This window comes from Populus nigra, chromosome 8 (assembly GCF_951802175.1).
Source record: "Populus nigra chromosome 8, ddPopNigr1.1, whole genome shotgun sequence".
In the NCBI taxonomy this organism is placed as follows: domain Eukaryota; kingdom Viridiplantae; phylum Streptophyta; class Magnoliopsida; order Malpighiales; family Salicaceae; genus Populus; species Populus nigra.
Window position 1 is genome coordinate 7,253,703 of NC_084859.1, and position 72,089 is coordinate 7,325,791.

Genomic DNA, 72,089 nt, shown 5'->3' on the forward strand with positions numbered 1-72,089 from the left:
AAAACTAATCTCCTCAAAGCTTTTACTTTGATAACCTAAAACTCTGTTTTCATAGCAATCCCTTTCAATCATAACTATAGTCAAAATGTGTACATCTCGGTTGTATTGAAATTCCAATCTGGTGATTCCTTTTAACCAAACCTAAAAATTTGAAAAACAGTTTAGCAAACTTGAGATCTCAATCTGGCAATCCCCTTTAACCAAACTCAAACTAAACAACGACTCGGCTAACCTGAAATCTCAATTTGGTAATTTCCTTTAATCAAAACACAAATATGAACAACGACTCAGCTAGTTTGAAATCTCAATCTGACAATTTCTTCTAACCAGAACATAAATCTGAAAAACGATTCGAATAATTTGGGATCCTAATCTGGTGATCCACTTTAACCAGAACTTAAATTTGAATTGGCTCGACTAACTTGAAATCCCATTCTAGCAATTTTCTTTAACTAGAATAAAAAATCTTTGTCTTCAGCTTAGTAAACCTAAGACCTTAATCTTGCGATCCCCTTTAACCAAAACCAAAATCCTTGTCTTTAGCTTGGTTAACCTGAAATTTTAATTTGGTGATTCCCTTTAATCAGAATCAAAATCTCTCTCTACAACATAGTTAACCTGAAATCCCAATCCGGCGATTCCCTTTAACTAGAACCCAAATTTGAACAACAGTATGGCTAACATGAGATCCCAATATAGTGATCCCCTTTAACCATAACCAAAATCTTGCCTTCGGTTAGGTTAACCTGAAATCTCAATCTAGAGATCCCTTTTAACCAGAACCTTAGTCTTTGTGTTCAACTTAGTTAACCTGAGATCTCATCTCGCGATTCCCTTTAAATAGAACCATAATGTTCTTTTGGTTAAGTTAACTTGAAATCTCAATCTAAAGACCCCTTTTAACCAAAACCTTGGTCTTTTTCTTTAGCTCCTAGGATAATTGTATTCTCATAACTATTCTCCTACATAATTGCCTTCATTTTCAGCTCAGTTGACCTGAAATCCTAAATCTCAGCAATCCCTTTCAACTAGAACTTTCCAAGGGTGTATTTAATCATTTTGATTGAATCCAAAACATTTTGATTATAGAGTTAAAAATTGAGATTCCTGATGGCAGGGTTCCCAAAGCTCAAAATCTTAATAGTAGGCTTTTTCTTGTTTTTTCTAATGACAAGGTTTGAACTTTCTTCTTTTCTTGAGAATTTCCTAATAGTAAGGTTCTTCTCACTTTTCTTCTTGATTGTAGGGTTTAAAAACTAGGATTCTTGATGGTAGGTTCTTCATTTTCTTTCTTCTTGATAATAGGGTTTGATCAAGTTCTTCTTAAACTTTCCTAGTGATTCTTGATTGCAAGATTGACATATGTCTTTCTTGATTACTAGATTTAACTGGATTTTCTGATGACAGGGTTGAAAACTTGGTGCTTCTTGATTGTAGAGTTGACTTGGTATTTCCTAATAACGAAGTTTGGAAACTTGGTGCTTCCTGATTGAAGGGTTGACTTGATACTTCCTCATTGCGAGGCTTGAAAAATTGGTGCTTTCTAATTGCAGGGTTGACTTGAAGACTCTTCATGATGACAAGATTGATCTTCTCATTTTCTTGAGAATTTTCTAATGGTAGAGTTTATCTCACCTTCCTCTCATTCTAGGATCAAAATTATAATTCTATGTTATCATTAGCTTAATAATTCTTTCTTTTTTCACTCAGATTCATCAAAATCTTGTTGGATTTCATTGAGGATTTTTCCTATAAAATTCAAAAACATTTATGCAATGCTTTAGGGTTAAATGACATGCATACATCCTTATCTAGTTTGAAATATAACCCCTCCTCTCTTTGATGCTCCATCGCTATATGGTGCCTTTATTTGCTATCTAAAGCCTTCTTAGTTTTTCTGATGCATCGATTCATTCGAGTCTACCTTATGCTAGTCCTCCACTCAAATGTAAATGAAGTGCCCATCCTAGGTTGTCCGTGACTATTACTTCTCTCATTGTTTATCAAATCTGATATTGCCCCCAAGTGTGGTGTTACTTGATTGATAAAGGAGTTTAACAAAGCATTAAGTTTTTGAATTCTCCTAAAACTACCCTCTGATCATTTGTGTGTAGTTTGCCAACAATCATCTAGTGTCGATCTCATTTAGGATTATCAATCAGACATGAAGTTGCCTTTAGTTGAACCATACTCTTTAAGCATATGTTATCATCAACCTTCATAGAACTGTTAAGTCATTCAGACAAGCAACAAAGACTCATTATTGTACGCTCAATGTCTTTCTCAATGAATTCCTCTCGGCCCATCTAACTAGATCATGAAAAGAAACGTATTGTCATAATCAATGATATACTCTTTAAGCATATGTTATCATCAACCTTCATAGAACTGTTAAGTCATTCAGACAAGCAATAAAGACTCATTGTTGTACGCTCAATGTCTTTCTCAATGATTTCCTCTCAGCCCATCTAACTAGATCATGAAAAGAAACGTATTGTCATAATCAATGATATACTCTTTAAGCATATGTTATCATCAACCTTTATAGAACTGTTAAGTCATTCAGACAAGCAACAAAGACTCATTGTTGTACGCTCAATGTCTTTCTTAATGAATTCCTCTCAGCCCATCTAACTAGATTATGAAAAGAAACGTATTGTCATAATCAATGATATTCCCTTTTATCACCCATGTTCATGCGATGAGATGCAACTTGAATCAATGAGTTTCAAAGCAGATTGTCCCACAGTCAATCTTGGTGGCGTGTATTTATCCAAATGCACTTATACAATTACTTCTTTCAGGTGTCATAACCATACTTTAGAGGGCAAACCAAGATTTCAGACATGTAGATGCCCTTTGAGTGCAGCGTTACTCTCAATTGCTACTCGTGTGTATTCAATCATTGGTTGTCTTTCAGCAACATTTCCCTCGATTGATTTGAATCCATTGTATTGCCTTCGTCTACTCAACTTTTCAAGGATGATCAAGAAGTGTTAATGTCATTTCTGTTGAGGACTTTGCAAACTCGACCAATATTCTTTTTTGTTTGAAAATCTTTCTTGTTCTGGAATCAGTTCGCATTTTAAAGATAATGTCTACTCAAGTCTAATTATTAAAATGAAATTAGACAGATTTAGTTTTTTTAAAGTATTTTGAAAATTAAGCTTCTTTAGTCAAAGACTCAACACATGTTATTCAATACATGCAGTCCTTTGATTGTCTTGTATTTTAAAAATAAAAATTGATCAATTGTAAGATTAAAATAGTTTTTTCTATGGTTCCTTGTGCCAATTTTAATCTCTGATTTTAAGTATGTCATTTGATGGTATATGATGAGATGACCTTTTATGGATTTAAACAGTAGGAGGTTTGAGCAAAGACTCGAGGTTCTATTGAAAATTTGTCTCATTTTTAGGACTTTATCAGCATGCATAGTTTGTAAAGCCATGACCCTTATAGAAAAGCTCTTCAAGTTTTGATAGCGTCATTTATTAGTTCAAATCACTTACTTGATTAAAAAGGGTTTTTAAAACATATAATGTAGGCTATGGTTAATGGCAACAAAAATAGAAGAAGAAGGAAATGCATAGGCTGAAAATGTTTGAGGGTTTTAAAAACTTAGTATCACTATCAACTATTCATTAACTTTCTTTCTCTTGTTGTCTTTGTAGAAGAAAGTGAGATGCCAAATATTTTACTAATAAATCTTGTTTCCTAAAACTGGACAGGAAACTCCTTCATAATGACATATAACCATGCCTCACTCTTATTAAGATTTTTGATTAGTAAAAAACTTTCAATGTTATCAATCAAGGTCACACATTGGCATATAACTATGTCACTCCTTTTATTGTTAATCTCAAACTTAAAGAGAATACTAAAAATCATTGCCTATCATTTATCTCCTAATATTCCTTTACCTCAAATTTCAATTCTAAGAAAAGGTTAAGGTTCTCTGCCAATCATTAGCCTTGTCATTTTTTATTTCTATTTCACTAACTTTGTAAAAGAATGACATATAATTGTGCCACATATTATATGTTCACCTAAAACATCAATATTCTCCTAATAAAGGCTATAAAGCAAATTCAACTTTTTCTTTGATGGATAACTGACACGATCAAACGATTGATGTCTTATCCCAAATGCAGGAGTGTTGAAGTAATAAATAACCCGGCAAGATCGGAGTCGAACCATAGGGAGGTTAACTATATAAACTACAAATAAAGAAATAGATAATAACAGAAAAGGAGTTGAAGAGAGCTTTGAGATGTGATATTGATGTAAGGACTTAAACAAATATAAAACAATTGTCAAGGTTAGAGGATCCACTAATAGTATTAGAAATAAGTATAGTATAAACTCTTTTTATTAATCAACTAGAAACCACACACAAAGGATGTTTCAATCGGATGATTTATCCTTAATAGTTTATTATAAATTTTTAACATGATCATATTAATTATCTTATTTTAGTAACACCATACTTTTAAATATTGTCAGGAATTCATGATGTTAACATATGTTAACAACAAATCAAGTTCCTTTCATAGTATAGGTGTCGGTTATACCATACAGTAGGCTATGAAAGTGCCAAGTATTTGTTGTATCAAATGTTGTACAACACAAATCTAGATTAATCATTTAACAAGCAAGGTAATAAGAATTAGTAAGATAAAAAGATAAGACATGTTAATAACAAACTTTCTTGGATATAAACATTGAAGTCCATGTTGAGTTTATATTATACCTATTCTAACACCATTAGTGAAACCTTTTCACATTGACATAATAAACTTAGCTAAACATTGTGAATAAGAGAAACATAAATAAACAAGATAAGAACATAGTTATGATGAAAATCATAAACAAGAGATTAATGAAAGCAAAACTTGAACATTACAAAAATACAAAGAAGGAAAGCAAGAATATAATCTTGATCTGAAAACCAAGATGCCTTAATGCATGGCAAATGTCTCCTTTTATAGGCTAAAATTCGGAACTATTGATTTGATGACTTTGTTGAGTGGGTGGCCACCTCTTTACTTGGTAACAATCCTTATCTTCTTATCTACAGAAAACGTCATTGCTAACATCAGAATTTGAACAGATAGTCCCCATGAAAGTTATGGGAAATTGTCTCAGCTTTCCAACATAAAAAGAATGCGGTCATTTGGACTTCTAGAACTCGAGATATGGGTTGAACACTGAACAGTGTCTAGGCTGCAGGACAAATTCAGACTTCTCTATTGTTGCTACAATTTGAACTTGAAAACGGTCTTTTTGAATCTTGGACTCTTCATGAAAGTTTTAGGCCTATGTATTAGCTTTCTATCCATATAAACCAAACCTAAATCCAAGTTTTATAGCTCCAATTATGATCCAATAACCGAATGGTGTTCCAATTTGAATTCAACCAGCATCTCTTTTATAAGCTTAGCCCTCTCATTGTCTTCTCAATTTCAGTAGTTAAACTGCATTTAAAATGAACATTTACCATAAACTAAAGGTATCTTATATTATCAGACTTGTTACTATAAAACATGCTCTAGTTAAGGAGTTATTGATACTTTAAGTGCAAAATGATGATATAAAATCTTGATAAAAATGCACTTTTAAGTACTAATTAATAACCAATCATTTGAAGACACTAGAGGCTTTATCATAGATACCAAAAGAAATATGTATAGTTAAATATCTTTTTCTTTTTTTTCAACTTGCCCTCGACATCGACTATTGGCATTTGTTGTGCCTTTCCTCAATTAAAAAAACTCTTTTTCCCCTCCTAGATTTGATAGGCATTTTTTACTTTTAACCTTGACTTGCCTTTAAGTGTGGTCTACTTCTGGCTTTCTCACAACCTTCCTCAAAGTTTTCTTGGATGCCCCCAATCTAGGGCTTTTTTACTTTTAGCCCTTTCTCAGTCATTGGGCTTCCATTCTTAGCATTCTCTTTTACCATTGATTCTAACATTGTCTCCATCTTTCCAATAAAAAAAAATCCTCACTTGCCCCTAATATAGGGTGTAATCCATGTCAGGGTTTCTTTTCGAAAGAAAGACTCCATTAGGCTTAAATTTGGGTTTGCAAGGGATATATTTTTTAAGAATAGTGAAAGGAATAAACAAACATGGGCTTATTTTATCGGTTGGCTAAAACTGATAAATTTTGACCTTGTCTAGTGTAATGCTCTGGACTTGTAAAAAACCATGATTCACGAGTCCATAACTACCGAATTCAGTACATGTCATTATGTATACCGCTAAAACTTAGCTCCATGATGTGTGGTTCAATTTTGTATGTGAGCTCAAAATTTGTTTGATCACCCCATATTGTTTATCATACATTTTAACAAATATTGAGTCATTTTTGCAATCAAAACATATTTAATATTTCAGGATGGACCGACCTTAATTTTACATGTTGGAGTTTGATCAAAATATTTTGTCAAAATAAAATGCTAAACATCTCTTGATTTTAGAACAATAAAGAGGCAAGGAAAAAAACATTTCATTAAAAGAATAAGGTGTGATCCTGAAACAAAAGTGTTGAATAGCAAAATTCCATGACAAAATCGTTGACAATGCAACACCTTAATCAACTTCTCCAGCAATCATCTATGTCTTGTCATCGCTTATTGATTTTCTTATACTTGTGATGATCTAGTAACAATATAGTCGATGACATTATCCTTCACAACTCAACTCGTGTCTTGCTCAACATCTTCCGAACTTGATACTTGAATTTTTTGCAATTTTCAATCGAATGGCCCATAACTGTACCATGATATTCACTTCTCTTATATGGATTATACCACCTAGGAAACGGTGGTTGCATGAGATTTGATGGAGTTGGGGCAATAAGTCTGGAATCTAACAGATGCTGGTAGACAAACTTGAGTGGCAGAGGTATGTAAATCTTTAACAAAGGCATTTGAGTAGTTGATGCTACAACTAGACATGACTAGACCACACAACTAAGGTTTCCCACCTGAGAGCCATCTTCTTATTCATCTCTCGTTATTGTTTTGGAATCCATGGCAAGACCTCTATTTTTTTTTTCATTTTGATAGCTTGTTCAATTCTTTCGGCAATCCTCACGACTTTATAAAAATGTTGAGCCGGGCTTCATATCAAATGCTCATAATAAGGGAATTGGAAGGTGTTGGCAAACAACATCACCATTTTTGTTTTTATTAGTGGAGGTTAGACATGTGTTGCCTTATCTTGCCATCTTTGCACATATGTTCTCACAGACTTTTGGTTTCCCTTCTCCATGACCATCAGGCTGGTTATGTCTAGAGTAATTTTCATATTGAATTTAATTGCTTCAAAAAGACATCTACCAGATCCTTACTTATTAATCTTGGTACTATTCAGTCTCATATATCAGCTTAATGTAAACCATGTGAGACTATCTTGAAAGAAATAGATTAGCATTTTATCGTTATGGATCACTTTAGCCATCTTGATGTAATCTGACCAGAGATAGGTGTTCGACCATTCTAGCTCGGTGTATTTGATGAAGTTCGATACTCTGAACTCTTTCGGAACCATAATGTTTTGAACCTAAACAAACTTCAGCTACTAATACAGGGTTAGTTAAATTATTGCTTTTAACCACTCTCAATCTCTCTTCTAGAGCAACCCATTTATCATGGTCCTTGAGACTAGTAGATCTATCGTCAGTCAGAACATCCTTCTACTATTAGATTCACGGTGACTTGAGCTTAAGTTGGCTGGATGAAGGGAAAATGGACAAAATGCTGCCCAGTTACTAAGTTTGCCCCTAAGTTTTGAGATGTGTGAAGGACATGGGTTGACAGTGCTTCCACGAAAGGCTGTGTAAATGTTCCCTTTCCATTCTTGAAACTGAGTGCTTGTTCAAGCAGATTTGTGAGTCTAGCTACTTTACATTTGATGCTCTTAATTTTCTTTTGATAATGAGCCTCAATTGAAGCCTCTTTTTTGTTTTCCATCTTTTCTCTCGGTCAAGTGTAGTAGACCTTAGGTGGGGGACCATCGTTTCAACTTGGCTGAGGATATATACATGTAAGGACATATGATGCAACCATATTATTTGATAGTTTTGCCCATATTTGCATAGTATTTTGCCTATATTTTATATATAAAATGTCTTGATATTCTTTGTTTTATGTTTTGAAGGTACTTCTGAATGTAAGATTAAAAAATAAGTAAATTAGAGATAATTCATATTATGTTCCAACCCATGTCGAACTTTGATAGATTTGACCTCTAATTGATGTTTTGTGTGGAGCTTGAGCTCTAGAGGTTGAAATAAAGTGATTCTAGTGGCATTAGAAAGATAACATCCATACCTTTCTATATATATATGGTAAGAAAAATAAAAAGAGAAAGAGCATGGAAATCGCAGCCTTCAAAGACAAATCTTGCATTCTACCAATGTTGATCTTCTGATTAGTACTTAAAAGTGCATTTTTATCAAGGTTTTATATCATCATTTTGCACTTGAAGTATCAATAACTCCTTAACTAAAGCATGTTTTATAATAACATATCTAATTATATAAGATACCTTTAATTTATGGTAAATGTTCATCTTAAATGCAGGCCTATCACATAAATGAAAGAATTGGTTGATGAGTTGAAGTACTGAAATTGAAAGGACAAAGAGATGACCAAACTTAGAAAAGAGATGCTGGTGCAGTTCAAACTGGAACATTGTTCGGTAATTGGGTCATATCTGAAGTTGTAGATCTTGGATTTAGGTCCATTTTATATGGATGGAAAGATAAGACATAGGCCTACAACTTTCATGTGGAGCCCAAGATTTAACAAGGCTGTTTTCAAGTCGAAATTGTAGCAACAAAGAAGAAGTCCGAATCTGTCCTGCAGCCCAGACACTATTCAGTGTTCAGCCCATATCTCGAGTTCTAGAAGTCCAAATGATCTCAAATTTTTACCCTGGAAAGATGAGACAATTTCCTAGAACTTTCATGATGAAGTCTGTTCAAATTATGACGTTATCAATGACGTTTTTGGCAGACAAGAAGATAAGAATTGTCACCAAGTCAAGATGTGGCCACCCATTCATCAATTAGTCAACAAATCAATAGTTCTGAATTTTGACCTATAAAAGGAAGCATTTGCCATGTATTTAGGCATCTTGGTTTTCAGATCAAGATCATGCTTTTGCTCTCTCTTTATATTTTGTAATGCTTAAGTTTTGCTTATATTAATCTCTTGCTTATGCTTTTCATTTCATTTCCTTGTTTATTTATGTTTCTTTCTTTCATTATGTTTAGTTAAGTTAATTATGTCAAGGTGAAAAGGGTACACTAATGGTGTAAGAATAAGTATAATATAAACTTAACATGGACCTTAATGTTGGATACTAACATGCTTTATATTTGCTATCTTGTTCACTTTTAATACTTTGCTTGTTAAATGGTTAATCTAAATTTATGTTGTATAACATTTGGTACAACAAATACTTGGCACTTTCATAGCCCATACTGTATGGTATAACTGACACCTGAGCTATGAAAGGAACTTGATTTGTTGTTAACATAAGTTATAATCATGAATGCCTGACAACATTTACAAGTATTAGCACATGCTCTCTCTTTATATTTTGTAATGCTTAAGGTTTGCTTATATTAATCTCTTGCTTATGCTTTTCATTTCCTTTCCTTGTTTATTTATGTTTCTTTCTTTCATTATGTTTAGTTAAGTTAATTATGTCGAGGTGAAAAGGGTACACTAATGGTGTAAGAATAAGTATAATATAAACTTAACATGGACCTTAATGTTGGATAATAACATGCTTTATATTTGATATCTTGTTCACTTTTAATACTTTGCTTGTTAAATGGTTAATCTAAATTTATGTTGTATAACATTTGGTACAATAAATACTTGGCACTTTCATAGCCCATACTGTATGGTATAACTGACACCTGAGCTATGAAAGGAACTTGATTTGTTGTTAACATAAGTTATAATCATGAATGCCTGACAACATTTACAAGTATTAGCACATGCTCTCTCTTTATATTTTGTAATGCTTAAGGTTTGCTTATATTAATCTCTTGCTTATGCTTTTCATTTCCTTTCCTTGTTTATTTATGTTTCTTTCTTTCATTATGTTTAGTTAAGTTAATTATGTCAATGTGAAAAGGGTACAATAATGGTGTAAGAATAAGTATAATATAAACTTAACATGGACCTTAATGTTGGATACTAACATGCTTTATATTTGCTATCTTGTTCACTTTTAATACTTTGCTTGTTAAATGGTTAATCTAGATTTATGTTGTATAACATTTGGTACAACAAATACTTGGCACTTTCATAGCCCATACTGTATGGTATAACCGACACCTGAGCTATGAAAGGAACTTAATTTGTTGTTCACATAAGTTATAATCATGAATGCCTGATAACATTTTCAAGTATTAGCATTATTCGAATAAGAGAACTAATGTAATCATGTTAACAATTTATAATCTGATTGGAACCTTCTTTGTGTGTGGTTTCCAATTGAGTAATAAAAAGAGTTTATACTATACTTGTTTGAAATACCATTAGTGGATCCTCTAACCTTGACAAGTATTTTTATCCTTGTTTAATCCTTACATCAATATCACATTTCAAAGCTCTTTTTAACTTATTATTGTTGTTGTTGTTGTTGTTATTGTTGTTGTTGTATTATTGTTGTTTATAATTTATACAATTAACCTCCATGTGGTTCGACCCCGGTCTTGTTGGGTTATTTATTACTTCGACACTCCTACACTTGGGAGAAGACATCAATTTTTTGGTCGTGTCAAGTTTTTGGCGCCGTTGCCGGGGAGGTAAATTCTTGTACAAATTATAGTATTTATTTTATTTTCTCTTTTCTCTTTTCTTTTTTCTTGTATCTAACTTTGTTTCTTTTGTTTTGTTTCTCTTTCTTTTGTTTTCTTCTTCTTTTTATTCTCTTCTTACACGTGCATGAGAATGTGGTCACGTACATTAAGTGGTAGACTTTGTAGGGTATCCTCATCATTTTCTGAAAATATGGCTGAAGAAGATAACCAATCGCTTCATAATGAGAATAATGAGAATATTCGGGTTAGAACACTTAGAGACCACATGAATCCCACAAGAACAAGTGCACCCTCATGCATAGTTTTTCCTCCTGATGCATCTCATTTTAATTTTAAGACAAGCATTATTCAACTTTTACCATCTTTTCATGACTTAGATTTAGAAAATCCATACTTGCATTTAAGGGAATTTAAGGAGGTTTGCAACACGTATAATGACTCAAATTGTAGCATGAACACCATTAGATTAAAGCTTTTTCCTTTTTCATTAAAAGATAAAGCTAAAACATGGCTATAAAATTTGAGACCTGGATCCATTCGTGCTTGGGATGAAATGCAACAACAATTTTTAAAGAAGTTTTTTCCATCCCACAGAACAAACTCTTTCAAAAGACAAATCATTACTTTCTCTCAAAAACCAGGAGAAACATTTTATCAATGTTGGGATAGGTATCGAGACTTGCTTAATACTTGCCCCCATCATGGTTTTGAAACATGGAGATTAGTGTCACATTTTTATGAAGGGTTAACTCCTAGAGATAGGCAAATAGTTGAATTGATGTGCAATGGAACTTTTGAGGATAAAGACCCTAATGAAGCAATGGAATACCTAGACTTGCTAGCTGAAAATGCGCAAAATTGGGACACTACAGGAACTTATGAGGCACCAAGTAAAACCCAACCTCATACATCTAGTGGAGGTATGTACAACCTTAGGGAAGATCATGACCTACAAGCCAAGTTTGCATCTTTAGCTAAAAAAGTCGAAGCACTAGAATTGAAAAAGAGTGGTCAATTAAAATCTGTTTAAGACATTGCGTGTCAAATCTGTGAAACCAACGAACATTCAACCAATGACTGTCCAACCTTGCCTTCTTTTAAAGAATGTCTTCATAAACAAGCCCATGCATTAAACAGTTTTCAAAGGCCCAACCATAACCCATATTCGCAAACATACAACCCTGGTTGGAGAAATCACCCAAATTTCAATTGGAAGAGTGATAACAATAATGCACAAACTTCACAGCCACCGTTTCAAGCACATCATAATTTCCAAAATTCTCATGGATATGCACCTTTTTATGCTCCCCCTCCTAGAAGAAATCTTGAGGAAACATTGCATGCATTTATGGAAAAGCAAGAGGCAATTAACACTCAACTTGCTCAAAGCATGACATATTTTAAAGATACTCTTGCAAAATTGACATCTGCTCTCAGTTTCCAAGAGAAAGGTAAGTTTCCATCTCAACCACAACAAAATCCCAAGGGGCAATACAATGCGAATGCAAGTAGTTCGGGAAGCCAACACATGGATCACGTAAAATCAGTCATCACTCTTTGCAGTGGTAAGGTTATTGAAAAACCCATTCTTGAACCTTGTGAGAATGATGATGAGTTAATCTCTGAGGGTAAGGAAGGGGTTGAATCTGATCATTGAAAAGAAAAGACTGATTCTCCGCCAGCACTTCCATTTCCTCATGCCATAACCAAACAAAGGAAAGTCAATCACAACTCTGAAATCTTTGAAACCTTCAAACAGGTAAGGATCAATATACCTTTGTTGGATGTTATTAAACAGGTTCCTTCTTATGCTAAATTTTTGAAAGATCTGTGCACTGTGAAGAGAAAACTGAATGTGAAAAAGAAAGCCTTTTTAGCCGAACAAGTAAGTGCCATTCTTCAGAACAATAATGCTTTGAAATATAAAGACCCTGGTTGTCCTACAATTTCTTGCTTTATTGGAGAACATAAAATTAAAAGAGCCTTACTTGATCTTGGAGCTAGTGTGAATTTACTTCCATATTCAGTTTTTCAAAGTCTCAATCTAGGTGAGTTAAAACCAACTTCTGTGACTCTTTTACTTGCCGATAGATCTGTAAAAGTGCATAGAGGAATAGTTGAAGATGAGTTAGTACAAGTCGATAAATACATTTATCCTGTGGATTTTATTGTCTTGGACACACAACCTGTTGAAGCATGTAATTCATTTCCTGTTATTTTAGGACGTCCGTTTCTTGCAACTTCTAATGCATTAATTAATTGTAGGAATGGACTAATGAAGCTATCTTTTGGAAACATGACATTAAAGATGAATATTTTCAACATTTGCAAGCAACTTGGAGATGATAATGATTCACAGGAAGTGGACTTTACTAAAAAATTAGTTCATGATCAATTTCAAACCACTTCCAGTGAAATTGAGATTGATGAATCTAACGATTTGCAAATGGTCTATTTTCAGGAAGAATCAAAGGCAAGTAATTGGAGACCATAAATTGTGGAATTGCCGCCACGATCAATTGAGCCAATACCTTCAAGTGTTCAACCACCAAAACCTGATTTGAAGCCGTTACCCCTCAATCTCAAATACTCATTTTTGGGAGAAAATGAAACTTTTTCGGTAATAATCTCTTCCAAACTTAATGCACAGCAAGAAGGTAAGTTATTACAAACTCTGAAAATGCACAAAAATGCATTAGGATGGACCATAGCTGACATAAAAGGAATTAGTCCTTTGATATGCACTCACAAGATTTATTTGGAGGAAAATGCTAAACCCTCTAGAGAAATGCAACGAAGGCTTAATCCTAATATGAAAGAAGTAGTGAAAAATGAAGTCATTAAGCTTCTAGATAATGGCATCATTTATCCTATTTCTGACAGCAAATGGGTAAGTCCTACCAAGTGGTACCTAAGAAGTCTGGAGTCACTGTGATAACAAATGAAAAAAATGAGTTAATTCCAACTAGGACTATTACTGGTTGGCACATGTGCATTGATTATAGGAAACTTAATTCAATGACTAGAAAAGATCATTTTCCTTTACCTTTCATGGATCAAATTCTAGAAAGAGTTGCAGGTCACGAATTGTATTGTTTCCTAGATGGCTATTCAGGCTACAACCAAATTGAAATTGCATTGGAAGATTAAGAGAAAACTACTTTCACATGTCCATTTGGCACTTTTGCATATCGAAGGATGCCTTTCGGATTATGTAATGCACCAGCCACGTTTTAAAGATGCATGCTTAGTATATTTAGTGATATGGTTGAACATTCTCTTGAGATTTTTATGGATGATTTTTTTTGTTTTTGGTGATTCATTTGATGATTGTTTGACTAACTTAGAAAAGGTTTTGAGCAGGTGTGAAGAGAAGAATCTTGTACTGAATTGGGAAAAATGTCACTTTATGGTAACAGACGGCATTGTACTTGGTCACATTGTTTCATCAAAAGGAATTGAGGTTGACAAATCTAAAATCGAGTTAATTGCTAACTTGCCAACACCAAAATCTATTAAAGATGTTAGATCATTCTTAGGACATGCTGGTTTTTATAGAATGTTCATCAAAGATTTTAGCATAATATCTAAGCCCTTGAGTAACCTTCTAACAAAGGATAATATCTTTGAATGGACTGAACATTGTGAAGAAGCCTTTGTTAAACTTAAAAACCTACTTACTTCTGCTCCAGTCATTCAACCTCCTGGTTGGTCTTTACCTTTTGAAATAATGTGTGACGCTAGTGACTACGCCGTGGGTGCTGTCTTAGGACAAAGAAAAGATAAGAAACCTTATGTGATTTACTATGCAAGTAAAACTTTAAATAGTGCTCAAATGAATTACACCACCACTGAAAAAGAATTACTTGCAGTAGTATTTGCATGTGAAAAATTCAGGTCTTATCTTGTTGGCTCACCTGTTGTTGTTTTTAGTGATCATGCAGCATTGAAATATCTTCTTTATAAGAAAGATTCTAAGGCTAGATTGGTGCGGTGGATTTTGTTACTTCAAGAATTTGATATCACAATCAAAGACAAGAAAGGCACCGAAAATATTGTCGCCGATCATTTGTCAAGATTGACAACATATTCAACATCTGACATCACACCAATCGATGACTACTTTCCTGATGAATCTTTATTTTTTGTCTCTACGATGCCTTGGTTTGCTAATATTGTTAATTTTCTTGTTTTAGGACAATTGCCAGCTCATTGGAGTACCCAAGATAAAAGTTCTTAAATGAAGTGAAGAACTTTTATTGGGATGACCCTTATTTATTCAAATATTGTCATGATCAAATATTTCGAAGATGCATTCCTGACAATGAGGTAAGTAGTGTCATTAAATTTTGTCATTCTGAGGCATGTGGGGGCCATTTCTCATCAAGAAAGACAACTGCAAAAATCTTACAATGCGGATTTTACTGGCCCATCATGTTCAAGGACTCACATGCATTCTGCAAGATTTGTGAAAATTGTCAGAAGTTGGGATCTATTCCAAAACGTCACATGATGCCTTTAAATCCTATTCTTGTCATTGAGATCTTTGACTGTTGGGGTATAGATTTCATGGGTCCATTTCCTTCATCATTTGGTTTCGTGTACATATTAGTCGCAGTAGATTATGTTTCAAAATGGATAGAGGCAATTCCAAGTCGAAACAATGATCACAAAACAGTGATAAAATTCTTGAAAGAAAATATTTTGAGTCAATTTGGAATCCCTCAAGCCATGATAAGTGATGATAGAACACATTTCTGCAACAAGCCATTTGAGTCTTTAATGAAGAAATATGGAATCACTCACAAAGTTGCCACCCCTTATCACCCTCAGACTAGTGGACAGGTAGAGCTTGCTAACAGGGAGATCAAACAAATCTTGGAGAAAACAGTGAACCCTAATAGGAAAGACTGGTCTTTAAGACTTAATGATGAACTTTGGGCTTATCGAACTGCTTATAAAACATCATTAAGTATGTCACCTTATAGACTAGTCTATGGAAAACCTTGTCACTTGCCTGTGGAACTTGAACATAAAGCTTATTGGGCTATTAAAGCTTTTAATTCAAACCTTGATGATGCAGGTCAACTGAGAAAATTACAAATAAATAAGCTTGAGGAAATAAGAAATGATGCATATGAAAATTCAAGAATTCATAAAGCAAGAATCAAAGAGTTTCATGACAAGAAAATATTGAGAAAAACATTCAATGTTGGTCAAAAAGTCTTGCTTTATAATTCTCGACTCCATTTATTTCCTGGAAAACTAAGATCAAGATGGAGTGGTCCTTTCATTGTGAAATATGTGTATCCATATGGGGCCTGTGATATCGAGAATCCAAAGAATGACAATGTTTTCAAGGTAAATGAACATCGTTTGAAAGTCTACTTTGACAATTTTTCAGTTGAAAATGACTCTATTGAATTGAGTGATCCTGTATAAAAGATTGATTCGTTTTCTCATATTTTTTTGTGTTTCGTTTTGCTAGTTTCTCTCACCCCGGTCAAAAGGCGGATAACGGTACTCCGTGACTTAAGTCGGTTCTTTCAGTTTCCCATAATAACTGATATCTATATATATTTGTGCAATTCTTTGCTCTTTCTCTCTTCTTTGAATCTCTTCTCCAATTCTCATTTGAAAATGGACACCACTCTTGAAAAATTGAAAAAGTACTTTCCTGCTCTGCCTCAAAATGCGATTACAAAAATTTACCGTGCTAGGTGTGCAAGATTGAAGTTGTTAATGAATCATGGAATTCCTGAAGATATTCGCTGGCTGATTGAAGCAAAGGTTCGATTATTAGGTGAGTCCTCCAATTCTTTCATTTCACACATGCCTGGAATAAGTAAAAGCACTTTTGCAAAGAAACGTCGTGCAAAACGACTGAAAGTCTGTCACCGATGTGCCAGATGGACTTTTAATGCAACATGTCGTTCTTTAGGAATGGTATCTATAAACCGTGAAGATAAAATACAATTCATTAAGGATGGGCTAAGTAAGGGGTCTTTAGATAATCTTTTGTTGACCCTTGAGACGCATCCTAGTGGAGATGTACATCGTGCAATTCATGATTTATGGCCCCATTTTCATAAAGAACATGATAGACTTAGTCTTGGGAATCTGACTAAAAAAGACCCTGTTTGCCAGTTTTTAAGAAAACTGGATGGGAAACCTATCCCCGACCCATAGAAGGCGTTTAAGCCGTTCTTGAACGTAAAACCAAGGGAAGATGTGAGCCACAATCACAACTACCTGTACATTCACATGTTTTTTCAAAATAAATAAATAGAGAGAGAGAGAGAGAGTGAGACTCCAGCTGGCCTACATATAGGTGGTATGATTGCATCTTCAATTTCTCATCTATAAAATCTTCTCTGCCTTCCCCTCATTTCTACTCAACCCTTACATTAGACAGATATAGAAGCGTGTAGAAATGGCAGGTTCCTCAAGTTATCACATAAAAAATATTTGTGTTTTCGGTGGATCCAGTCCTGGAAAGGAAATAGCTTTTTTAGAAGTAGCAAATCATCTTGGTCAGGTACTAGCTGAGAGAAAGATTCATTTAGTGTATGGGGGAGGCAGCCTTGGGTTAATGGGGGGTGTGACAATAGCTGCATTTTTAGGAGATAGTCAAGTTTTGAGGGTCGTCCCCGAAGCTTTAACAAAATGAGACATCATTGGAAGAACAATTGGAGAGGAACTACAGGTTTCCACAATGTTTGATCGAATGAATACAATGTTTAACCATGCTGATGCCTTCATTGCCTTACCAGGTGGTCTGGGCACATTGGAAGAGATCTTTCATATTTCCTCTTGGGCCCAACTTCACATTCACCATAAACCTATAGGTTTGCTCAATGTTAATGGTTTTTATGATAATTTGTTGTCTTTTCTTGATCAAGTTGTGGAACAGGAATTTCTAACATCTTCGGCACGACAAATCATAATCTCTGCTGCTACTGCTGAACAATTGATCGACAAACTACAATTTTTCACCCCTGTAATTGATCCTTCCATGAGTCGCATAAATTAGTCAACTACAGAAAGCCGTAACAAGCTTAGATTGGATTTGAGCCTTCGTTTGTGAATCCTTGTGTCTTTTGGTTTTATTTCTAGCATCGTATTTTGTTCTGTTATTTCTTATATTTGTTTAAGTGTGTTACAGGTTTGTCAGTGTTCGTTGTTTCAGGTGATGTCTTTTATACTCTATCTTTCTACCTTAGGACATTGAGGACAATGTCTCGTTTTGATTGGGGGGGAGAGTAGTAGTATTTAAAAAAAAAAAAAACCTAACCAACTAACTGTTTTTGTTTTTAAAAAACCATTTGGCAAAATTGTTATTGCTAGGATGGCAGAGTAAGGGAGAATTTTATTGACTCTTGAGATGCATCTTAGTAAATATTCTCTAATGGTTATTTGCAATATTCATAACAAGGCCTATTAGAATACTTCTTGAAATATTCAGGTTTACAAACTCTCGCATTGTTATCACTTAATTCTGCTCATATACTCATTTAATAAGTATTCTTAAACCTTCATTTTCACACACACACTTTAACATATGATTGTGGGTTGAGTATTGGATTATTACATTATTTATGTTCTTTTGTTAAAGGTAACAACTAAGGGATAGGGATAGTATATAATTTTCAAAAAAAAAATTAAAAAAAATGATGATAATAAAAACGTAGATAAGTTTGGTTTCGTAGCCTCCTTAACCTAAGCAATTAAGCCCGAAGGGGTGTTTTAACACCTAATACCCTAAAGTCAACTGACTTGGGAGCTATTGGCCCAAAGCTTGTTACATGGGTTAAGGAGAAAAGCTTAAGGGAATCAAACATTGCACTATCTACGTATCAATATCTGCAACCCGAGTTACTAAGCTCGTAGGGGTGTCTCAACACCTAATGCCCTAAGATCAACTGGTCTGGGAGTCATTGGCCCAAAGCTCGTTACATGGGTTAAAGATGCATTGTGTTTTAAGTTATATGTATATATATATATATATATAAAAGGTGTAAAATAAAATAAAATAATCCCAACCCAAGGAAGTTAACCTTAAAAATTAGAACAAAATATTATTTTCTTCCAATAAAAGCCCCTTCATCTATGTTTCATACATTGAGCACATAACAAGGAAGGTTTATTAATATTTTGTTTAAGAGATATTGAGTAGATATATAAAATTTAATGAGAGTTTGTTTATCTGGATAGATTAATGGAAGTTGAATGATGAATGCCTTGCTTTGTGGAATTTGCAAATTATCTTTCTATTTTAACGCTTTAATTACTAGGGACTAGTAATAAGCTGGTTGGGGGGGTGTAATTAGTACTTAAAAGTGCATTTTTATCAAGGTTTTATATCATCATTTTGCACTTGAAGTATCAATAACTCCTTAACTAAAGCATGTTTTATAATAACATATCTAATTGTATAAGATACCTTCAATTTATGGTAAATGTTCATCTTAAATGCAGGCCTATCACATAAATGAAAGAATTGGTTGATGAGTTGAAGTACTGAAATTGAAAGGACAAAGAGATGACCAAACTTAGAAAAGAGATGCTGGTGCAGTCCAAACTGGAACACTATTCGGTAATTGGGTCATATCTGAAGCTGTAGATCTTAGATTTAGGTCCATTTTATATGGATGGAAAGATAAGACATAGGCCTACAACTTTCATGTGGAGCCCAAGATTTAACAAGGCCGTTTTCAAGTCAAAATTGTAGCAACAAAGAAGAAGTCTGAATCTGTCCTGCAGCTCAGACACTATTCAGTGTTCAGCCCATATCTCGAGTTCTAGAAGTCCAAATGATCTCAAATTTTTACCCTGGAAAGATGAGACAATTTCCTAGAACTTTCATGATTGAAGTCTGTTCAAATTATCAATGATGTTTTTGGCAGACAAGAAGATAAGAATTGTCACCAAGTCAAGATGTGGCCACCCATTCATCAATTAGTCAACAAATCAATAGTTCTGAATTTTGGCCTATAAAAGGAGGCATTTGCCATGTATTTAGGCATCTTGGTTTTCAGATCAAGATCATGCTCTTGCTCTCTCTTTATATTTTGTAATGCTTAAGTTTTGTTTATATTAATCTCTTGCTTATGTTTTTCATTTTCTTTCCTTGTTTATTTATGTTTCTTTCTTTCATTATGTTTAGTTAAGTTAATTATGTCAAGGTGAAAAGGGTACACTAATGGTGTAAGAATAAGTATAATATAAACTTAACATGGACCTTAATGTTGGATACTAACATGCTTTATATTTGCTATCTTGTTCACTTTTAATACTTTGCTTGTTAAATGGTTAATCTAAATTTATGTTGTATAACATTTGGTACAACAAATACTTGGCACTTTCATAGCCCATACTGTATGGTATAACCGACACCTGAGCTATGAAAGGAACTTGATTTGTTGTTAACATAAGTTATAATCATGAATGCCTGACAACATTTACAAGTATTAGCATTATTCGATTAAGATAACTAATGTAATCATGTTAACAATTTATAATCCGATTGGAACCTCCTTTGTGTGTGGTTTCCAGTTGAGTAATAAAAAGAGTTTATACTATACTTGTTTGAAATACCATTAGTGGATCCTCTAACCTTGACAAGTATTTTTATCCTTGTTTAATCCTTACATCAATATGACATCGCAAAGCTCTCTTTAACTTATTGTTGTTGTTGTTGTTGTTGTATTATTGTTGTTTATAATTTATACAATTAACCTCCCTGTGGTTCGATCCCGGTCTTGCCGGGTTATTTATTACTTCGACACTCCTGCACTTGGGAGAAGACATCAATCTTTTGGTCGTGTCACCTTCAGTCATTCCGACTTGAATATCTTGAGTAAGAGAAGTCCATTTGATGAAAATTCATTTTTTTTTGGATTCCTGACTCAAAGACCTATCATCCTACCAAATTTCAGTAGAAAAAGAACTCATATGAGAGAGACATGATTTTTCCAAGACAACTGATAGATTCTGCCAGCAGACAGGTTTTGTGAAGAAACAATTTTAATTTATTTTTCAAGTATCCAAATCGACATCCAAGTCTTTATTTGGGCAATTTAACTCCTCTAAGTCCAAAGTCAAAGTTTGAAGATTTTATGCAACACTATTTATTCTTTTTTTTAGAACAATAGTTATTACATTACTTAAATGTAAATCGTCTACTTATGAAAGGACTATTTTTAGGGAAGTAGGATTAGGTTTGGCTATCAAATAAAAAAAAAAGAGAGAAAGGAAGTAGAGGGCGGCTAAAAGAGAAGAAAAACTCCACCCTTTTATCCTATACATGAAATCATGTATTCATCTTTTCTCTTGATTAGTTTCTTAATAGACATGCAAGGCTAAAAAAAATTTTCTTGGTTGCAAGGATACAAAAACCTTTGGATTTTATGAACTGTGAGATTTCTTTTACCTTAGTATGTTCGTTTTTCTTTGCTTATTTGCTATGATTGTTTAGTTTGATTGCTAGAACGAACTCTAAGTTATTATTCTAATATTGCTAAGTTTGCTACCAAAACCGGAGTTGTGATATAGAAACTTGTGAAGAAACTGGGTTTAATAATTGTAGCAGATCTATGTTATTAATCTTAAGGAAAATATTCGATCAAATCAAACATGGATTATAGATAGTGATGTTGTTTAGATTAATCATCTTATCTAATTCTTAAGGCTGCCATTTAATTGAATTACTAGTGCAAACATTATGGTTTGTTTCATGGTTAAGGTTAGTTACATTTTGAATCAATTAACTAACTGATGTTAAGAAAAGATAAATATTTAGAATATAAATTGACGTATTGTTTCAATGATCAATTTTTATGTCTGTAAGTGGATGTTTACTTGAGACTAAGGTTTTTTCTCTTAATAATTTATTTATTTAATTTAGCTTGATTGTTTTATTCTGTTTACCATAGCATAACCTAGATAACCTCAACCCCCCCCCCTCAATTTCATATCATCTAGCATAAAAATTTGAACTAAACCTTCCTCTTGGAATTGACCTTTTGCTTGCTATATACTATCTTGTTTATTTAAGCTAGGATAATTAATTTGTATGACCACGACATCGCAACAATACATGCATGTTAAATGTATAAGCATGTTTTTATATGATGAACTCGCCCTTTAAGGGGTGACACGGTCATAACGCTTACATGATGAACAAGAATTTTGATTATTTCCCAAACTCTACAATAAAAATTTCCTGAGTGACGACTATTGTGTCACCTGTAAATCCTAAATTCAAGATGATTCAATAAGGGCTTGTCTTGATGCAAAACAATGTGTATTGTTTTAATCAGAGATTTTAAGGGTAAGGGACTAGTTGTGGCTAAGGAAGGTATTAACATTTCTAGCGCACTCTCCTTGAGTTAAGTTGTATTGTGTGGTCTGAATGTGATTTAAAAGTTTTGATGGTTTTCTAACCGGTGGTCTATCTATGGCTTAGGATTGGGATTTATTCGTGTTAATAAATCTGGTGTTAAGATTTTATTATGAGCTCGTGTACCCAAATAAATTCTTATGAAAAAGGTTTTCTATAATTTATATGTTATAGTGAAAAATCCTCCCAATTAAAATTAGTGAATATTTAAAATAACTCGGAGAATTTTCTAGTCAACTTCTGATATTTAAATACCAACCTTAATTGGAGATCCAACATTTATACCAAAATATTAACCATTCATACTCATGAATTAAATTTTTAGTGATTATTGGAATATTGGCCAAATTTTCATGGATTCAATAAACCAATTATTAAATCCAAAACGCATGCTAAAAATAAAATAAAACATATCATGTATTTTATTTATTTAAGAAAAAATATATGATTTTCTTTTAGTATTTTTAAGAGACTTGGTCGTATGCAATTAAAACATTTATTTTTTTATTTTTGATTTTAAACATTCAAAAACATCTAAGAAAATAAAAACACACATACCCATCTTTTGTATTGATTAACCTACAAACACATCCATACAATTACAAATATTTACACAACATTTTAATTAATCACAAATCATAATAAAAAGACATAAAAACACATCTAAATCCCAAAATAGACCTTCTAAAGGTTGAGGATAGCTTGGAGAGGCTACACGGTACTGGAAACGAAGAAACAATAGTAGTGTGTGGGTTCGACGCGCCATCGCTATTGGAGGTGTGTGGGTTCACACCCTGCTGCTTATGGAAGGCCGAGACCTCATGGATCTGGAGTAGCATTACCTCTTCTTTCTTTTTATACTAGCGGTGAACTTCACCGTCACCTACAAAGACAGAAAAATCCACAAGCAAAGTTTCGATTCTCTTGGTTTTTTCCTTCTCTTTCAAATTTGTTTTTTTCTCCTTCATTACTGGTTTTTTCATCCACTATCTTTTGCTATTATAAACTGCTACAGGTCTATTGTGGAGGTTGTATATCATTATAGTGGTTTTTGTGGGTTGCAGGAGGAGATATCATCAGTGTTGCTGTTGTTGATGGATGAGGACAACTTGGTGATCAGCTATGACTGCTATGTCATCTGGTGTTGTTGATGTTACTTGGTTATAGCCAACTAGAGGAGCCGAGGCAACATCAATTGAGATGTGGAGGAGCTGTCATGAACAACTAATGTAAGCCCTTTATCTCTTCACCCTCCACTAGCATCATATATAGCAACCCAACCACCCATTTCTCATCTGGAATAGCTAATGTAAGCCCTTTATCTCTTCCTTTTCTTTTCTTCTTTTCCTAAAAGTTTTGCAAGCAAGTTTACTAATCACATTAAAAAACATGAACATGTGTAATTCATGCATGGACCTATTTATTCATGCATTTTAATTTTATTTTATTTTGATATGATTTGATTTTTAATGGCTTCAAAATAACATTAACTTTATTTTGTAAAAATATGTTGTCACATTTTTGTGTACACATGTGTGTGAAAAAACTCTTTTTTGGAAATTGATAACTTCTCACCCATTAATTTAATATTTTATTTTAGTTGGCTTCACATTAGCGTTGTTATCATTTTGTAAAACTCTTATATCACCTTTTTAGGTATGTATGTGTGTGTGTGAATACTTAGTTTTTAAACAAGAATAAAAATTTCTTCTACGAGTTTTCATCAAGTTTGCATCATATTTTGATCAAAGCTTAGTTTTTAAACTATTAGGCCAACAAGTACTTAGTTTTTAAACAAGAATAAAAATTCTATCGATGAGTTTTCATCAAGTTTGCATCATATTTTGTTCAAAACTTAGTTTTTAAATTATTAAGTCAGCGAGTCTCCTAGTTTTTAGAGATCAATTTAGGCATAACATGATATTTTTAATTGTAAAACATGTTAAAAAATGTGTCGACTATTTTTCATCAAGTTGACGATATGTTTTGTTTAAACTTGGATTTTAATAGTTAGGTCAATGTGTCCTAGTTTCAAGTACCGAGATAGGTTTAACATGCTGTTTTTTAACCAAAAATAAAAGGAAACAAAAAAAATCATCGATTATGAGACTCTTGACTCATGGCCTGATGCTAACTTGACATACATCCACTAATAATAAATGACTTGCAAACAAATTTAGAAAATAATTTAGACAATTAATGACATGTGTAAAATAAATTTAAAAATATGATAACCATTTAGTTGAAAGAATATGGTAAAGGCAATATCAATCTTCTCTTAAGGATAACAAACCTCTTATTTAGATCTCTGAAATCAATGTATATTTTATAATTTTTAATTTACGTAAATCTAGGTGGCAACTTCATTTTTTATAATTTCCCTTTAATTTAATAGGTCTAATTTTTATGTCCGGTAGCAACATACAATATGATTATTTATAACATATAAATGAATATTGATGATATTATGGTAAAGTTAAATTCTAAAGATTAAATAAGGATAAATCAATACATTTGAACATTGTAAAGATTAAACAAAAACTTGGTCATCATCTTCAAATTGTATTTAATCAACCGACTGGAAATAGTACACTTTGACTTCATGATTCCTTCTATTCTCCAAGCTTTCCTTTAGATAATCATCAGGATTCGTTTTGATTAACACGATTCCTATGATTCGTGAAGAATTTCGTTTTGATTAACACATATCTTCCTATGATTCGTGAAGAAACATTGTGTGTGTGTGTGTGTGTGTGTGTAACTCTCAACTCCAATTTTTTTATCCATGAAAATCATCACCGGTTGCCATTCAAAACCTAGATTAATCAAATAGATAACTGAAGGGCGTTGACTCGGCCCAGCGGGCGAACATGCTGGGCTCCGGCTCTGCCCACATGCCCTTTCGTTTCAAAATAAAATCAAGAAAATAAAAATGATTAAATGGTGATGGTGCTAGATCTTGTTCATGGAGAAGAAATAAATGAGCTAAATACGCTAACTCTATGAGTGTTAGTGGTGGTAGTAAAAGTGTTTGATCTATTTTGTTGATGGTGTTGTGTGATTATTGTGATGACATGAGTAATTGATTTAATTGATTACGGAGGTTGAAGATGTTATTTATGGTTTATTTGCTTTTATTTTCTTGAACACAGAGAGATTAATTTTGGTTAGAAACGGTTGAAAAATGGTTGTAGGAGAGGCCAAGGAGAGTGAAAACGAGGATAGTTGGTTAATTCAAATAATATTTTAGTTAATTTAATGGAATATAAAAATTAATTAAACTACCTTAAATTATTTTATTTTTTGCCTTTTATTTTCCAATTTTTTTGTCCATGAGTGTAAAATACTTTGATATAAAAGAAAGACTTTTACTATAAATTAGGGTAAAGCTATGGAAATATAGTTATTTTTAAAATTCTTCATTCCAAGCATTAATTCTTTTTCATTAATCCTTAAACAATATTTCTTTTAAACAATGGTAGTTCGGTTAAAATATAACTGTACATCATGTGCACAACACATGTTTTGTCAAAGTCAATGTTTGTAGCTATTTCTCCCTTGTACAATAGGGGAGAGCTATTGTCTTGAAGTGTGTTTTTTTCGAGAAGGCCAAGCTCCTTCAAAAGGCCATGTCTATTTTTTCAATAGCATATCTTCCACTCCTAAGTTCTTAAATAGTTAATGCCAATGCAATCGAAGTGCTTCACCCATTAAAACTCTCCATCAAAATTCAAAATCTGCAAGCATTAACAAAAAAAAATTAACAAATCTAAACACATTGTATTTCATCATAATTTACGCATCATAATTTACGCTAATTAAACATCTTACTCTATTTTTCTTCCTCAATTTTTTTGCTTTTGAAAATTAAGTTCAATGGCCTGTGCAAGAAACAAACCACAACACCTAGATTGCAACAAATAAAACCCACAAACATCCATCCTAAAATATATGCTCCACAATTGAATCTATATGCTCCACAATTTAATCTCTGTCCTCCTTACCTGCAGCAGCACCACAAATCTCTCTTGTGGTAGGAAATCTTCCCCTACAATTATGATTGAGCGCAATTCATCTTCTCTGCGAAAATCATCCTCAAAGTTATGAGAATAGTTTCGAGGATCATACCCAAAATCCTCTGGACAAAGATGTTTCATGTTCTTTCCTCTCTTTCCAATCAACCCAAGATACTTATCCTTAATATCCAAATCATGGGTTGTTGATTTGAGCCAGGCATAAGGTGATCTTGGTGCCTGTGGCTGCAGCTTCGTACTGTTATTCCAATCTTGGTCATGATCTTGATCAAGCATCTCATGCTGATGGGTCATGTCACTGGTGGGGGAGCAACAAAGAGAAGATTTTAGCTTGGCTTTTAGAGAAAAGCTGGAGAATCACTATATTCATTGATCATTGGCATCACCATTTTTTCAAAGAACAAATAACAATTGTTGCAGCTTTCAAGGAGATAGGAAATGAACTATATTTATAGAGAAAACCAGTTCAACATAAACTTAAAGCATTTGATTTAACAGTACACCTAGATAGAGGAAATACCTAACAATAGGCAGACTAACCAACCATTTAACTGACAAAGCACGCAAATCAAGTAGTTTAAATGTGAATGGAAGGCACATCGCTGTTGATAAAAATCCAAACCATCACTCAAAAGAATTGGAATAACTGGTCAAGAGGCCTTCAATAGAATAAGCCGAAGCAAGACTGTCCCTAGACCTGAAACTAATTAACAGACCACCAAACTTCTGCCCAGCCCCATATCATTGCCTAAAGGAAATTATAGTATAGAAGTCCAGGATGGGGTTCTGTATCACTGTCTTCTCCCATATTAATGTAGGGCATTTGAGGCTGGGAAGAAATTTGAATCCATAAATAAGGAGCAATAAATAAATGAAAATTGTGATTTAGGTACACAACATGTACATGGAGATTGCAACTACCATTGCATGTACCTAACAAACAACTTTCTGTTAATGGAAAAAGATAATCCCAAGTGGAATTCACAAAATGAGTGTTCGTGTGAGCTAACAATTCATAAAAATTTAGGTGCATGTGGGCTCACAGATGCATAGAGTAACAAAAAATAATCATAAGGCAAAAACCAACTAAAACAACTACTACTCAGTGTTGAGGTTGCCATCAGGTCTTCCCCTCTCAAATTTGAATCCATAAAAAAGGAGCAATTAATAAATGAAAATTGCGATTTAGGTATACAACATGTACATGGAGATTGCAACTACCATTGCATGTACCTAACAAACAACTTTCTGTTAATGGAAAAAGATAATCCCAAGTGGAATTCATAAAATGAGTGTTCGTGTGAGCTAACAATTCATTAAGAAATGAAAATTGCGATTTAGGTATACAACATGTACATGGAGATTGCAACTACCATTGCATGTACCTAACAAACAACTTTCTGTTAATGGAAAAAGATAATCCCAAGTGGAATTCATAAAATGAGTGTTCATGTGAGCTAACAATTCATAAAAATTTAGGTGCATGTGGGCTCACAGATACATAGAGTAACAAAAAATAATCACAAGGCAAAACCCAACTAAAACAACTACTACTCAGTGTTGAGGTTGACATCAGGTCTTCCCCTCTCAAATTTGACCCTCACAAATCTAGAGGATTGCAACATGAAAAGATATTATTCACTTTACATTTTTGTCAACATTTCAGATTCAATCTTTTTTTACTATGCAATACAATCAACCAAACCACCCAGCAATATCTACTATCCTGAGGAGGGATATGAGAGAATTATTCTTGTATGGTCATCATGGAGGATCAAACCTGAATGTCATCAATTCCGGAGTGCAGATTGAATTAGAATTCCAATTAACAACAACCATAGCAACAAGTTTTAACACACTGAACTATCCACTCGGACTGTGTGAAGCACAAGAGTATAAGGTGAAAGCTATTATAGCATTGCAAAAACAACAGCAGAGCTATCATGCATGGAAAATGTAAATAGCAATTCAAGTCACAAAATATGTTGAAAGTCAAAAGGGCACTCACTGGAATACATGTTGAGAACAACTTCCACCATCTCTGGTTAAAATCAATTGCTTAATATCATATACATGTTTCCTTTGTACCTGATAAAAATAAAAATATAAATAAAACAATTCAATGAATTAACAGTAGAGACCCATCCTGTGACTCAAATGAATGTTTGACTTGATTGATCATCAAGATGTTTCCTTTTACACTTGATGGAAAGCAATTAAAATTATATTAAAACCAGAATTAAAACCTGGACACTAAGAGAGGACCAAACAAACTGTTTCCTCCAATCATATCCCAAAACAACAGCGATCAACATGGACTCTTCTATCAGCATAATAAATCTCTAAGCGAATTCGAACACCCAACATGTAGAAAACATTATATTCCATTAAACATTTTTTTTAAAAAAAAAAAAGAAAAAAGAAAAAAGAAAAAGAAAGGTCAACTTTCTCAGAATCCTTGTCAAACACATTACAGGCAAGATACAAAGAAACCAATTCAGAGCATCCACAATTCCATTCTAACAGGAAACCAAAATTTCCATTCAATATTTAGAAATAAAGCAATTCAACACCTTATCAACTCACCATATCAATTACCCGCGAAGAGCAACATCATCCATGTATAAATTCGAACCTCATCTTTCAGTTCTTATCTCCCACAACAAAATCCTCCTGATGTTCCCCAACCTGCCAGGAAATTCATAATTCATAAATTATATTTCAATTTCTGTATAGCATATTATAATTTGCACCACAAATTAAGCAGACCTTGGTAAAAACCCAAAGCAGTAAAGTGCATGTCTGAATATTTACAAATAAAAAACATATTAATGAGTCAAATACCAAAATAAAACACAAATCGATATAAGAAAACTTAGAAAGGTGTACGCCTAAAACCTTAAAAACCATCCTCATCATCAGTGACGAGAGAGCAAGGCCATCTCTCTGTAGATTTCTCTTTTTCGTCATGGCTTCCTTGCCCCCCTTTTTTTCTTCTTGTGTGGTGCCTCCTCTTTCGGCTTTCGTCTATCAGTTTGTGTTAGAAAAAGGAGAAGAACCACCACTGCCAACAGCACCACCTACCCTCTCTCGGCAGTATTCTCTTATCTCCGATGCGGCATCCTTCTTCATTTTTCTCCAACCTGTGTTTCATCCCTGCTCTTCTTCAGAGGAAATGAAAATGAAAAAGAAACGATTAGCTAAAGACCAGAACAAAAGGGAAAAAACACATGGATAAAAGCTTGCCACGTCTCAAAAGATCAGAAGGAAAGGCAAAATGGCAATGCGAAAACCCCACACTACCCTTTCAACACAACTAAACCTTCAATCAGAATGAAGGGTATAATCGTTACTGAACTATTAAAATCCACATTTAAAGCACTCTAGGCATAGTTATAAAACTTGAGCCGGAGGTTGACTCCCGGTGAAGATATCGTCCTGGGTCAATTTAATAAATTAAAAAAAATATTTAAAATTTTAATTTTTTATAAAAAAAATAAAAAATAATTCATATAAATATAAATTATACATCTTATAAATAATAAAGTTTAAAAAATATTTAAAAATTTTTTATATTTCACATTAAAAAAATATTATATTAAAATTAAAAATTTTAAATTAAAAAATTTTATTTCATATTAAAAAAATATAAATTTTTTTAAAAAAATATAAATTTTGTTATAAAGTATATATATATTAAAATATTTTAAATTTTATATTAAAAATATTTTATGTTATTCTTTTAAATTAAAATATATATAAAAAATTTATTTCACATTGAAAAAACTTAATTTTTTTCTTGTAAATATAGAATACATATATGAAAAAATTTCAAATCTTATATTATAAAAATATATTTTTTAAAAAATATAAAATATATATATTAAAGGGTTGCAAATTTTATATTAAAAAATAAAATATTTTTGTAGTATTTATATAATAAATCTTAAAAAATATTAATAATCAACTAAAAAATATAAAAAATAAAAGATATAAAACAATCACATTTAATAAAAAATATCAGGTCCAGACCGACTGGATTTTATCAAATTTTTAGCATTTTACCTGGATTGATCAGCCACTAAATTTCAAATCAATCTATCGAGTCTAATAACTATTATACGAGTTTACTGTATCTCCAAAGTGTTTGCATTGAGCTCTTTTAGGTTTTTTTTTTTAAAAAAATAATCCATAAGAATATTTGTATGGAGACAAAATCTACAAAAAAAAAAAAAAGGACAAGGGCAAAAATTGACGTCAGACGGAGAGTCTCACACACAACAAGCACAGTGAGAAATAATAATCTGTGCCTCTCACCCACACAATAGTGACAATACGGGGTGCTTTCAAAAGAAGAAAAGGACATAACGTACCCTCATCGCAGAAGGGCACAAACAATTGGCGTCCCTGATGTTGTCACAGGCATACAGACTGAACACAAAAGTGTTTTAAGTTTCAACTACCTTTCATTTCTCGCTGAACTGAAGGCTAATAAAAGTCATACAAAATACCAAAAAAGAAAAATGAAAAAGGAAGAGAATCTGTTAATATCTTAAGAGGGAAATGAGAATTAAATACAGTGTTTGATTCTCATCGAAGAAAAGAAAAAAAGAAAGTGTTTTGTCGTGTAATTTTAATCAATAATATAGAAGAAGTGAAAAATGGCGATGCCGGCGATGGGATTTCTGGCTTGGCTTGACAAGAAGATCGTGGATCCTCTCTATCAAATCCTTCGCAGGTAGCTTCTTTGAATCTAATTTTTTATAGATGAGGTTCTGTGGTGGTGTTATTTTATTTATTTATTGGCAGGGGTTTAGAGCCGAAGCAATTGGCTTTCTCAACGGCACTTGGTATTGCTCTCGGAATATTTCCTATATGCGGTATGTATGTATTTTGTTCTGTGGATAAACTCGATGAGATTCTTGAAGCTATTTAATGAAATTTCTTGGAAATGATTGGCAGGTGTTACCGTTCTGCTTTGTGGACTGGCTATTGCGTTGCTTGGATCTCTTTGCCATGCTCCCACCGTGCTGTTAGCTAACTTCATCGCTACTCCCATAGAGCTAAGGTATTTCTGCTTTCTTCCTGGAATGGATCACGGTATCGTATCCATCTTCATCGTTGACATTGCGTGATTTTTTTTAAAAGAAAAAAATTATACCCGGCATTGATCCATTTTCTACCACATTTTCTGATTAATTATCTATTTATACTGCGGCAGTCAGTCAAAGATTTAAGGAAATATTTGGTGATTTGGTCTCTGAATTCTCAAAGGAGCTTTGATGTGCATTTGGACTTGATAATAACATTTTCAATTTCTTGTCCTTTTGTACTTGCATGCATTGCAGCGCCTTAAGTATGTACTAGATTCTTTTTTCTTTTCTGAATTCTGATTTTATGTTTTTCCTTTTCAAGTTTGGTGGTGCCCTTCTTGCGCTTTGGCGAAGTTATGTCTGGTGGACCTCCTTTTCCTTTGACATCCGATGCATTGAAAAAGGTTTTGACAGGACAAGCTTCGCGTGAAGTTATATTAAGTATTGCCCATGCTGTAAGTAGCCATATTGGTTCTAACCAACACTCTTACTCTCTATCTCACATGAATGAAAGCGATTGTGCTCCAGTGTTTACCTTCACTGGACATAAAACTCAAGTATTTAGGGTAAACATCTTGGGATGAAGAAAGGAGTCAGCATACTAAAGTAGAGCATTGAATTTAGAAGTCAGGAGATATGGTGTTCCAAGGGATCATTTAGATATGAGAAGGTTATTGTTATTCTCATTGAAACTCTTATATAAATAATAGAAGCACCAAAACATATCTTGGTTCAAATAGATTCAAACCCTTCAAAACATAGTAATCCTGGAAAGGAATAATTTCTAGATGACAGCCTCTAGATAATCAGTTGGGTAATATGACAATCAAATATCCACATGGAGTAAAATACTCAACATCGGTAGCTGTGTGATCAATCTCTGAGAGGATTGAGGGGATCATAGTTTATCTTCCTCAGCTTAAGCTAGAGTTTGTTTTCAAAGATCATCCCATTTTGACAAACTTGAGCTTGAACAACTTTAAATGTTTATTTTGTACTCCACTTGGCTTGTGGTCCCAGATTGCTGTACCCTTTCTCCCTAATGCCTTATCTGCAGACTGGCATAATTAATAAAAGAGGCTCGGTTGATAAGAAGTGTAAACAATTCTGGGAAATGTATTTTTAAACCAAGATCCAAGACCACAGCGCCAAATTGATACAAGTGATAGCAGCATTTTCTAATAATGCTAATCCAACGTGCTGGATGAATGTTGAGGATGCCTCCATAGGACCATCTAATTAGCGACTTCAATGTTTTGTTCATAGTGTAAGGTTTTAATAGAGTGGGTCTGTATTTGTGAATGAATTTCTCGAGTGCTACAATGTGATGGTTGGAGGATTTTGGTTTCTTTAGGTTAGTAATCTAGCACAGGTTTTGGTGTCTGAGGTGGGATACAGAGCTAGTGTTCTCGATGTACATAACTAAATTTTGTTAAGAAGATTAAAGAATTCGAGCCACATACAAGATGATGGATCTTATTTGAATTATGTGCATGCAACCAGCACCCAGAAGTACAAAATCCATTCAGTTTATGAAGATGCTGTCACATTAATTATTCACTGTCTAGAGAATGTGGATGGTATTTTTTTTTTTAATTAGGGCATGTGCATTAACAAATAATGAAGAAGTAGAAACCCCTGTTCCCTCAAACTGTGCAGACAAGGTCCAACGTATGATTAGTTCAAATTAGAACAAGGAGGATTAGATGTGTTACAAATTAAGTAGGAAATCACTTTTAAAAGGTGACCATCTTTTGCAGCTTATCAGCTTCTGACAAAACAGGAAATAAAGTTCTTCCTTGTCTTCTTCATGTTTCTGGCCATAACTACTCTAAATGTGGACAACAAATAAAAGATACCTTGGCACTTGCTATGGCATGTCCAACATTCTTTCAACAACAAAGTTTCTTATCTCTCATTCCATGTCACAAGATGTAGTAAGCTGAACCGTTGCAACCAACAACCTTGAACTTCTAATCACTATATAGTTTGCAGCTTATACTGTCAATTTATACTGCACCAACTCCGGCGATCAGTTGATATGCCTGCTCACCTAATTTGACTCCCAGTGCTGATTGTTGTAAAATTTTAGATTAGATTGAACGTCCAATTACTGTAGTGGATCTGCAATGCTTTGACTTGTTCTTTTGAGTTTCCTCCTTGAACCACTGGGATGATTCTGCACTTCTATATGGGTTGAGATTTGGAGCTCACGAGAAATCCATGTGGCTATAGACATTTTTTAATATTTATTTTATTCCCTTTCAGAGGCATTTTATTTTATGTGATAATTAATGTCATCACAATGATTTTGCAGCTGTTGGGATGGCTAGTAGCAGCACCCTTTATTTTGGCCGCACTCTACATAATATTTTTGCCATGTTTCAAGGTCTTGGTTCACAAGTTCAGCACTGTTCCATCAAGCCCAAAGAAACCATCAAATTCACTCGCAGAAATCAAGCTTAAGGTAAGGGATGTTTGATGAATGTTTTATAACCCACCTATTTACTGTTCATTGCACTGACAACAAGAAATGCTGATTAACATAATAATACTGTATGTACATAAAATCACAGAAACCTAGTGTTTACATAATGTCATGCTTTATGAGCTTGTCATGGTCAATTTGCTTCCAAAATGTGTACCTCCCTTTGCATCTATGAAAGTGGAAACGTTCTTGGTTTAATTTTGCCAGAGGAAAATCCTACTAATGTTTCTGTTTCTCTTCATCTCTTTGGATGCACTCTTTGATTGCATTCATCAAAATGTCAATTTAATCTTGGTTTTGGGCTGGCCAGAATCTGACCTTGCACCTTTCTCTAGTGTTGTGATCTATGAAAGTGGAAACGTTCTTGGTTTAATTTTGCCAGAGGAAAATCCTACTTATGTTTCTGTATCTCTTCATCTCTTTGGGTGCACTCTTTGATTGCATTCATCAAAATGTCAATTTAATCTTGGTTTTGGGTTGGCCAGAATCTGACCTTGCACTTTTCTCTAGTGTTGTGAAGAATGGAGTAGTGCGAGTGGTAGAACCATATAAAGGGAGCCCGTCGGCTTTTGTTGGCTTGGTTGCATTTCTACCTTTGTATTCACTAGGAATTTTAATGACATGCTTAGTTATTGCTTTCAGTTTTGCTTCTGGTAATAAATGCTTCTTTTACCCCATTACCAATAGTCTTGATCGAGTTCCCATTTGTTTATTTATTGTTCTGTCATCTCTTTGGTTCCGCTTCTAAATACCTAGTGAACATGGAAAGTTCCTGTCGCATTTTGAACTCCAGGTCAGGGGATAGCAATACTGCATTGAGTCCCGGGATACAGCTTTATGCTTGCTTTTGGTATGTACCTTGCTCTTGGAAAATTGTGCCAGATTTGCTTTCTGGGAAAGTGCTGGTGAGGAGCCAATACCAGTTCACTTGGATTTTTTTTTTTGGCAGCTTCAATTTAATGAGCACATTAATATAGGCCATTGCAGTAATGTATCTGACTAAAGGAAGGCTTTAGAGAGCATCAATGGGTTTTATAGTTTTTACTCTCGGAACCTGACCCAAGTCACCCCTTGATTTCTGTTTTCTGTTTTTGTTTTCAAAAAATTGAAAACAAGATATGAAAATATGTTTTTTTTGTTTTTTTGTTTTAATGAATAAAAATTGACAATAAGTTTCAAAACTTTTAAAAACAAAAATTTTCTTAACTGTTTTCAGAACTTGTTTGTACACTATTAATCTAATGTAGAAATTAGGTCATGATTAGGATGAAACTAAGTCCGGGACAATATGAGACTAGATCAAAGGTGCCTAGAGATCTGAAGAGACTGGCCCAAAAGTTGGGGCGAGGGGTTGGGTTGATATCAGATCCTAATGTTAGGGGCTAGGCTAGGACTGGATTGGGATCGGATTTGAGAATTGGGCCTCAAGTTCTTAGGGGTTAGGCCAAGATTAGTCCAAGATGGCAGGGGTTGGGCTAGCCAAGATGGCAGGGGTTGGCCTAGGATTAGGTCCCAAACATCAAGGGTTAGGCTCAGGACAAGTTTGAGATTGAATTTTGGGCTATCAAGAATCAAAATGATCTTGGATCTAAGGAGCCTAAGATTAAGACCAAGACACTTGGAGTTAACTAATACTAGTCAAGACATTTTGAATCAAGATCGGTGTGATCGAGGATTGAGTTAGGACTAAGTGAAGTCAGATTGTACCCTACCATAATTATCAAACTTGACTCGGTGGGTTGATCTACGAACTTGGTGACCTAAGGCCAGACCCGAACTAGGCTTGAAATTAAACCAGCCCACCTGGTCAAACCTGGTTAACCTGAGCAAACCTTGGTTGACTGGATTGATCTAACCAATATAACTTAACCTAATTCAAATACGACCGAGTTAACCATGAGATATAAAAAAGGAAAAGAAAAATCAAAATCAAAATCACGTCATGGTGATCCTTCATTAAAAAAATTAAAGAATGTCAATTGATTTGATTTGATGACCTAGTGATTCAGATCTTTTATTGGGTTAGATCTTAAGTTGGTTGGACAATTATGTACCCTATAATTTTGAATAACATGAGTAAAAGTTCCATTAATTTGAGTATATGATTGAGACTAATAAAGTCGTGAAAAACTTTAGATTAGTGTTTTCCACGGTTGTATCTTTGGGTTAGTGAAGTGAACGCTTATCTATAAGCTTTCCTATCAAATAAATTTCTTGTGGGAATATAACACTCCAGTGTTTAAGTTAGAAAACATGAGGAAAACATAATGTATAATAAAGAAAAATAGAATGAAATTGTAGGGAGTGTGTATATATATGTTATGTTTGTCTATTAAATTGTATGACTTGTTGAGTGGTTGTTTATGGTTCTGAAATTGTTGAATGGTTATTGGTGGTTTTTGGAATTGCTAGATGATTGATATGGTTATTGAAATTGTTGAGTGGTTAATGCTAATATATGAATTGCATGGCTTGGCTTGACTTATCGTACTTTGTGGCATCGAACTTAGTTACATCATTTATTTGTAGTGTGTGGAGTACTTCGGTCTGTGAAGAGTGATGTGTTATTGGTGGGCTAATCTTGGCTTGATATTGGTGTAGAAGTTGGTGATTGAGTAGGTAGAAAATAAATAATGGCTAGAAAAGTGGTGACTAATTGACATACAAAATTTTGTGTTGATGTTCGAGGTAGTGTTTGTTGTGCCTGTACAAAGAATTTGTTTGTAGGATTTTTTAAAACTTAAAAAAAATGTATATAAGTGTGTGTTTCAGCAAGTATTAGATAGCTGAGGCGAGTTTAGGTCCAGACTAGGATGCCAAAACAACCAGTAGGCTTTCTACCAGCGCTTGCAATGCACGCGCTAGATGAGTAGGTCAACGCCTATTTGGGCGATGCATGTGTCTCCTTCTAACTCCTCAAATGGCTGTCTTTGGTGTCTACAAATTTGTCTTTTCAAGATCTTTATGATGGTTAGAGGAGTGTACTCATCAGAGCTTTAGTGTGTTTTCGGGACCTTTTTTTTTCTTTTTTTCCTCTCATGCTTTGTTTTTTGTGCCAACCCATTTCTTTTCTTCTTTCATTTGTCATTAAATCTTGCTTGTTTTCTTATGGTTAGATTTACATACAAAATCTGGTTGACTAATGTAAAATGTATATATTTTAGTAGAGGTGCATATTTTAGAGAAGAAATGCATGGGACATGCATTTTGTTAGGAATGATTTTTCTTTTTAGTTTCCAAGAATGGCACATACATTCTCTTTACAAGTATAACAAGCACAACTCAAAGTGTAAAGATAAATTTTTCTATGTAGAGTATGACACCATTTTTTTTAGCTAATATTTATTTTCTACCTAATCAATCACCAACTTCTCCACCAATGTTAAGCCAGGATCAATTCACCAATGGCACGACACTCTTCACTCACCAAGATACTTCACACACTACGAGGCACTTCAACTTTATTGCAACATTATTCTCCACACTTTAGATGTAAGATGATGTGATCAAGGTCTATAAATATCTTGGTAACCATGTAAAATAAGTCAAGCCGTGCAATTTCATATACAAGTATCAACCATCCAACAATTCTAAAAACCATAAACAACCATTAAACAACTCATATAAATTCATAATCAAAAACACATAACATATAGATAAACACTCCTTAGAATTTCATTAAATTGTTGTATCTTGGTGTTGTAAACGATTTAATCAAATAATTATATTATTAAACTGCCACTAAACTTTGATATTTAGTTATAGTTTTGACATGAAGGACCTCGTTCTATATAAAACACAACAATTTATCCCTAATGATTCTTTTGAAATCTCTGCCTCATTATCCTTATCTTTGACATAAAAGGAATATACTAATGTTACTTTGGATGCATAAGTTGTTTTTACCAGAGATGATGAACTTCAATGAATTCCAGTATATAAGCTAGATAACCAGATTTAGACTATACTTGGATTATTAGAAAGATATCATAATAGCTTAATCATGATCTTTGAGAGTATTATTAGAACTGCCTCAAACTACACTCGAGGGGGAGTTTATCTAGTCTCGAGAGAGTTACCAAACCTGAAACATTGTTTAAGCACTTGTGTGGTCATAGACGATGGAGGGTAGCCCAAACCGTTGAGAGATTGGGCTTTAACTTATGTTTTGGTTTAATTTATTTGAACTTTTAGTTAAGATTTATTAATTAGGATTTATTTGTGAGGTTTGATTTAATTACAATTAGATATTTTATTTAATAGGCAATAAGCTCAATTGCTTGTTCTAGTTAGAGTTTTAGTCATTATATCCTATTTTTTAAAATGTTAGACATTTGTTAATGAATTGAATAAAAATTGCAAAGTGACAGACTTTTTGAACCCCCATTCTTCTTTTCTTCAGCTTTTTTTTCTTCTTTTTTTTTTTACCTTTTTCTCTTATGTCTTTAGCTTTTTTTTCTTAACTTATTACTTCATCTTCAAATCTCTTTTATCACACATCAATTATCTAATAATTGAAATATTAAAGTCTAGAAATCAACTATAAACTTTTAAAGCAATTATTTGACATTCTAAATCTCCTCTAAACCATCTCGAAAAAAAAATAGGGGTAGGGTGAGTGTTACATACTCGGTAAATAATAGTTCATTTCTTTAGCTGGACCAGGCATGCTAAATTCACTAACATATATAGCTTAAAATTAATTCATTGATTATACCAAAATATTAGTTCATTCAAAGATTCAAAAGCTCAAAAGCATACTTATAAATCATATACGAACTTAAGTAATTCAAACCAATTATTTTGAATATAAATGTGGATTGTACACACATATTCAGAATCAAAGTACTACGGTTGCTTTAACCATAGTAATAATGAATTGTATTTTTTCCTATGAATAGATATTAAGTTCTAAATAAACATATTTATAAGTGTCAGTGTTTAGTTTTCAAAAGCCAAGTCCAAAGTATTGTCAATCAAATTCATATTCATATTCATTTTATTAATTAATAAAAAAAGGCACAATAAAAAAACCTAATTAATCATATTAATTTATTTATTATTACTATTTTTCTATATATATATATATATATATATATATATATATATATATATATATATATATATCAAATTGTGTGAAATGTCCTAATTTTCCCTCTACCATAGTTAATTATAATTATTTATCAAAGGATAATGTTGTCCTTTCCTATTTAATTTTCCAGGATATTAAAGGGAGCTCTTAAAAATAATCACGTAATTATACAATAATAAAATTATTTATTGAAAGAAAAGTAATTATTTCAACTTTATTAATAAAAAAAATATCTAGTATAATTCCTTCTTTTACTATTAACTTTATTACAATAAATTTATTTTCATGGGTTTCTAATCTAATAAAAGTTGTAAGCAAGAATCAACAAAAAACCAATCTAGATAATTTGAAAGAAGGATAAGAAAAAAAGTTTCATTTAATTAAAACCTTGTGATCTAATTCATTCGCTTCTTTTTTTTCATGTTCTCTTACATTTGACTTCACCATAATAATAATTTTTCAAACATCAACTTATTAAAATCATATATACAAGTTCCAATAAAAATAGAAAAAAAATATTTTGATATTTTTTGTGTGAGGGTATTATTAAAGAAAATAAAGATATATAGCTTGTGCATTGTAATGGGAAACTTTTTGGAATCTATTTTAGCTAATTATATGATCATAAAAAAAACTCACAATAAATATAATGAATAAAATTATGGAGAAAAAATATTTTTTTTTCTTTTTAAAATTTCCTTTTATGATTCATTTAATGTTCCCTCCTTTAATTTATTTTTTTATAAGCACAGTTCATTGATCAAAAAGTGAAAGACACATAACAGGTTCACATTTAATAATTAATGAGATGTTGCTAACATCGTAAAAAAGGAAAAATCTCATTAAAAATAAATATCAAATTGATTGATATATAATGTATAGTATCTCAAATATAATAATATTTATTTAATTATAATTAATTTTGATTAAGCTTCAAAGAAAAAATTCATTAAGGCATTACAAAAAGAGTGCCTAATAATATCATAATAACAATCATAATTTCACTTGAAAAAAATTCAAAATTAATTTTACCTATTTTATTTTAAATAAATTGAAGCAAAATTTAACCAAAAAAAAAATTAGAGCTTTGAAAAAGCTCAAATGGCTAGGCATAATAGGCCTGCTTTTGGTTCAAAAAAATATGGATAGATGAGCGTGGGCCTGCTAAAATACTAGTTGATTTATTGTCTACTCTAGCTTTCAAGCCAACCACCTCAAATGACTAGAAAGTTGGATCTTAAATTTCTTGAAAACTTATTTCAACTATTTTTTTTACTAGAAAACACCTTAAAATCTCAATAAATCTATTTTTAGCCTAAAGTTAGCCAAAAATTGGTCAAAATATAAAAAATCAACCTAAATTCAAAAGACCTAAGCATAGTCTACTTTTTTTTGAAAAGATGAAGGCTAAAAAACCTTAATGATACTCATTTAATTGAAAATAACTCGTTAATACCAAAATCATTTTTTTTGTCAATAAAATCTAGCTTACCAGTAATTTTCTTTCTCTTATTCTAGCATAGTATTTTCTCTCTTCTCTTAAATTTTGGGACTGGAATGTAATAAAAATAGAGTTTTGAATCAAAATATTAACTTGTCAAACTAAAAGGACTAAAGATAATTTGGCATAATAATCTAGGTAGAAATGCTTGTTTTTAGTGGGTGGAAAAAACTAATTTTGCAAACATTACAACTATTTTTCTTTTATAAAATCAAGTATCAACTCAATATCAAAATGTTCTTTTGACATCATAACAACTCTATAAAAAACATATTGAAATAAATTATTCATCTCAATCTCAATTGAACGCAATGTTAAAAGAAGAATTGAGAAAAAAAACAGTTAATTAATTTAATATAAAAATCCAAAGGACTAAAAAAAAGTCATCAATATCCTTCAATCAAGTGATTAGACCAAATCAACAAGTATAAGAAGGCAACAACTAGTTGTAAGATATTTCTCAAATCCAAACAAAATGGTTTTAAATTTTTTTTAGAAGAATTGTTTTTCTTTTAAAAAAATATAAAACAAGGAAGTTTGTTTTATGTTTTTAAGAAATTTAAAACAAAAATAGAAATGGAAAATGATAGCAAACCAATCTAAGATTTTGTAGGATAAGATCACACTTATGAGACAACTTAGTGGGTCAATTTAATAACATGTTAATTTTTAGTCTGATCTAAGTTGGGCAATGAAAAACACAAACTTTTTATTGACCAAATTGAAGTCATTTTGAGCCTTATATATATATATATATATATATATATATATATATATATATATATATATATATATATAAAAGGCTCCAAAGCTGAATTGATCTAGGTTAACAACTTGACCTACAACTTGAGTTTATGGTCGGGTCAACCCCAAGTCGAGTCTAATTATTGTGGATAATACTTTATTGATAAAAATAGTAAATTATAATTTAATTTATTTATAAATTGATCCCTTTTCACCCTCTAGTTTTTAAAATAATTAATTAGTCCCTATATTTTTTAATCTATTTATAAATTGATTCCTTTTCACCCATTTAATGTTGTTTTTCAATTTATTTTATTTTTTAAGAAATAGAAAAAAAATAAAAATAGACTATACGGAATTAACAAAAAAAATATTAAATTAAGCATTGACAACACCGATCAAGTTATTGATTATTATTATTTAAATTAAAAGGACTATTTAATTCATTTTGAGAAACTAGAGGGACTAATTTATAAATTTACTCTAAAACTAATAGGGATGACAATTTCACTCGAACTTGATGGATACCAACCAGAATTTACCCGAGTGGATATGAGTTTTTTTTCCATTCATGTTTAGGTAATACCCGAAGTTGAAATGTCAGGCTTGAGTAAGGTATGAATATTGCACTGCCCAACCCGAAACCCTGCTCGAACCAGACCCCAACTATAAACATAATCTTAAAGTTTTAAAAAATTATATTTGTACCCACCTATATATTTAAAGAGAAACTAGGGTTTCTCAATCCCACTTATCTCTCCAACTAATAAACATAATCTTAAAGTTTTAAACTAGGGTTTCTCAATCCCACTTACCCACCTATCATAATTTTTTTATGCTAATATAATCTATATTTTGTTTTTTGTATGTTTGTTGCCAGTTTTTCCAAATTGATTAGTGGAAAATTGTTTCAGCAATCAAATTCTTTTGGAAAAGGAATCAATTTAGGACAATATCAAATCATTAAATGAAAGACTTGCGGGAATAAAAGAATAGAAAAGGTGGGTCTTTTGTATATGTTAGGGGCACTTTATCAAAAAGAAAAGGAATTGATTGATCATGCTTCTGACATAACAAACCATAAAACTAGCTTATTTTGTTTTTGTTTATTGATGGATCTTTTGTGTACGTTAGTAGCACTTTATCAAAAAAATAATAATAAGAATGGACTGATCATGCTTATGACATAGCAAACCACAAAACTAGCTTGTTTTTGTTTTTATTTATTGGTTTATCAACTAGTTGCAATTGGTAAATGGTAATGATAAATTAATATATTTTAAAGTCATTCAAAGCTATTGAATCATATTCCTAACTTTTGTTTATATTTTATTATGGTAATATGCATTTTAATATTTTATTGAAGTGCATTCCTAACTTTTTTTTATGGATTGATTTTAGATGCAGTGACACTAGATTGAGATAATTATGCCACCATATTTGATGATATTGATTGTAATGAAGGAGATGTGTTTTTATTATAAGAATAATTCTTGCCATAAAAAAAATGAAATCTCTATTTTTAATGTTCAATATAATGTTTTACTACTCATATGTATTTTTTCTCATGTAGACCATGTTAATAGTAGATCAAGTGGACGGGTGCACTATGGACTCAATGTTCAATTCTCTAGTATAATAAAATAGACATAATGCATGCTATTATGAAAAAATCTCAAAAGATTTAAGGTTATTAGTGTATATTGGCTATTAGTGTATTTGAAAATAAATATAATGCTTCTCTTATCTTGTAATTGAAATGCATCTTGTCTTAATGTATATTGGCTATTAGTGTTCTATATGTTGTATACATTTGATGAGTGCAAATGCCAATGATTCTAGAATTGCTATGTTTGGATAATTTGAGAAAAAGATGAATCATGTAAGATTTATTAAGTGCACAAAACATTATGGTTTTGGTTTTAGGTTTAGGTTTGGGTACGGATATTCATTGGAGACTCGATGAATACCAAATGGATACCCAAAACCTGATCGGGTCAGGTTTGACTTATGTCTAATTGGGTTAAAGTGAAAATTTTCAAGTTGGGTTCGATATGGACATTGCAATACTAACTCATTGTTATTATTATTGTTGTTGTTGTTAATGCTAAAAGATTATATGAAATCATTGTAATTATGGTGATTATTGTTCACAAATTCACGTTTCCATTATTTACACATTGACAATGCCCTTTTCATTTAGTGTTCATATATAAATAGATCCTTGTAATTTTTAACATTTACATTTTGATCTCCATGCTTTATTTCTCTCATATTTAAATATAAAAAATAGTTTTAGTTAACTAGATTGGTGGCCCGCGCTTCAATGCGGGATGGTCAAATTTTTTTTCGGCACAAAAAAATAATAAGGAAAAAAATCTAAGACCAAAGTCACCGAATCAATTAGTAATTTAAATAACATGAATAAAAATATTATAACAAAAACAAATAAAATAACAAACAAATTGATAGCAAAAAAGAGGTAAACAATACCGACATGAGCCCATTAAGAGTTTGGAAAAACCAATGTAATAGTGTACAAACAAATTCTTATGCAAGGAAGAAGTTAAACTGGGTTAACTTAAAAACTTTGTAATAATGGACATAAGATTGGATAACCTAATAGAAAGAAAAGCTAGAAAAAAAGGACCACTTTAAAAGAAAGAGAAAAAAGCACGAAAAACAATTTTTAATATATAATTGTTGAATAATGAAATTAAAATAAATATTAAAAAAAAAACAAAGTCAGTTTGTAATAACCTTTAAAAACGGTTTCTATAACATGAATACGAGACTAACTCTATAGAAGTAAAAATTAAAAATAAGAAGAAGAAGAAGAAGAAGCAAAACTCTAAAAAAAAAGGGTAAAAAAACATTAGCTTAAAAAAGAAAAAAAATAAAGCAAACCACCAAAACTTGGTTGAATCTCAAAAACTCTCAAATCATGAAATCTTGGACTCAAGTTGAATTAAGAAGCTTAATTCAAAACCAATTTAGTTTTGAAAGATAAAATCATGAAAAATAAATATCAATTTTAAAAACTTGCAAAAGCAAAAAAAGATAGTAATAAAAAAATGATAATCAAATTTAAAAGATAAAAAATAGAAGATAGTGAAATTGCATATATATATATATATATATATATATATATATATATATATATATATATATATAATGCGAGCGTGTTTTTAAATATTTTTTTTCCAAATATAACTTGGAGCATAAACAAGATCGAGAAAAAAAGGCTAATATATGGACAAACCTTACAAAAAAAATTAAACAACATAAAATTCACGGTTAAAAAAATCATATAGAAGACAGATGAACAAAAAAATGCTTAATCACTAATAATATAAATGTTAAATAATAAAACTTAAAAAAAAACATCAACTTTAAAAATAGGAAAAAACTTAAAAAATTAGGTGAACCTTCTGAACCTGGACAAAGATCTCAAACTCGCAACCTATTAAATTCTAGATCCAAGCTATATCAAGAAGCTTAATTTTTAACAAATTTAATATTGTTTAGCCAAAGTAAATCCAACAAAAAGCAACAATAAAAAAAACCCAATAAAATCCTAGTTATTTTTAAAATCAGTGAAAAATTCTAGAAAAACACGAATAAATAAAAATAATTTCCAAGATTTTCTCTCAAATAAAATAAATAGCAATGAAAATAATGAGAACTAAATTGAAAAGAAAAATAAAATAAAGGGGGTGAAATAGAAAAAGAATTATAACCTTATAAATTGTTTAAAAAATCATTTCAAATATTGAAGGAAAGGATCGGGAAAAAAATACAAATTTAAAGAGTCAACAAAAGAAGACCTATCAAAGAATGATAAACAAAAAAAAAAAAGATAACGGGGTCATTTTCAAGACCAAAAAAAAATTCCATAGAAAGCAAGCTAGAGAAAAATGAACTCATTGTTCAATTGAATAAACATTGAAGGATGAAATAGAAAACAAAATTAGCTTAGACAAAGGGGCAAAAAGGCAAATCTAGGTAAACATCCTAAACCTAGTTAAATTTTAAAAACTCACAATTCATGAAACTCTGGATCCGGGTCCAATCAAGAATTTTATTATGAACCAATTTAATAATATCAAATTTTAGAACTTGTCAAAGCAAAACAAAATCAACAATTTTAAAAATAAAGACTAAATTTGACAGGAAAAATAAAGGATGGTTAAATCATAAAATAAAATCAATATAAAAATGATTTCAAATAAAAACTTGGCGAAGCAAAAAAAATTTGCAGTAAAAAGAATATGGATTAAATTTGATAGGAAAAAAAAATGAGGGAGGGTGAAACCGTAAAACAAAATCAATAAAAATTCCAAACAAATAAATAGCAATAAAAAGAATGATGATTAAATGTGAAAGATAAAAATATTTAAGAGGGATAAAATTGAAAAGATGTAACATCCCTAATTTTATTTACACAACATTCATATATACCTCTTGTATTATTATTGAAAGTACAATATTTTTTTTATATTCAATTAAAAATCCAGCAGGTTTTCTTATATTTTTTTAAGTTACCTACTCCAAAATTTTCACAACCTGTAAACAATAATTCCAATGTTTGTCCCACCATTTAGGACTTCCTTAAACTAAGCATAAGAACAACTTTTCATTTTCTTCATTATTCACTCCAATAAAATAAAATAAGTATTATATTATTCCATAAATATAATGTGACAAGTATATTAGTTACAACATAAGTCAAGACACATATATTTATTTAAAAAAAAATAAAAGCATGTCTAAAGAGGAGTGCAACAAAATAATTGACATGCTTTAACAACAATTACTTTAGATATATCATCGATCATTAACTTAGATATGCAAATATATTTCTGGATACAAAATTATATTACAAAGCGAAATATGCAATCTTCCAATTAATCATTTGATTAAGCAAAAGATACAAATTCATGAATCTGTTGTTTAACACAGTGTTGCAAGGTATTTAAAAATTTATTTAATACTGAATGCAATTAGTTTTATACTTAATGATAATTTAATATTGTTTTTTACGTATATATTAACAAAATCATTTATCAAACAATTAATTTTTTAATATATCCTTATCTTTGCAAATCAATGCTATTAGCATAATTTTAAAGACATATCAACATCATTTCTAGCCCAAACCACGCAATGTTCTATTAATAAATCAATTGGGTTCTTCAATTTCCCATTAATAAGGGCACTAATCCAATTAACTAAGGAATGAGTCTTTTCAATTGCCTATTAACCAAGGCATTAATCACATTAACCAGGGAGTAAGTTTCTCATATTGTCCATTATCCAAGGCATTAATTCTATTAACCAGGAAATTAAAAAAAAATGGACAACCCCTACGCGCCGTTCTAGCCAAGACTTTATCTTCTCCCCTCCTTAAAAGAAATTTCACCCTTGAAATTTGGACTTCGTACCTCATTTTGCCAATAATTCGGGATACTTGCTTCTCATTTCTGATTCCCTTTTCCAAGTCTCTTTTTTAATTTGAGGGCTTTTCCATAACACTTTTATCATAAGAATCTTTTTACTTTTTAAGTTTTTTACTGTGATCTAATACTTTCACTAGCTTCACTTTCAAGGTTAAATCTTCCTCAATCTCTAGAGGAACTTGTGGCAGAAACTAGGATGAATCCATTTTAGCCTGTCTTAGCAGAGAGACATGAAACACATTTTGAATCTTAGCCAAATATAGAGGCAAAGCTAACTTATATGCTACATGTCCAACCCTCTTGGTGACCTTAAAAGGTCCAATGTACCTCAGCGCTAGTTTTCCTTTCATACTAAATCTTAGCATATGCTTCAAAGGGGCAAACTTCAAAAATATTGTATCTCTAATACCAAACTCAAGAAGTTTGCTTTTGTTATTTATATAAATCTTTTGCCTATCTTGGGCCGCTTTTATTCTATCTTTTATTATCTTTATCTTTTCTGAGGTAACCTATACCAATTTTGGCCCAGTCAGTTTTTTATCTCCTACTTCTTCCTAACTCATTGGTGTTCAACATCTTCTACCATACAAAGCTTCATAGAGAGTCATTCTTATTGTAGCCTAGTTGTTGTTGTTGTAGGTGAATTCTTTTGGAGGTAGGTAATTCTTCCAATTACCACCAAACTCTAATATACAAGGTCTTCATAAATCTTTCAAGATCTGAATTATTCTCTCAAATTATCCATGCTCAAATTCAACTTTATTCCTAGAGCATGTTGAACACTTGGCTATAAATGAGAGGTAAACCTAGGGTCTCGATTTGAAATTATTGACACTGGTACTCCATGTAACCTTACCACTTTATTCACGTACAACTTTGCCAATTTATCGACTGAATCTATCATTTTTATTGATAAGAAAAGCATATACTTAGTCAATCGATCTACAATGACCCAAACATCATCATACCTCCTTTTCCTCTAGGTTACCCCGACACAAAGTCCATGGTGATATTTTCTCACTTTCATTCAGGTATCAGTGGCTGCGAAGGCCCCACTGGTTTCTGGTGTTTGGTGCTTATACTCAACCATTTCTCTCATACTCAGCCACATACCATCATCAGTGGCTGCGAAGGCCCCGCTGGTTTCTGGTGTTCCATTTTCACTTGTTGACACACTTCATACTTGGCCACATGCTCAACCACTTCTCCCATCATATTTGGCCACCAGTAAAGTTCTTTTAAATCCTAGTTCATCTTAGTGCTTCGAGGGTGTGTCGCGAGTCTCGACTCATGTGCACCTTATAGTACTTCCTCTTTCAATGCTTTGTCTTTAAGCAAATACACTCATCTTCCTATCACTATCATTCCATCCTTCAAGATTTGGAAAGGAGATTCAATTCTAATAACTTTTTGTGAGGAAGTCTCTATCTTATTAGGTTAAATCGTAACCGTTTCAAGGTCCAGATTTAGCATCACATTTATTTTCTATTTTATATCTTTAATACATGAGAGTATACTTTACAACGTAATTTTATACCTCAAAATATTCAAGTCTACATTTAAATCCTAACACTCTGAATAACAAACTAATTGTTATGATATTTTTGGTATTTTGGTCAAACTCTAATGGATAATCATATACTGGTTACGATATCCATTTTGTATTTTTAAAATATTATAAAAATATGATTTTGTCCTTTTTAGGAAATATGCATAAAAAAACTTTAGGATTTAGCTATATGCACGCAAACAAAACATATTTTTTGTATTGAAATTTCAGAGAAAAATTAGTTATTTTTCATATTAGGTCCGTATCTTATAGTATAAGTCTATAACCCAATATAAAATGAAATTCTTGAATAATTAATATTTCTTGGTTCTTTTGCAAAAAGGTCATGGGTTTTGAATTTCTTTAATTTGGACTTTAATTGACCCCCAAACTTTGATTTTCTTGCAATTTCAACCATGATTTAACTTAATTAAGTTTGGAAATTTTAAAATTCATCATTTAAAATATCAGTCTTCTTAATTAAATCTAAGTTAAGCTTAAGTCCCTAATAAAATTAATTTGACCCATTAAAAACCTAATTAAGTCCTTGCACTTAATTAATTCTTTTAATTTGACCCAAATTAATTCTAAAATTTAATTAAACCTTTAATTGAGCTAATGATTAAATCAAATTGGTTTATCAAAAGCCTAATTAAGTTCTCAAACTTAATGTTTATGCAAATTCATCTGATAATCATTTGATTTAACCTTGAATTTTTATTATCTTTTAATATTGGGTGCAATGGGCTACGATTGAGCTTCTAAATTTATCCAAAATTTCAACTTAATTCCTCAAGATATTTGAAACCCTTCTCAGCCTACTTTTGCCAAGTTGCCAGTCTTTTATTACTTTTATTTTTTTAAAAGGAAAAAGGTAAATTTAAGGGCAAACCTAAAAATGGGTTACAGTTGCCCTCTCTTTACAATGCTTATGGAAGAAAGTCTCATAAGGGACTTTATATAGCAAGCTTGTAAAGAAAAAAGAAAAGAAATGAGAGATTATGGATTTACTAGATCGAGGAATGGTTAATCCTTCCAAAAGTGTTAGAAGTGAAGGCTTGAAAATGCATTATCTAGGAGATGAGGGATTAAAGGCACGCTCATAAAAAGATAGGGATAAAAGATGCACTATTTGAAAGATGAGGGCTTAAAAGCGCACTATAAAAGGAAAAGAGATAAGTCTAGAAAGTGCACTATCTAGGAGATGATGGCTTAAAAACGCACTCAAAAGAAAGAAGATATGGCTCAAAGTTTCACTATCCAGGAGATGAAGGCTTAAGGACGCACTCAAAAGAAAATATATAGGGCTTAAAGGCACACTATCTGGGTGATAAGGGCTCAAAGGCACACTAAAAAAAAATAGGATAGGGCTCAAAAGCACACTATTTAGGTGATGAGGGCTCAAAGACGCACTTAAAAGAAAAAACATTACTGGTAAAATACAAGTCCTTAAGGGTTATTTCCTTAGACTCCCTGTAAAGATCAAAGTGTAATGCATTGTGATTAATATGCATGTATGCTTACTTTAGAAATATAGGTCTTTTTTTTCCCATAGAATTCCCTTTTTAAAGTTTCGATCAACATAACAAGCTTCTATAGCTTTTTTGTTTTCGCTTACCTAAGTCATAACTTGTGATCTTGAACTTTAGGAAGGGATGACCTTAAATGATAGTTGCATACCTCATTGCCTCAAATACCATCAGTTTTGCTTTACATTCTTTGCTTTCCTAGAAAGGTAATCGTGGAGCCAGCCTTATTATGTTTCTTAGATTGCCCCCAGCATGATCATGCCTATAAGTATTTTATCCAATTTTGTTTATTGAGTTTTCTTTAGGGATGATGCAATGCGGAAAAGAGTTTGGTTATTTACAAGGGATTGCTTTCATGGAAAAAGTTTTGGAATTTCAAAGCTATTTCCAAATGTAAAAACTATTTTGAAGATAGTTTAAAGCAAACTTATTCTAAAAAGAATTCAAGCGATTCCTATAGATAGATTTTCGTGAGAGTTGAAATTTTTTGTTTTGTTTTTTTGGAAAATGTTAAGTGACTTTTGTTTCACGTTTATGTTGGTTAAAAGGGTTCTAGTTTTGACTTGAGGGTTTTAGAGGAAAGAACAAGTCTTTGAAACTTTTCTTTTACTTATATGAATAATAAAACATAACCGAAGTTTATTGAAAAGCTCATTTCACATAGGAAAGCGTTGCCTGCCAATCCAGATTGCCTGACTTTGATTAGAAAAAGCTTGATTAAACACATAATGTAGACTTTGGCTTTTGGTTAAGAAGGAAAATGATATTTCTTGGATCAAAAGGTGTTTAAGAGATTTCAAGACTAAGGATCACTAGTGCTTGTTTCCAGACTTTTTTTTGGTCTATGGATTCCTAAAACTTATGATTGATTTGCAAGATGGTCTGTCGTGCCCCCCGATGTCAGGCTTAGGCTTCTCATCTTTGTTTTCTTCATTTTGTTTTAAGCACCATCATGATATTCACTATTTACTATAGTATGCTTAAACCTTTTGAATTCTTTGAATTTCTTCATGTCCCTAATTTTGTTTAGGCACCTTCAGCCATTGAGGATCATTTTGTATATTTAGATTACTTTTATAATTTTTGCACTTGCTCCTAACATGTGGGTGTGATCATAATTAGGGCTAATTCTCAAGAAAAACTTACTAAGCTCAATAGGGATCCCAAAAGATACTTTTAAGTGTTGTGAAAAGATTATTAAAGATGACATTTTCTCATTTCAAACACGTATGTTTAGGATCAATAAGCTTTTCTTTTTTTATTATTTGAACATGCAAAATGGTTTCTCATTATCATTATTCATTCAGCTAAAACTCAGCTTCAAATTGTCTAATGGTGTTTGATTTGTTTTTCAAGTTCTTAAGTGTCTGGTCACCTTTCTAAGAGATCACTTGAATTCTTAAAACTCCTTTATTAAAACAAACACCAATTTGACTTCTGCTTTTGTATTAAAACTTTGATTTTCTCAAAAACCTTTGTGAAAACATGAGATCATGCAAAGTTTTTGAAGAAAAGGAAGACACATCAAAAATGTTTTTTGCCAACTTTAATTTTTATTGATTGATAAAAAAACATACATCGAGCATTATATTTCTTTACAATATTAGAGTTTACAGGTCTAGGCAGGTCATCTGGTCATCCTTGTCCATATTTGTTAAAATTAAAGCTCCTCTAGAAAAAAATCTTCTTTGCCACATATGGTTCTTTATAGTTTGGTGCCTATTTATTCTAATATTCTCTTAATACTAGTGAGATCTTTTTTAATACCAGGTCTCCTTTTTTAAACACTCTTAGCCTAACCTTCTTGTTGTATACCTTAGCCATTTTGCTTTGGTATAACTGGTAGTGACAAATGGTTGTCAATCTCTTTTCAATGATCAAATTTAACTACTCAAATCTCAGTTTTGCCCATTCTAATTCATCCAGTTCTGCATCCTTTAAGACCCTTCATGATTGAATCTCTACTTCTAAAGGCATAACCACTTATATCCTATATATCAAAGAATAAAGTTGCAGATGCTAATAGTGTTCTTTCTGGTCTGTCCGGGGGCCTTATTGGTCTTTGATGTACCTTGCGGCTATTGGCCTCATGGTTTTGTGGTTTGTGGATGCTGAGAGTTGTTGGCTCTTGTCTATAGTATGTTTTGCTTTTGTCTATAGCTCATGTTGGCTTGTCTTGCTGGTTGTTATTTTGTTGTAGTTGTATTTTGTTGTTGTTAGTTGTTCTTGTTATTACAAGTGGGAGCACGAAGGCAAGCCATTTTGTTTCTTGAAGTTATGGTTGGGTTTGTTTCTCCATATAATTGTTGTTGAGCAGTTTGGTTTGCTAAGCTTTTTCAAGCTGACTGCTAGAACTATTTACTGCTGTTTGTAGTGTTGGTCTATTGGAGTTGATGGGGTTCTGATGGCTTCCCTCTCTATATGGTTTAGGGATGCATGTAGGTTGGCTGCTTTGACCCCTATATTTTAGTAAAGTATATGTGGTTTGATGGGTAGCGACTTCGGTCTTCCACTGTTGCTAGCTGAATGCCTGCTAGCTGGAGCTGCTAAGCTGCTGCTTCCTTGTGTTTTTTGCCTTACCATGTGCTGCTTTGCTTGTTGTTGGTTGTCCGCTAGCAGGGCAGCTGTTGTGCGTTTGCTTGGTTTTGTATATGGTTCCCCCCTTCTATTTTTGGCCTCTCTAGCTGGTTAGGCTGTAATTTGTTCAAGGGAGTCTGTTCTTTTGGGTTATTTCGCTGTTTTATACATGTTTATATATTCTGATTCGCTGGTTCTCCAGTTTTGTTACTTTTGATTTATAATATTTCTTACATTTGATAAAAAAGAGAGAGAAAAGAATAAAGGGTCGCACTAGCAAAAGCTCTAACTATGGTGTGGTATGCTTGAAGTGCATACAAAAGCATTTCATTCCAATCCTTGTAGGTGACCACCATTTTCTTGATGATCTTTTTAAGATTCTTGTTAGCTACCTCGACAACTCCATCCATTTTTAGTCTGTAAGGAGAAAAATTGAGGTGTTTAATCTTCCATTTAGTGTAAAGCTCAACAATCAGCTTCACATTGAAATTTTGAGCGTTATCAGTTATCAATCTTAATGGTATGCCATAACAATAAATTAGATCTTTTTCAATGAACCTCTTGACTATTTTCCGTGTCATATATGCATAAGAGTTGGCCTTTACCTATTTAGTGAACTAATCGATATTTTTGTTTTTGTTTTTTTTTTTCAGGTTTTCTCGGAGTATGGTTACCTTTATAAGGAATCACTTGAATTTCCAGAACTTGTTTGTTTGAACAAACACAAAAATGATTTTTGTTTTTGTATTAAACTTTAAATTCCTGAAAATTCTTTGGAAGAAAAAGAAAACACACCGAAGGATTCTTGGTGCAGTGGTTTTGTGAGTAAATATTGTGCTCAGAGTGTTATTTACATGAAACAACAATAAAAAGGAAGACATGTCATGAACACAGGAAAACACTTGATATTATTAACAAGAAGGCTCTTTTGACAAAGAAAGTCATGTTGCATTATGAGCTAAGTTACCAACAAGACTGAAACAAGTTAAAACAGACATGATCAAACAAAAGGAAATAATAGGGTCGACTTCATTCTTTAAATTTGCTAAATCTTCTCTTAGGCTAGCCTTCCCACCACGGCTCTTGTAGATGTCTCATTGATGATAGGGACAAAAGAACTATGGTCGAAATTCAAGTCCTTCAAAATTCATGTTGTCGTTTTCGCACTCTACCTTGACCATCGGTGCTTTCTGAGCATTCTGCCTCTAATGCGTTTACTGATCCACCGCTTCAAGCATGATTAGGTAGAGGGTTCGTGTTTATATTAGGAGTGTCTTCGAATCTATCCATCCTGCCTTGATTAATTACTGAAGCTTTCTCTTGAAGGCATTGCAAGCATGAATGCTATGTCCGGGAACACCAACATGGTATTCGCAAGTGAGCTCTGGCTTGTACCAGCCAGGGTAAGGTGGCTGTAAAGGCGCAAGAGGTTCAGGAGCTACATGCCTGATGCTTAATAGCTTCTGGTACATTTTAACCCTTTTCTCCAGATTAGACAAGCTGGTTCTGTCGGGAGCAATGTCCATGTTGTACTTGTTCTACTTGATAAAAGCATCCACCAGGTCTTTCCATCTCCGGATCTTTGTGTTGTCCAATCTCATGTACCAACTCATTGTTGCCCCACTTAAGCTATATTGAAAAAAATGCATCAGTAGTTTTTCATCATGTACTACTTCTGCCATTTTATTGCAATAGGACTTGAGATGGGTCATGGGGCATTGTGTTCCACTATATTTGATGAACTCAGGAACACGAAACTTCTTCGGGACAACCACATTTAGGACCAGACACATCTCCGCTGCCCGTATGGGATCATATAAGTCTACCCCTTCAATGACTTTGATTATGGCTTCCAACGCCACTGTCTTTTCTTGATCAAGGCTATCAGATGACTTGGCCTGGTAGGACTCGTTAGCAAATACATCCATGACTGTCGGGGCTGGTGCAGGTGTCGCTGACTGCATAAATGCTGGATTATGTTGAGGCTCTTGACCATGTTCACTCATCCTTTCTTTAGGCTGAGCTGTTATTGGAGTCTGATTAAAGGTGACTGGTCGGTTAGAAGGACCTTCACCAGAGATATTTCTCAGTGTTTGCTCGAGTAAGCTAGTGAGGCGAGCCAAACTTGTCTTCAGAGACTCCAACTCTTCTTGGAAATGGGCGTCACGGTGAGTGCGCTCTTCATCTTCCATGTTTCTTGCTTGAAGTCGGGTGTTGTAGACTCTTTGGGGATCTATATTTCAACCTACTGCATGTATATATGTTATTCACAATGAATGGATGTATGTGTACGATGCAAATTTATGTACATGTGTATTAGGGAGTTCATACTCTAATGATAGGTTTGGGCCATTACATGGTGGGTGGCTTTCTACCTGGTCTCAAAAGGGTCTCTTGTTGTTCTAGTGATCACCTTCGTGAAGGCAATATAGGGGCTCAATAGGTAATGGGATGGCATATGCACCAATCATTACCAGTCTAAGCACTCAGCAAAGAGTTGAGGTTTACACAAACTTAAACCTTGACTAAAAGTCGTAAGGTAAGCTGCTAGTCCCCCACTTAACCTAAAGTTTTTCATTATAAATTCCCTAAAATATGAATGATGCATGAAACAATTTAATACAATGCATGAATAAATATATACAAATTTAAAATGTATGAGCAAATGAGGAAATGAAAATTAACAATAACACAAAACCAAACAATAAAACACGAAAATCAGACAAAAACAAAGCTTAGTCCACAAGGTCCCCAGTGGAGTCGCCATTCTGTCGCACGTGTGCGGCGTCGCGGCGATCGTCCACCCTCACTCAATGTGTGTGTGCATCTGGAAAATATGGAGAGACAAGGAGTTCTTGTCTTTTTATCAGTGGAAAAAAATAGAATGGGAGTTGCCACCTAATATTCTGGTCACTAGAAACCCTAACTGGTCTCAAAAATCGAGTACGGAGACTGGTTGCGTAAAGGGAAGGTATTAGCACCCCAAATACGCCCTACTTAAGGTAAGATGCATTGTTTTATTTGTCTGATCAAAATCTAAGGTTTGGTCGCGTTTTCTAATTGTTGGTCCTGGCTGTCTAAGATTCAAGAAAAGCCCTCTAGAAAAAGGAGGTTCTTATCTTAATGGGGTAAAACCTAACCATTATATCGTTAAATAAAAAAAACTACCTTTTTAATATCAGGAGCACGTTTTATATATAAACTTGTAATCTCGGATATTAAAAGAAAACAAAATAATTTCTTTGGATTTTTTTGAAATATTAGCCAAATTCTCGTGACTTTAATAAACTGGTTATTAAAGCCAAAATGCATGCTAAAACATAAATTTTTTTTTTTGAAGTTTTATTTGTTGTATGAAAATACAATATGAGTTTTTGAGCTTTGAGAGATTTGGCCGTATGCATAAAAACCAAAACATTTTTTTTCAAAGTTTTGACGAAAACCGGGTATTTTAATACCGGATTTGTATTTTTACGATATAAAAATACAAATCAATATTAAGCAAAATTTAGTAAAAAATATGCGGGGAAATCACAAATGTTTCCGAAAATATATTTTTTTTGAAAGTTTTTGGAACTAGGCCAGACCCGACTCAAAAAAAAAATTCTGGGCCAAAGCCCACTGTTCATACATGAACAGAAGGCGTGAATTAATTCACGCCCGTTATTCATGCAATGGACAGCAGGGAAGAAGAAGAAGAAGAAGAAAAAGAAGAAGGGGGAAAGAAAGGCTGACCTGCAATGGCGGCGGTCTGGCCAGCGTGAAGGGCAGCGGTGGTGGCAGACGGTGGCTGAGGCGATGGTCTTTCTTCTTCTCTCCTCTGCTTCGCTGTGCTGTTTTCTTCCTCTATTTTTCATTCTCTCTGTCAACAAGGTTTCTTCTTCCTTTTTCGTTGATGGTGGCTCAAGGTGGGGGCAGAGAAAGGACCGGTGGTGGTTCACGGAGGGCTTTGCGGGTTCTAGGTTGCTGCTGTGGTTTTTCTTCTTCCCGCTTCAACTCCTCCCCTGGTTTTCTTTCTCTCGGTTCTGTTTTGTTTCTTTTCTCCCTCTCTGGTTCTATTGGCATTGGCAGCGCTGATTGTGGCAGAATGGCGGTGCTGGATGGTGGTGGTCGAAGGCCACGGTGGAGAGGAAGCACAACAGCGGTGCCCAGCCCGGGGGTGAGGAATGGTCCTTCTTCTTTTCTGTGTAGTGACGCCCAGTCTCTGTTCTTCTCTTCCCCTGTATGCTTTCGCTTTCTCCCCTTTGTCTCCCCCAAAAACTATTGTTTCTCTTTCGGTTTCTCCTCTGTTGCTGTTGGTGGCAGCTGCTGTTGGCGACGCTACTGGTGACAAGGTAAAATGACGGTGGCGCAGCTTCCAACAGTGGAGGGAGAGAAACCAGAGAGAGAGATGAGTTACTGTTCTTCTCCCCTATTCTTTTGTTTTTCTGTTCTTTCCTTCTATTCTCTCGTCAGCTCAAGTCTTCCCCTCTTTGTTCGTCTACCCTTTTCTCTTTCTCCAAAATTTTACCCCCCTAAAAGCTGTCGTTGGTTCTTGCCCTTTTTTATGTTCTTCCCCGCCTGTATTTATAGGCAGCCAGGGGAGAGGTTCGCCATACCCTGTTCAAGTGCAGGGCATGGGTCTCCGTCTCATTTTTCTTCCATAATGCTTGCAGGGTATGGTTGTGTGGGTATGAGTCATACGGGTTTTTTGGGCAAGTGGGGTGGAGAGAAAGAAAGGAGTAATAGCGGGAAACAAATTTCAAAAATCTTCTTCTCTCCTATCTCTGCATTTGCAAGGGAGAAGAAGCTGCACAGTGTCGTTCAAAACAGCATCGTGCAATTTTTTTTTTTGAAGAAAAGGAAAAAAATTTGGGAGTGACCTAAAAATGGGTTATGACACATATTATTAGTTCATTCAAATTGCAACCTTACTGAAACATGGTATTGCTTCTTTTCTAGGAAAATTATCACTGCTACAACCTCATTTCCTAATACATTCACTACCCCATCAAAGTACAAGGTCCACCGATCATCATCTCACTATTATCCTCAACTATTAGTACATCCTCATCAGGAAGGTCAAAATTCAATTGCTCATAATCTTCCACAGCGTGATCTTCTAAATGGTCAGCAATTGTACTATTTTTTATAGCCTTTATTGTCATAAAAACAATGTCATATTCTGCCAATAACACTTGCCACCTTGCTATCCTACTTGACAAGTAAGGCTTTGCATAAATGTACTTAAGTGGATCTAATTTTGAGATCAACCAGATCATGTAGTATAGCATGTACTACCTGATCCTTTTTGCACTCCACACCAAAGCATAACATAGCCTTTTGATTGTTGATATTGGGATTCACAGTCATTAAACTTTTTACTTAAGTAGTAGATAACTTGTTCTTTCTTCCCCAACTCATCGTGTTAACCCAACAAACATCCCATAACCATTTCTGTCATTGTCAAATATAGGATCACGGGTCTTTCTAATGTAGGAGGCACCATTAATGGCAAGTTTTGCAAATACCTTTTTATCTTATCAAAGGCTTCTTGGAAATCATTGTTTCATATGCCCAAATTTTTCTTTCCAAGTAAATGTAAAATTAGCTCACACATTACCACCAGTTGAGATATGAACCGAGCTGTGTAGTTCAAATGCCCAAGCAAACTTCTTACTTCCTTCTCTATTTTAGGTGCCAGCATATCCTGGATAGCCTTTGCTTTATCCAAATTAACTTTTATTCCTCGATTGCTTACTACAAAACCTAATAGCTTTCTAGATCTCACCTCGAACGAGCATTTTGCAAGATTCAATCATAATTGGTATTTTTACAGCCTCTCAAACAATTTCCTCAATACTTATACATGATCTTCATCTTTCTTTGTTTTGGTAAATATATCATCTACATAGACTTCCATTTCTTAGTGCATCATATCATGGAACAAAGTGATCATTGCTCTTTGATACATTGCATCAGCATTCCTTAATCTAAATGACATCACTTTATAACAAAAGGTTCCCCAAGACGTGACAAAAATATTTTTCTTTTTGTTTTCTTCTACCATTCTAATATGATTTAACTTGAGAACCCATCGATGAACGAATACGTGGTATTTTTCACACCATTATTGTAAAAACCAAAATATTTAAGTAGTATATGCCAACTTGTTCTAGGTGGAGATTGTGAGGGGGGGACTAGCCTATTCTAGGCATGAATAGTGGGGGAAGGAACCAACCTTAAGTTAACCACAGAGGGAAAAAGAATATGGATAATCAGCCCCCAAACACTCTCATCTCATTTAGGAGAGGTATAAATACAAGGGGAGGTCAAAGAGATGACTTTTTCATTCCACCAAAACCAGTAACAGCTCCTCTCTCCTAAAGAAAAACCTACCCAAACCCAGCTACATGTTGCCTTCCTTGAGTGTTTAAGTGAAGGGAGAGTTGGAGAAAAAAGTCATGACCGAAAACATGGAAGAAGAAGAAGCATAAAGGGTCGGCTAGAATAGTAGGGAAAGGGAGAAGAAACTAAAAGGAACAGAAGAGGAAAGTCACTAAAACATTCCCTAGAATTGTTTAAAGATGTAAGTAAGAGTAGTATCACTTCTTTGGTAGGTTGTCACTCCATAATTTCAGACAAGAGAGAGGATGAAATACATAAAATAGAAGATTTAACCCAAGACTTAACAACTAAGCGAGAAGATTTAAGTAGAATAATGGATGAAAGGGCCTAAGTGCAGACCTTACAAAAGAGATATGAATGAATATGAAGGATTTTGGGTGTATGAACCTTAAATGAGGGCCGACCATATTGAAAGGTAATACAACCATATTATTCGATAGCTTTACCCATATTTGCCTAGTATTTTGCATATGTTTTATATATAAAATGCCTTCATATTCTTTGTTTTATATTTTTAAGGCAAATTTGACCTCCGATCAATATTTTGTGTAGAGCTTGAGCTCTAGAAGTTGAAATGAAGTGATTACAGTGGCATTACAAAGCTATCATCCATACCTTTTTATACATATATGGCAAGAAAAATAAAAGGAGAAAGAGCATGGAAATTGCAATCTTTAAAGACAGATCTCGCATTCTGTCAGTGTTGACCTTCAACCATTCCAACTTGAGTTAGAGAGATCCATTTGATGCAAACTCAAATTTGTTGGATTTTGGACTCGAAGACCTATCAACCTATCAAATTTCAGTAGAAAAAGAGCTCACATAAGACAAATATGATATTTCTAAGACTACTTATAAATTCTGCCTGTAGACAGGTTTTGTGAAGAAATAAATCCAATTTACTTTCCAAGCATCTAAAACCGATATCCAAGTCTATATTTGGGCAATTTAACTCCTATAAGTCCAAAGTTAAAGCTTGAAAATTTAATGCAAGACTATTTTTTTTTTTAGGAAAATACTTATTGCATTACTTAAATGTAAATTGTCTACTTAGAAAAGGACTATATTTTTAGGGAAGTAGGGATTGGGGTTTGCTATCAAATAAAAAAGAAAGAGAGAGGAAGAGAGGGGCGGCCATAGAGAAGAAAAATCTCTACTCTTTTATCCTATACCCGAAATCATGTATTTATCTTTTCTCTTGATAAGTTTTGCAATAGACATCAAAGGCCAAGTTCTTTTTCTTGGTTGCAAGGACACATAAACTTTTGAATTTCAAGAACTGTGAGATCTATTTTGCCTTTTTCTTTTGTGTTTATATGATGAGTATGAGTATGTTTATTTTCCTATGCTTATTTCCTATGATTTTTTAGTTTGATTGCTAGAGCGGATTCTAAGTTATTATTCTAATCAATCTATTGCTAAGTTTGTTATCAAAACCGGAGTTGTAATATATAAACTTGTAAAGCAACTGAGTTTAATAATTCCAGTCCTATAGCTGATGCAAGGAATCGTCAACATACTTAGTTTGTTGTTAACTCAAAAATCATTAACAAAAATTGAGTCATTACCGACCCAAAAATCGTCAATACAATCAAGTTCTACGATTGATGCTAAAGTCATCAGCACACATAAGCTATTGCTGACTTAAAAATCATTAATGAAAATTGAGTCATTGTCGATCCAAAATCATCGTAGACGCAATCCTTGTCGCTGCCGATTCAGAAATCACCAGCGATGATCAAGTCATTTTTTGTTTTAATTTCTCCCTTAGCTAAACGTAAAGTTTACGCTATGCTTTTCCCTTTACACATATCCCAAACCAGCAGAATATAGAATGTCACTAATCACACTCCATTCATCATAGATTACCAAGTAACACAAAGACAACATCTCCATATGTACCTTTACCAAAGTTTCTCCCATGTTTACAATGCAATTCATCATTTTTATCACAAGAATAATCACAACAACATGTCACAACCATATTTCCATTCACTTGATTCATATTCGTATAAATTCATCAATCTCATGACGAAATCAAGGCATTAACATCATTATGAATTTCATTCCAGCACATGTTCTAGAAATCCAAATATATCGCAATCCATGCACTTCATCACTTTATTTCACATTTCATGTAAGTTCATTAATCATAAGTGAAAATCAAGACACTAATCATCAACATACATTCTGTTTTTTTGTTTAAGCATGCTCTTAAGAGTCAAACAAGGTCATAATTATGCATTTTGTCACACCCTGAGACATTGCGCCACCCGATTAAAAATAATCTTTAAAAAAAAAAACAAATATCTAGCATCTTGTTTTTAAGGAGGAAAATGTCTAATTCAAGGAGTCACCACCTAATATTATGGTCACTAGAAACCCTAACTGATCAAAAGAGATTTTATGGCACATGACTGGTTACGCGAAAGGAAAGATGCTATCACCCCTTAAGCATCCTACCTAAGGCAGGCTACATTGCTTGTTTTGTCTAAAATTGCTAAGAATTTGTTCTTTTTTTATTTTGTTCTTCCTATCATGTTCCTAACTCTAGCATCGGTGAACAATACCTATGAATATTTTTAACTCTAACATTGGTAAATATTGTACAAACCCAAAAAAAAAAAAGATATTCCTGATTCTAACGTCAGTGAATAAGTTCGCAAAGTTTTTGAATTTTTAATGAAGAAGAAACAATTTTTTTATGTCTTTTTTTATTATTATATTTACTCTTTTTAGACAAACCTAAAAGAAGTATTACACGACAAATTTGCACTTAATAGTATGGTCCACAAATAAAGCATACAACGAGGAAAGAAAAAAACAAAATGCAAATAAAATTAAAAAAAAATAAAACAATGTGTGATGGGTCTATAAATAACCCTACGAAGGTCCACAAATATTTTGAGAATTTTCTATTATTGAGAGGGGCTTGTTTGGCTAAATATCAAAATAGAAGTGACATAAAAATTATGGTCAGGGCATAAACATGTGTTTTGTCAAACACACCCTTAACAAACATAGGCTAGGCTGGAGACCCAAACCTGACCCAACCTCTTTCTTTATTTAAGTTGGGTTAGGCTACACCCAACCAACCTGGCCCGGTTACGGGTTTAGACCAGTAACAGGTTGGCTGGTCTGCAAGCGTACATGGGTTCACACACTTGCTATAGTGTTTATGCAATTAAATTACCAAAAAGGGGAAAAAATAGAGGCTTACCTGCGTTCGGTGCTGGCAAGAGGTGTTGCTGATTCTTGGCTTATGGTTCTGGAGTTTCCACTATTCTTCTTCTACCTTCTCCTCCTCTTTCCTTTTTCTGTTCTTTTGGTTTGTGCCTCTTTTTTAGTCAAATGAATTTACTCTTTTTTCTCTCCCCTCGTATTTGTTCCTCTATTTTCTTCCCCTCTTTTTTTTTGTCCCTACCCGCGATGGCTGCTTTGTTGGGTATTTATAGGGGATCGTGCATGGTAGTCTTTTATCCCGCCTCTTCCTTCCTAGAAGGATAAAGCTTTGTTGGGCATTGGTGTTTGACAAGAACTCGGACTCCAAGAGTCCTACCATTGCAGGGGTCTGGGTGGTGGTGCCTTCCCCGTCTCTATGACCTACCAATGGTGGGAACGGTCTGGGAAGGTGGTGATGGTGGTCGTGAAGATCAATCATTGCACGCATGGGTGGTTTGATCGGCGTGTTTCCTTTTTTACTTTTTTTACAGGGAGTTTCCTTTATTTTCAGAGGAAGAAGACGATGGCTAAAAATGAAAAACAGCATCGTTTCTGGGCTGGGAGGCCGTGTTTCAATCTGGTCCTCCAAGTTTCAACAATTCTTAATCGGGTCCCTGGGCAGAATTGCTGCGTTTTATACAAGATGGTCCCTAGACCTTAACAACTTGTAATTTTGACCTTAATTAGCTTATAAATTTAATATTTTCTTCAATTATGCTCCTAATTTCATTAATTAAACTAATTCTAAGCTTAATTAAGTCCCCAAACTTATCAATTCTTTAATTAAACTCCCGATATCATTAATTAAACCGAATCAAAGTTTAATTGAATCCTCATACTTGTTAATTCTTTCATTTTCTTCTAAAATTAACTTTCAAGGTCATAAATCCAACATGATTAAACCCTCAAACTTTCAATGTGTTGTCTTGACCCAAATTTCAAAAACATTTTTTATCCATTTAATTGTTTTCAATTCATTTTATTTTTATTTATAAAAAATAAAAATAGAAATATAAATAATAAAAAAATCAAAATAAATAAAAAGCAAAAAATCAATTTTTAGGTTATGACACATTTCATCACACAATTTCATATTGTCCAACCCTTCAAATTGGTCAGCTCTTCCTCTATGTTTATATATTCAAATTCATTCATTTTTTTTGTTAATTTTTTATGGAATTATATCCCCCATTCAGCCCCCCATTCACCTTAATCTTTCTTTCTAGTTCTCATAAGTCATAAGTGTAAGAACCCTAACCATTCTCTTGAGGTTTTCTTCCCTTTTTCTATCCCAAAGTTTCAAGGAATAAATAAGGAGGTGATGTTCTTCTCTTACCTCAAGATTTTGGGTAGTCCAAGTGTAAGGTTTGGTGGTTTGTTCTTCTATTTCTATTCGATTTCCCTCTCTTTTTGTCCAGCCGACCCTCTAGGCTCTTCTTTCTTTCATGTTTTTGGTTCTCTCCTTCTCCTAACTCACTTCTCACTCAACACTCAAGAAGAATGGCATGCAGTCTAGTTGGGTTCAGTTTTCTCCTTGAGAAGGAGTGTGTGCTGCAACAATAGTTATTGCCGGTTCTAGGAGGAGATTTGGGCTCCTTATTCCTTCATGTTTTTTATCACTTCTCTTTCCTTCTAACTCTTTTCTCACTTAGCAACCAAAAAGATTGGCATGCAGCTGGCCGACTTCAGTTTTCTCTTTAAGAGAGGAGTGGTTCCAGCTAGACTTTGGAGAGAGGAAGGGTCACCTTCTCTCTCTTCCTTGCATTTATACCCCCTCTTAAATGAGATGGAGGTGTTTGGGTGCTGGTTAAGGCTATTCTTATCCCTCTTTTTGGTTATTTTAGGGTTAATTATTGATTCAACCATATTATTCGATAGTTTCAGCCACATTTAACTAGTGTTTTGCCTATTTTTTATATATAAAATACCTTGATATTCTTTGTTTTATGTTTTGAAGGCACTTTTGGATGAAAGATGCAAAAAGAAGTAAATTGGAGGTAATTGACAGATTTGACCTTTAGTCGATGTTTTGTGCAGAGAGTGAACTCTAGAGGTCGAAATGAAGTAATTCCAGTGGCATTAAAAAGCTAGCATCCATACCTTTCCATACATCTAATGCAAGAAAATAAAATAAGGAAAAAGCATGGAAATCACAGTCTTCAAAGTCAAATCTTGCAATCTGCCAATGTTCACCTTCGTCCATTTCGACTTGAATATTTGGAGCTACAGAAGTCCAATTGATGCAAACTCAATTTTTTTGGATTCATGACTCAAATGCCTATCAAAGATCCATATTTCAGGAAAAAAAAACGATGTCATATGAGGGAGATATGATTTTTCAAAGATGACAATTGAATTCTGCCAGCAAACAGGTTTCGTGAAGAAACGAGTCCAAATTACGTTTTGAAGTATCTAAACTGATATCCAAGTTTTTATTTCAGAAATTTAGCTCCTCTACGTCAAAGCTTGAAGATTTCATGCAAGGCTATTTCTCTTTTTTTAGGAAAATAGTTATTGAAGTACTTAATTGTAAACTGTCTACTTAAGGGATGACTATTTTGTAAAATAGAGACTAAGGTTTCCTAGGATATAAAAAGAATGAGAGAAGAGAAGGAGGCAGCTAGCCAAGAAGAGAAAAAACACCCCCTTCCTTTAAGAAACCCAAAATCATGCATTCCCCCTTCTTTTTTATTAGTTGTTCAACAACCATGCAATGCTAAAACTTATTTTCTTGGTTGCAAGGACATGAAAACCTTCGAATTTCAAGAACTGTGAGATTTATTTTATCTTTTTTTTCAGTTTATATGTTGAATATGTTTGTTCTCCCATGTTTATTTTTCCTATGATTGTTTATTTTAATTGCTAGAGCAGACTCTAAGTTATTATTGTACACAATCTATTGCTAAGTTTGATATCAAACCGGAGTTGTGGTCTATGAACATGTGAAGCAACTGAGTTTAATAATTGTAGCGGATCTACATTATTAATCTTAGGGAGAACATTCAATCAAATCAAACATAGACTGTAGATAGTTATGTTTTCTTGATTAATCAACTTATCTAGTTCTTAAAGCTGCCATTGAATTAAATTATTATTGCGAACACTATGGTTGTTTGATGGTTAGGGTTAGTTATACGGCGGATCCGTTAACTAACAAATGTTAAGAAGAGATAAATATTTAGAATATAAATTGATGTTTCATTTTCATGATCAGTTCTGATTTCCGTAGGTGGATGTGTGCTTACAACCAAGGTTTGTTCTTTTGATAATTTTCTGATTTTATTAAATTTTGTTTGATAGTTTTCTTTTTCTTTTTTTTTTTTGCTTTAGCCTAGATAACGTCCAAACCCCCCCTCAAATTGTATATCATCTAGCATAAAAATCTAACTTGAATCTTTCTCATGGGATCGACCTCTTGCTTGTTCTATACTATCTTGTGTGTTGTGTTTGAAGCTAGGATAATTAATTTGTGCGACCACGACATCACAATAATTACTACTCCAATTCTCCTCTGGAATAGGTCAGTCCTCCTCCTCCAGATTTTTCTCTAAAGTTGGTCAGTCTATATCCCTCAATTCTTCTTAATAATTTTTGTTAGGTTTTACATGAACATAACAAGGCGATTCATAACACTACCATAAGAGCGTGTTATGAGATATCCACGTGATACTCCACGTCAACTGCCATGTAATTCAAATAATTATTAGCCTCATGCACCAAGATATAATAGATTGGTATGTATGGAATATTTTTTTTAACATGTAATAAAATTCTTATTTATATATTAAAAATGATAATATAATATTTTCACAATCCTATTAGGTGGTTGCAACTCATGATGCTACCGATGATGTTGTGTGTGGTGCTTTCAATACTTGGTTCTCATCGTGCCTTTCTTTACTTGAGGAGGTTGGGGAGGCTCAATGTTTGGATAGTGAAATAGAGGATGATGATCGTGTTTATCATACACGATGATGACATGCCCATGGTTCTGATGGTGTAGGTCCATTAATGGGTTAATTTGTTAGATGTCTAACTATGTAATTTAATTAATTTGTAATTGAATTGAAATTAATTAATTATTTTGATATTGTAATTCATTTTTATAATTATAAATTTACCTACTATTGAAATTAGTTGGTTTTATTAGTTGTTGGTTATTGTTAATGTGATTCTGTAAAATGTTTGCTTGACCTATTGTTGCTGTTTTTGTGACTATGTTGTTGGGCAGTGAGCTAAAATGGTTGAGATTTAAGGAGACTAGGGTTTTAATAGGTCGTGCATGTAGTATATATGTGATCTATAGGTGGCGCATATACTTATGTGCTACCATTGTTTATATGTTATTGTGGGAATTATTTTCCCAACTGTACTAGTTTGGAAAATAAGTTTTGTCGTTGTGCTAATGTAGAAAAAAAACTCGGTTAATCTACAGATCGATGAACTAGCTTTTTAGGCTTGGTGTAAAAAAGAGAGTCAATCTTGAATTAACCTAGTTTGACCCAATCAACCTAATGAGCTAACTCATTATCTAATCAAAACTTGATTAATTTTTTTTAATTAATGTCGTTTTGATTTTTTTTTTAATAAGAAACTTGTATCTAATTGACCATTGGTATCATTTGATTGGAATTTAAAATTGTTCATTTTTTATCTTGAATAACTACTACCCAAAATATTTTATCTAAGAAAATATAGTGAAACATTCATATAGGAAATTTCTTAATAATCAATTAACTACATATGTTCACTATTTAAAACTTGTTTAGCAACACTGCTGGCTATGCATTTGCTGAAAATATGATTTTTTTAAAAAAAAATTATGTTTTTGAATCGTTTTGATGTACTAATATTAAAAATAATTTTTTTAAAAAAATATATATTATTTTAATATATTTCTAAGCCAAAAGTATTTTGAAAAACAATCACTAACACAATACCAAACACTACCTTATTGTCTCTAGAAAAGTTTATACATTTCTTAATAATAACTTAACTATAAATGTCCATTATTTCTTGTTCAATGGAAACAAAATTTTGAAATTTGATAATGCTTAAACTAGCCTTAATTTTATCGAAAACCAAATTCTGAAATTTGATAATGCTTAAACAAAATTTATCATGAATTTATCTAATTTTAATTTTTTTATTTAAATCTCTAATTTATTAATAACAAAAAAATCTCAATAATTATTTCAAAATTTTTGTTGTTGTATTTAATATTCAAGGTTATTTTGAAATTACATGGACAATAAGTTAATTTTTATTGCACATTTAATTTTCCTCATTAGAAAACATATTTTTCTACATTAAATTTTAAACATTATTCTTACAAGTTAAACAATACAAATATTTTCACATTATCTCTTGTTATGGATATTAAATAAAAAAAATAATCTTGAATTTTAATTTAGTGTTTCTTGTATGTGTGTGTGTGTAATGTTCAAAGGGCATTAAATTAAAGAGAAAAAAAAGAGGCAGAAGAAGAAGAAGAAGAAGAAGAAGAAGATTGAAGCATGAATTAATTCATAGCTCATATAATAATAATAATAATAATAATAATAATAATAATAATAATAATAATAATAATGTCATTAAAACTATAACACATGGATTGGTTTATAAAATCTAAAGTATAAAAGTTTAAATACTTAATAAATAAATAAATACACTCTATACTAAAAGTCATCAGTCTTTTATTATGCGAATCAATAGTGAAATGTTGATTTTACTCTTTGATGGACAAAGTAGGATGCCTTGGATCTAAGGATATGATAGTATTTTTCATGGGACACATTGATCATTACTTAAAGAGAAGGGGCTAGACAATAATTACGTGTTTTCTTTGACAGTGTGATCACTTAATTGGCCTCGAAAGATAAAAAAAAAAAATCACTTAGTTCAAGGGGCTTTTAAGTATTTGACTTTATTTTTAAAGAAGTAAGTTACTTTATTACTCTTGAAAATTAAAAACAATTGTCTGACTTAGGGGCACTTTTGTCATTTAAATCTGGTCATTTGGTAGTTATTGGGTGTCCTTGGAGGCAATAGGGTAATTTGGTAAATAAGGAAATTAAAAAAAGAAGAAAAACAATTAGTTAAATAGTGATGCAACCATATTATTTGATAATTTTACTCATATTTACCTAGTATTTTGTCTATGTTTTATATATAAAATATCTTGATATTTTTTGTTTTATGTATTGAAGGTACTTTTGGATATAAGATTCAAAAAGAAGTAAATTGGAGATAATTGGCAGATAAATTGGAGATAATTGACAGATTTAACCTTCGATCGATGTTTTGTCTAGAGCTTGAGCTCTACACGTCGAAATGAAAAAAATTCTAGTTGCATTAGAAAGCTAACATTCATAAATTTCTATAGATTTATGTCAAGAAAAATAAAAAGAGAAAGAGCATAGAAATCATAGCCTTCAAAGATAAATTTCACATTCTGTCAGTGTTAACCTTCAGCCACTCTGACTTGAATATCTTGAGTTAGAGAAGTTCATTTGATGCAAACTCAATTTGTTTGGATTCCTGAATCGAAGAAATAACAACCTAACAAATTGTAGCAGAAAACGAGCTCATATGAGAGAGATATGATGTTTCTAAGATTACATATGAATTCTGCCAGCATACAGGTTTTGCGAAGAAACAAGTTCAATTTACTTTCCAAAACATCCAAACCGATATCCAAGTCTTTATTTCGGCAATTTAACTCCTCAAAGTTCAAAGTCAAAACTTAAAGATTTTATGCAATGTTATTTCTCTTTTTATAAAAAAATTAGTTATTGCACTACTTAAATGCAAATTATTTACTTAGAAAATGACTATTTTGTAGGAAAGAGGGATTAGGGTTTCCTATCAAATAAAAAGTATAGGAGAAAGGAAGAGGGGGCGGCCAGAAAGAGAAGAAAAACTCATCCTTTTCTCCTACACCTGAAATCATGTATTCATCTTTTCATTTTATTAGTCTCCTAATAGACATGCAAGGCTAAGTTCTTTTTTTGTTGTTGCAAGAACATGAAAACCTTCAGATTTCAACAACCGTGAGATCTATTTTACCTTTTCTTTTCAATTTATATGATGAGCATTTTGTTTTTTTATGCTTATTTTCTATGATTGTTTAATTTTATTGCTAGAGCGAACTCTAAATTATTATTCTAACTAATTTATTGCTAAGTTTACTATCAAAACCGGAGTTGTGGTATATAAACTTGTGAAGCAACTGAATTTAATAATTATGGTGGATCTATGTTAATAATCTTAGAAAAAATATTCGATCAAATCAAACATAGATTACTGGTAGTTATGTTGTCTAGATTAATCAACTTATCTTTTCTTAAGGCTGTCACTGAATTAAATTACTAATGCGGACATTGCGGTTGTTTGATGGTTAGGGTTAGTTATACAGCGAATCAGTTAACTAATAAAAATTAAGAAAATATAAATATTCAGAATATAAATTGATGCATCGTTTCAATAATCAGTTCTGATTTCTGTAAGTAAACGTCTACTTGAAACCAATGTTTGCTCTTTTGATAATTTTCTAATTTATTAAATTTAGCTTGATTGTTTTGTTTAGCTATAGCCTAGATAACCTCAAAACTCCCCTCAATTACATATCATCCAGCATAAAAGTCTTAATTAAACCTTCCTCATGGGATCGACCACTTGTTTGCTCTTTACTATCTTGTTTATTTAAATTAGGATAATTAATTTGTGTGATTGTGACATCATAATAAATAGTGTCATCCACTGTTTGACGACATATATGAGGTCGTCTGGTAGCCAAATCCGTGATTCTAGGGTGGCTTCTGAAGCATTTCAGTGTCCTCTCCGTGGATCATCAGCATGTGTAGCATTATAGTGGTTGATGTGGCACGTATGGCCTTTTTTATTTTTTTTCCCTCTCTCCTATTGATTTCCGTGCTGGAATTAAAAAAATCAAATCAATTCCTAAAGTTTGTTGTACTTAAGATTTCATCCATATTCTCTTTATTATAATTTTTAAAATTTAGAATACTTTATGAAATTAAGAGGTTTTTTCAATTTCGTCTGTGTTCTCTTTGTTGCATTTTTTTATTTTAGAATTGTTTATTAAATTAGGAATTGTTTTCAATTCCATCCACAATTAATATTTTCATCTATCGGATTTGGTTTCTATTCTTTAATTATATTTTTTTTATTTTAGATGGTTTTGGTATTTTTTTTTATTTTTTAGCAATTTAATCATTCTTGGTTTTTTTATTTTGTCTTTGTTGAATTTAGATTTTTTAAAGGAATTTTGTTTTTAAATTAAATTAAATTGATTGATTTCATCCTCCAACATTTATTTTTTTAGGTATTCAGCTCCTGAGTTGAGCCCGGGTCAATAATTTAATGAATTGCGTATGTGAGAGTTTAACTCGAATTTATAAGGTTTACTCGAGCTTGCTTGTTTTTTTAAGCTCTGTTTTTCTTTTTATATTTCATCCTCTAACATTTTTTCTACTCTTTTTATATAGGATTTCTCTTTCTTTTTAAAATAACAAGAGTTGCTTTGAGTTTTTGTTAAATTTCTCTTCTGTAAAAGGAATTTTATTTTTTTATAAATTAAATTTATTGATTTTATCCTCTAATATTTAATTTGAGGTAATACCTAAAAGAATTTTGTTTTTTTAATTAATTTATTTTTAAAAATTGATATTCTTTGTTTTTTTTACCTTTTATTTTTATAGAGTTATCTTGATATTATATCTCGGGTAATCAGTAGTTTTATTAGGTTTGACTCGACTTTTTATTTTTATTTTTTTAATTATTTTTTTGTCTTGAGTCAATGATTAAAATCTTAGAATTTTTTTAAAAAAATTACAATCCTTTTGATATCTTTTATATATATATATATATATATCATAATTTTGACTGAGTCAATGTATTTTTTTATGTTTTAATAAGTTTTGAAGTATTTCTAAGATAAGATGCAATAAATTAATGTTTGATAAAAGCAATAGAAAAACAGCAGCAGAGTAGATTGCAAAGTGATTGGGTCAAACTGTCAAGCCAACTCGACTGCTTTAAAAAACAAATCCTTTCTTTATAAAATTGTCTGTTTTCTTCAGTTCATCTTTCCGAACTAAAACCTCTTTCGTCTGTGCGAAGGGTTGCCATTGCCATTCCTTCAGCTTTATTTCATAGGTAAACGATGTTTATCCACAAAGTCTTATATTGTATGGTCTGTTTAGTTTCTAACAATAATTTTTTTCAGAATTGTAGTTCTAGTTGACATGATTTACATGGGGTTGATTTTATTTTTTTAATCCTTTGATTTGCTGGAAAAATAGAAGAAGAGCTTGATTTTAGTGAATTATGGTTGGATATAAGTATTCAACTTTTCTGGGCTTGATCTTTGGACTTGAAATTTTTGGTTGGATTTTGGTCAAATTGTTTGTGTGTGTAATCTGGGTTTGCCGATCTTTTGTGGTGTTGGCTTAAATGAAATTTGAGTTCATTTATGTTATTGGGTTTTCGCTAAATCTTGATCAGATGATAATATGATTGTTGACTTAATTGCAGGGTACCTCGAACTGGGGGATGCTTTGTTAGCTGATTTTGATGGTTTGAAGATAGGAATGAGGGACATCTTTATTTACTTTGAAATACTTAGCTGATTTTGTTATTGCTTGCCTCCTTGACTGAGAAATTTACGCAGGTTATGTTTGTCCAAATTGCATTTCTTTAGATGTTTGAGAACTGATTTTGGACTCCATTGTGTGCTGCTAAAACCAACTACTTGTTTAAGTCGAACAAGTTGGAGAGAGAAATAGATAGTTTGCTTCTTATTTTGGTGGGAAGCTCATAAGGTTTTATTCAAGAGAAGGATTTTTGTAGATTAGTTTTTGGTATCATTTAAATGAGTTCAATGCACAGTACTGTCCATTACTGCTGTGTTGCAAGGGGTAATCGCACTTTGTATGTGTATAGTAGGGGAGACCATGAGATTGAGAATTCGGCAGCATTGTGCTTGGAAAGCACTCCCTCTTACCACAAGTGGTATTTTGAGACGATTGCTAAAAAAACTTTTGGGTTTTTGATAGAAGATGGTTCTGTTTATTTTACAATTGTTGATGAGGGTCTTGGACACCCGAGTGTACTTCAATTTCTAGAGCATGTAAGAG

At 32.6% G+C, this 72,089-nt stretch overlaps 3 protein-coding genes across 12 annotated transcripts in view; 2 read left to right on the forward strand and 1 right to left on the reverse strand.

Annotated features, from left to right (window-relative positions):
* Positions 1-25,657: 25,657 nt before the first annotated feature.
* LOC133700655 (uncharacterized) lies at positions 25,658-29,514 on the reverse strand. 4 transcript variants are annotated; one of them, XM_062124248.1, is made up of 6 exons: positions 29,187-29,514; positions 28,875-28,976; positions 28,297-28,376; positions 26,383-26,586; positions 26,259-26,302; positions 25,658-25,991 (listed from the first exon to the last, which is right to left on the reverse strand). In XM_062124248.1, the coding sequence occupies exons 2-6, from the start codon at positions 28,875-28,877 to the stop codon at positions 25,978-25,980; spliced, it is 345 nt and encodes a 114-aa protein (XP_061980232.1). In that variant the 5' UTR covers positions 28,878-28,976; positions 29,187-29,514; the 3' UTR covers positions 25,658-25,977. The 4 variants fall into 4 exon arrangements, 2 of the variants coding, with proteins under 2 accessions (XP_061980232.1, XP_061980231.1); XR_009843456.1 differs by having other exon boundaries at positions 26,086-26,586; positions 29,187-29,513; XM_062124247.1 differs by having other exon boundaries at positions 26,259-26,586.
* Positions 29,515-30,647: 1,133 nt separating this feature from the next.
* On the forward strand, positions 30,648-53,093 carry LOC133700845 (uncharacterized). Of its 6 annotated transcripts, none has more exons than XM_062124540.1 (6): positions 30,648-31,026; positions 31,098-31,168; positions 31,251-31,356; positions 31,704-31,836; positions 33,699-33,848; positions 52,974-53,093. In XM_062124540.1, the coding sequence occupies exons 1-6, from the start codon at positions 30,950-30,952 to the stop codon at positions 53,076-53,078; spliced, it is 642 nt and encodes a 213-aa protein (XP_061980524.1). In that variant the 5' UTR covers positions 30,648-30,949; the 3' UTR covers positions 53,079-53,093. The 6 variants fall into 6 exon arrangements, with proteins under 6 accessions (XP_061980524.1, XP_061980526.1, XP_061980528.1 ...); XM_062124542.1 differs by lacking the exon at positions 52,974-53,093 and adding an exon at positions 34,639-34,922 and having other exon boundaries at positions 30,651-31,026; XM_062124544.1 differs by lacking the exon at positions 52,974-53,093 and adding an exon at positions 52,174-52,200 and having other exon boundaries at positions 30,653-31,026.
* Positions 53,094-70,905: 17,812 nt separating this feature from the next.
* LOC133700747 (phytolongin Phyl1.1-like) overlaps positions 70,906-72,089 on the forward strand; it is a 2,126-nt gene continuing 942 nt past the window's right edge. For both annotated transcript variants that reach the window (XM_062124393.1, XM_062124392.1), the window contains exons 1-2: positions 70,906-71,109; positions 71,488-72,089. The exon at positions 71,488-72,089 is cut by the window's right edge. In XM_062124393.1, coding sequence (XP_061980377.1) covers positions 71,825-72,089 — 265 coding nt within the window. In that variant the 5' untranslated portion in view covers positions 70,906-71,109; positions 71,488-71,824. The remainder of the gene's footprint in view (positions 71,110-71,487) is intronic.

Excerpts from the sequence above, each read along its gene's own strand:
- LOC133700655 (XM_062124247.1), bottom strand. Across the intron at positions 26,587-28,296 it reads TGTTCTCAACATGTATTCCA|TGACATGACCCATCAGCATG; the intron begins GTGAGTGCCCTT and ends CTCCCCCACCAG. Across the intron at positions 25,992-26,258 it reads GATTTGTGGTGCTGCTGCAG|ATTTTGAATTTTGATGGAGA; the intron begins GTAAGGAGGACA and ends TAATGCTTGCAG.
- LOC133700845 (XM_062124540.1), top strand. The coding sequence starts at position 30,950 with ATGGCGATGCCGGCGATGGGATTTCTGGCTTGGCTTGACAAGAAGATC. Across the intron at positions 31,169-31,250 it reads CGGAATATTTCCTATATGCG|GTGTTACCGTTCTGCTTTGT; the intron begins GTATGTATGTAT and ends AATGATTGGCAG. Across the intron at positions 33,849-52,973 it reads TCGCAGAAATCAAGCTTAAG|GTTTTCTCGGAGTATGGTTA; the intron begins GTAAGGGATGTT and ends TTTTTTTTTCAG.